This window comes from Equus quagga, chromosome 17, assembly GCF_021613505.1.
Source record: "Equus quagga isolate Etosha38 chromosome 17, UCLA_HA_Equagga_1.0, whole genome shotgun sequence".
In the NCBI taxonomy this organism is placed as follows: domain Eukaryota; kingdom Metazoa; phylum Chordata; class Mammalia; order Perissodactyla; family Equidae; genus Equus; species Equus quagga.
The window spans coordinates 13,706,426-13,773,350 of record NC_060283.1 but is presented as its reverse complement, the minus strand read 5'-3'; the positions used below and the strand labels follow the sequence as shown (position 1 = coordinate 13,773,350).

The 66,925-nt window shown below is 37.1% G+C and overlaps 2 protein-coding genes and 1 pseudogene across 2 annotated transcripts; all 3 read left to right on the top strand.

The window, feature by feature from the left end:
* The first annotated feature begins 10,938 nt into the window (after positions 1-10,938).
* LOC124229060 (olfactory receptor 1052-like) lies at positions 10,939-11,897 on the top strand. Its single transcript, XM_046644177.1, is given in 2 exon segments — positions 10,939-11,713; positions 11,716-11,897. Coding segments are annotated over 2 exon segments (957 nt in total).
* Positions 11,898-29,905: 18,008 nt separating this feature from the next.
* On the top strand, positions 29,906-37,504 carry LOC124229058 (olfactory receptor 5B12-like; annotated as a pseudogene).
* Positions 37,505-58,461: 20,957 nt separating this feature from the next.
* LOC124229327 (olfactory receptor 5B12-like) lies at positions 58,462-59,403 on the top strand. The gene has a single exon (XM_046644488.1). The coding sequence runs from the start codon at positions 58,465-58,467 to the stop codon at positions 59,401-59,403; it is 939 nt and encodes a 312-aa protein (XP_046500444.1). The 5' UTR covers positions 58,462-58,464.
* The last annotated feature ends 7,522 nt before the right edge of the window (positions 59,404-66,925 follow it).

Genomic DNA, 66,925 nt, shown 5'->3' with positions numbered 1-66,925 from the left:
AATTCAATTTAATTCCATAGATTTTGTTTTTAAGCTCCTACTGAGAACTAAGCCTGTTCTCTTCTTACCTTCTACTAAATTTGCCATCCCCTCACAGGTCCTTACTCTTTCTGATATCATTACTCATTGGGAAATATTGGTCTCTCCTCTATTTTACATTCTGTGGGACTGAAAGAAAACATCTGCAATTAGAGTTTATCCATACTTTGCAAACATTGTCTCATGTGAATCTTTACAATCATACTTTGAACTAAGTACTTTCCCCAGTTTGCAAAGGGAAAACCTCAGGTTAAACAATTTAATTAAGATCATACAATTTGTAAAAGTGATGAAACCAGATTGTCTTAACCTGTTTAATCGCAAGAGCCATGCTCTTTCTACTTCATTCTCTTCCACCTACTCTCACTTCCACATAAATTAGTTCCTTTAGGCTTGTGCTATTTGTACAATCTACACAATTCATGTATATACCTCCATTTCTATATCTGTACTTGTATCATTTACAGTCAGTGCTTTGTTATCAGTGTCCATGGGGAGAGAGCAGTTGCACAGACACTCCAAACATAACTCATATTTGTCTCAGAAACCCACAAGGTGATTTGTTTTTATAGCAGATTTTCCTTCTAATCATGTTTTCTTAAGGCTAACACTAAGACAACTTTGAGCTTTCTAAATACTCACCCAGTGATGGCAGGGTGAAAAACCTCAAGCTGAGAAAGCCAACCACCTAGTAGGATTGGAAGTGATTGTAGGTTGAAAAGTAGTGTCTATGTGACTAGTGGAAAATTGGTCACACAACCATACCCTCAGGCACTGTGTTAGTCTACTAGGGCTGCCATAACAAAGTACCACACACTGAGTGGCTTAAACAATAGAAATTATTTTCTCACAGTTCTGAAACCTAGATATCTAAAACGCAGGTGCCAGCAGGGCTGTTTTCTGGCGAAGCCTCTCTTCCTGACTTGTAGACAGCCACTTTCTTGCTGTGTCCTCACATGGCCTCCTCTCTCTCTACACACAGAGAAAGATCACTGTTGGCTCTTCCTTTTCTTATAAGAATACCATTCCTATCAGATTAGGTATCCACATTTATGACTTACTTTAACCTTAATTATCTCTCTAAAGACCTGATCCAAATACAGTCACATTGAGGGTTAAAGCTTCAACATATGATTTGGGGGGAGGGGAGACAATTCAGTCCATATGGACCCTGAACTCTGAAATTAACAAAAGTCAGGAGAAGATCATGAAGGAAATGAGGGTGAAGAGGAAGAAACAGTAGCAGCTATAATTTACTGAGCATCTGCTCTACACATCAGGAGGTGATTTTACAAATAATATGTTATTTAACTCTCACCGCAAGCTTGGAAGTCAGATACTATTACTCTTCCATTTCCTTGTTTTTATTATGGTAAAATATACACATCATAAAATTTATGATTTTAACCATTTTTAAGTGTACAAATCAGTGGCATTAAGTACATTCAGACTACTGTGCACCCATCACCACTGTCCATTTCTAGAACTTCTTCATCATTCCAAGAAGAAACTTTGTATTTTTTAAACAATAACTGCCATTCTCCCCTTCCTCAAGCCCATGGTAACTTCTATGCTACTTTCTATGTGTATAAACTTACCTATAACAGTTATCTCATATAGGTGGAATGGTACAATATTTGCCTTTTGTGTCTGGCTTATTTTACTTAGCGTAACACTTTTAAGGTTCATTCATGCTGTAGCATGTACCAGAATTTCATTCTTTTTCTAGGTGAATAATATTCTACTCTATGTATACATCACATTTGGTTTATCCATTTATCTGTTGGTGGACATTCAGGTTGTTTCCATCTTTTGGTTATTGTGAAGAAGACTGCTAGGAAGATTGGTGTACAAGTATCTGTTTGAGTCCCTGTGTTATGGGATGAATTGTGTTCCCCTCAAAACTCATATGTTGAAAATCTAACCTCCAGTACCTCAGAATGTTACTGTATTTAGAGATAGGGTCTTTAAAGAGCTAATTGAGGTAAAATGGGGTCATACGGGTGAGTTCTAATCCAGTATGACTGTTATTCTTAGAAGAAAACATTAGGATACAGACACATCCAGAGGAAAGTCCATGTGAAGACACAGGGAGAAGATGGCCATCTACAAGCCAAAGAGACAGACCTCCGAAGAAACTGACTTCATCAACACCTTCATCTTGGACTGCTAACCTCCAGAACTGTGAGAATATAGATGTCTGTTGCTTAAGCCACACAGTCTGTGGTAATTTGTTATGGCAACCCTAGCAGACTAATGCATCCTTCTTTCAATTCATCTGTGTGTGTACCTAGACGTGGAACTGTTATATGATATAGTAATTCTATGTTTAACTTTTTGAGGATCCACCATACTATTTTCCACAGCTGCTGCATCATTTTACGTTCCCACTAGCAATGCACCAAAGTTCCAATTTCTCCACATCCTCATCACCACTAGTTATTTTCTGTGGTCTGTTTGTAATAGTCATCCTAACAAGTGTGAAGGAGTCCCTTTCCTTTTAAAGTGTTAAATACGTTGCTACTCCTAACTCAGACTAAGAATACAGATCCCTGCTTCTGACTCTGCATCTGTAATCTCTGTCATTCTCTCTCTTTGAAAAAGGAGAAAGCCTCCTCCTTCTGTAAGCTACATCTGTGCCCATCTTGGAGTCTTAAGAGGTTGTGGAAATATTACTTAATGACCCATCTGCTCCTTCCAAAATAAAGGACAGCAATTTCATTTTGAAGTAATTAACCTAGAGAGACCATCACATGCATGCACAAGGACACATATCCAAGGATATTCATGGCACACTGTAATAATGAAAGTCTGCAAACAACTTATGTGTTCACCAGTGCAGAAACAAGTAAATTAACTGTTGTATACTAACACCTTGGAACACTATAAGGTAAAATTGTAGTCAAAGTGTGTGAACTATAACTACATTATCATCCTAGAAAGTTCTCTAAAATACAATGTTGAGGGTAAAATAGTAAATTGCGAAATAACATGTATAGTATGACATCAGACAGCCTGGGATTAAATCATAGTTCTGTTACATTCTTGTTTATAACCTTAGGTAATTTACTTAACTCTGTGTTTGCTCATCCATAAAATGAGAATAATAATAGTACCTAATATGTGTGTTGAGGGACTAAATGGACTTAATACATGTGAAAACCTTAAAACAGTGCTTGGCATGAATAAATGCTCAGTAAATAGGAATTACCATTCTTACTCATGGATTCATACATGTAGTAAAATATAGAAATATAGACTTGCCAATAAAAATTATCCAAAACTTGGAAATAGTGGGAAAAGTTGAGTGGTATGTCCTTTGAATGTGAACTGGGGCATTGTTTTTGAACACGCCCACCCAAGGATTTATTTAGGAAGATGCACCTAATTTGACTCATTGTTTACTACTGGTTAAAAGCTCCAGACTTAGTGAAGTTATATCTTAACTTACAGATTACTTTTCTCTTTTTTTGGTGAGGAAGATTGGCCCTGAGCTAACATTTGTTATCAATCTTCCTTTTTTTTCTTTTCCTCCCCAAGGCTCCCCAGTACATCATTGTCTATCATAGTTGTAGGTCCTTCTAGTTCTTCTATGTGGGATGCTGCCTCAACATGGCCTGATGAGCGGTGCTAGGTCGATGCCCAGGATCTGAACTGGCAAATCCCAGGCCAGTGAAGTGGAGTGTGCTAACTTAAACACTTGGCCACAGGGTTGGCCCCTGCTTACAGACTTTTGTCCAGTAGAAACGAAAATAATGTCTTGCAGAAAAAATAGCCCAGAGTTTACAGTTTATTGCCATAAGGCACAAGAACCACTTGGGTATTTAGCCCAGCACTCTTCCTCCAACTTTCTTTTATTAAGTTAATTAAATTTCTTTCATTAAATCTATTGCCTATAAATACCCATCCCCTCAAATGTTCTTTGCACCAGCTTTATCATCTTACTGTTTTCCTCATTGATAATTTGAATAAACTCTTTGATATGTGTTTCTTTTATATTTGTATGAGAATCACAGTTTTATTTTGTTTTAAATGTTGCTTTCATAGACTAAATGATACAAGTTAAATTTATGATAATGGTTGTCTCTGGGGAGGGAGAGGCATGAGACTGGAGTAAACTATATCTGGACTTCAAAGACTTTTAAAGTGTTATTTTCTGATTGAAAAAAGATCTGAAGCATACATAGCAAAAATATTTACATTTATTAAATCAAGTGGTGGAATATAATTGTTTATTATATTAATCTCTGTATTTTCAATTTAAAAGAAAATATAGCCAAAAGCATAGCAGTAAAATACTGAAGTATCTTTCTAGGGCAAGTTATAAAGTTATATGCACTCATCAATCCAAAATTATTAACCAGACACTATTTAAAAAGATGAAGACATTTTGTAAAGATTTGTAGAGTGGGATCCAGGAGAAATAGGTTTAAGTTCTGAGTCTAGAATTAATTAGCTGCATGACCCTGGGTAAGCAACTTCTTTTCTTTGAACATCACTTTTGTTTCCTGTAAGATAAATGCTAAAAAATTAGTATGTGTTCCACCCTACTCATGAATTTTAAACTGTAACTTAAGGGAAAGGAATTGTAAAAAAGTTTTTATTTTTCTTTAATGGTTCAATGCTTTTTAAAATTATTCTTCATGTGCACTCACAGGTTTTTGCAGCATTATTCACAACAGCCAAGATATAGAAGCAACCTAAGTGCCCATCAGTGGATGAATGGATAAAGAAGATGTAATATACCTACATACAATGCAATGTTATTCAGCCATGGAAAGAAGGACATCCTGCCATTTGCAACAACATAGGTGGACGCTGAGGACATTATGCTAAGTGACATAAGTCAGACAGAGGAAGACAAATACTCTATGAGATCACTTATATGTGGAATCTAAAAAAACCCAACTTGTAAAACAGAGAGTAAAATGGCAGTTACTATGGGTTGGGGAGTCAGGGGATAAGAGAGATGTTGATTAAGGCTACAAACTTGCATCGAGTAGTAAATAAGTGCTAGAGATCTAATGCACAGTATAGTGAATATAGGCAATGATATTGTATTATAACATTCAAACTTGCTAAGAGGCTAGATCTTAATTATTCAAACCGCTAAAAAGAACTGATAATTATGTGACATGATAGAGGTGCTAATTATTGCTACAATGGCAATGATATTACAATATATAAATGTATCAAATTAACATCTTGTACACTTTAAATTTACGCAAATTATATGTCAAATATATTTCAATATAAAACAATTATTAAAAAGTTAAACGTTCAAATGTGTACAAAGCAGACAGTATGATAAATTAACTCCCATGACCCTACCATCCAGCTTCAACAACTACCAACTTACAGCCATTCTTGCTTCACCTCTACTCTTGCTACTCCTCCCACCTGATTTTTTAAAATTTTTATCTTTTTATTTTGATGTAATTTATTTTATATTTATAATGTAGTTTAATATAATTTTTAAGGTTGCAAGAATAATATAGAACCCTATACTCCCTTTATCCAGAGCACTAATTGTTTTCATTTTGACCCATTTTAATATTTTGTATAAAATATATACATAGAATATTCATATATATATATATATATGAGTTCCTTTCCAAACCATTTATCACTAAACATTTCAGTGAGTAGTTCCTAAGAATAGGTCATTCTCTTATATAGCCAGTACAGTTATCAAAACTTGGACATTTTACAGTGATGGAGTACTATTATCTAGTCCACAGTTCATGTTCATATCCTGTCAATTGTCTCCAAATATCCTTTGTAATTTTCCCTCTGCACCCCCATAGATTATTCTAAAGCAAATCTCAATCTCCTACCATTTCCTGGTATGTTTTTAAATGTCCAAATGTGTTTTTTTTTAATGTTGATCCCTCTACATTTGCTAGTGCCTGAGCATGCTCCAGGTATGCCCACTGGGTAATCCAGTCCTGACTCAGAAGCACTGCTGTACTATCACATCTCAGTTGAGAACCCACTGGGCTAGAGGCTCTGTAATTCCCTTCAGTTCAAACAATCCGTGATTCACAGAAACATAACCACCCCCTGCTCCAGTAGACTCAACTGAGCCCAGCATGAAGCAGTCTCAGGAGAGCACTGTTAGCTGACAAATGGATAGGGAGGAAGCCATCTCTGTCAGCCTGCCCTCAAAGCACAGTCAGAGAGAAGAAAAGGAGAGAAAGAACCACAATTAGAAGATGATCGGTGTGCATTTTTGCTCCTGGTTAACGATTCCGTTGGCTCCTCCTTATGCCCAGCTAGCTTCATTTCTGAAAAATATAATTTTTTGGAATTGCTAATATAAATAAACTACACAGTCTGTTAACAAGGCCCCTAGTGCCCCCGCAGGTGATTCCCTGGCAGCCAAAGCCAGGAGAGCTTCCTAGAGAGGGTCAGGCCCAAGAACCCTTGCCCTATGTGCCTTCATCTCCCCTCGGTGCTCTACTGCTGCTGGGACACAGAAACCAAAAGAAAAGAAACTTACCCTTAGCCCTACCTAGCCCTAGACCCACACTCTCTGGAACTCGGTGTCACCAACTTGTTTGACCAGTATTAGGGCCCAGGACAGGCCCTCAACGTCCAGCAGAGATGGACCCTTTGGTCATTCAGTCAGAATAGCTGGGTAAACTGTCCCCCAGGTACCTGCAAGCTCCCGAGGGGCAAGATGACTTTTCTTCATCTGGACTTCAGTATCCAAGGAAGAGACACGAAGGTTTCAACTTGTTCCTGATGAGTCTTTCTGCTGGCAAGAATGGAACCATAAGTGCCAATTCCTCAAGGAGACCCTAACCTCCCTCTACCTCAAGCCCAAAGCAAGTGGCCATATCTACAGGGGATAATCTGTTCTTCCCTGAGGCTTGAACAGGAACCCAGGAGAGGCTAGGGGGGTGGGTGGGTTTCAAGGACCTCTCCAGACCTCTGAACCTCCAAAGCCACCTGCAATCAAGAGGAGATGGAGGTAGCTTTATAAACTCTGATGAGACTGTGATGCACCCACAGCTTCAGTCCTGAGCATCACATTCTGTTTGCTTGAGCTGTGTGCCTTGTCATCCAGTCAGGATGTGTGGCTATCCCAAAAACAGCTCTAGGGAGGGAAACCTGAAAGATACCGACTGGAGTGCGAGTGAGTCCCAGAATCACCCCAAGCGGCTGGGCTGAGAGGATCTTGAGTGGAGGTGTGCAAGGCTGGGGAGCACCGTCTGCTAAGGTTGGTATTTGTCTATTGGAAATTCTACTGAGTTCTACCAGAGCTGATTCACAAATCTGAGTTTACCCGTTCTCTTCAGCTTCCTCTCCCCCAAAATCTGGACCCACACCATCCTCTAGTCTGTCAGACTTTAAGCATTTCCTGAGATCCCACTGCATTCAGGAGTACCAAGTAATCTCTTCCAGCTCACCATCCATTATGTGTACATAATCTCACTTGTGGTGGGATGGAAGTGAATGTTTATCAAGTGCCTACCTTGTTTCTGGAAGTGTACTACGTACATTGACACACATTGTCTTTCAGTCCTCATGAAACTGAGGTTCAAAGAGGTTAAGTAACTCTACCGTGTTTCCTGACTCTTTCCAATGTGTCTTTCGCCTAGTAAATGTTTACTAAGGAGATTAACTGTTGCACTTCCCTCTCTCCTCCACCTAGCCCTACCTTCCACATTCTTCAAGGCCCTGCCTGTGCCTCCTCTTGCTGAAGTCTTCCCAAATGACCCTGATAGGTTCGTACTACCAAGCAGGTACCACTTAACTTCACTCTTGTTTCATGGGAGAAAGTTTGTCCCTCAACAAAATTTCAGATCCTAAATGACCAAAGCTATGTCTTAACAATATTTTCAACAGTAGTTGTTTACACACTTTAAACAACCTTAACTGTGTAAGACCTTTTTAACAACTGTAATTATTCAAATATTTTTGGATAACAGTAGTTGTTCAAGTGTTTGCTGTTCGGTTGATAAAAAACTGAGAACAGGTTCTGCTTTCAGAAGTTAAAATGCTATAAGGACACAAAACAATCCAATGGAGGGAAAGAAAAACTTAGAAACATCGACAAAGCTCTGTTAAACAATTCCAAATACACCTGTGAGAGTAAAATTCATCAACCAGATTACAACAGCACACAAACAGAGAATTCACTTGGGTAATGAAGGCTGACTATAAGAGCTGAGGGATGGCTTTGTGGGATTTATGGAGGAAATCTGGAGGTCCTTCACAAACCGAGAGCCTCAGAATACACCTGTAAGGCAGTAGGTCAAGGTCACCACAATCAAGTATTATTGATAGATGTGCCTCTGAAAGAATTAAACAGTCATCTGCAGTTGGGATGGAAGTAGTAGAGGGTTAGGAGAGAATGAAGTCTAGAGCACGGAAAGCTGGTGAGAGGGGGGAGTTGGGAGGAGGACAAGAAACCTCATTTACTGGAGAGCAGGATCCAGGAATTCTACCTGGGTAGAGAAATGAGTCAGGGAGGAAGTTGACCTGGCTAGTTAAACTTCAAGACTGAATCATGTAATAGGATTCTGCCACACCACCAGGACCCCGACGTTTGGGATTGCATAATCTGACCTTTACTCCAAGCAGAAAGTTGGTCTGTGAAGGGCGTGAGGTGTTCCAGTGAATTCTCCTAAAGTAACATAATCACAAGACAGGTCTGAGAGGAAGGAGAGGCAGCAGGACAGAGGCCGCATCATGGAGCTGACTAGTTCTTCTAAGTCCACTGTCCTCAAACTAAGGTTGTGTATTCCTGAGAGTGAAGTGAAGACTTTTCTATAGATTCATAGGCAAACCATATTTAAAGGAACCCAATTTCTAGAACCTCAATGTCCATATCTCCTCTTTCATAAAAATAAATCCTTAAAAATGCATCTGTCGCGGAAATACTGTTCTCCTTTCTCATCTCCCACTTCACAATTGTCCTTCTCCCATTTTGAAAAGAAATGCATGCTTCTAACCCATCCTGAATCTTAGCATAAGGCATTTCCCCAGCATACAAAACTTCCAAGATACCACACAAAGAGTTAATTTCATAAATAGGTAGGTGTTGAAAAAGTAAATGACTTTAATCACCTCCTATAAAATCCTTTTTAAGTCAGATGGAAATCTTTCAACAAAATGGAGGGAGAGTCTTTTCAAATTGACAGATGATTGAGTGTTAAAAATAATTTTTCATGATACATCACTATGTGATTCTTGGCGTTAACTAAGAAGGAGGTCAACGAATTGAATGGCATTACCATAACAAAACTGCTTATATGCCTAACTATTCATCTGTGTTAACAAGGTTTCTCAGAACTTCCTACTTAATGCACAAAATATTTGCCAGGGATCACTGCTATGGCTGGCCAAAGTAGTTAAATAGATCCTTGTGAACTGGGTAGACCCTCCTAAAACTGTCTATTACAATCAGGTAAAAAATGCCTTTATTCTGGATACATACACATGGATTCTTTTCATGTTGCCTGGGGCTACACTAGCGCAAAGTTCCATACCCAGACGGGAAGTTTGGGGAAGATGCACTTAGTCACTGTCAGATTGTCAGGACCAAGTAGGACCTCAGAGACCTTTCAAGCCAGACCTTGACTTTGACAATGAGGAGTCAGAAGCCCAGAGAGAGGAGAATTGCCCAAAGTAACAGAGCTAATAGGCAACAGAGTCAGAACTAGAAAGCAGGTCTCTATCCCATCAGTCCAGTGCTCTTTCTGCCATACCCTGTACCTGTTACAACTGATGGGGAAAAAAATGAGGCTGTTCTGTGTTCTTTTACAATGTGACACCACATTTCTTCCTTGTCATCTACATAAACTGTTTAACATGGAACAAGAGGTCGGTGAGGTTTTCCTAGGACTGATTTTCAGGATGTAGTCCAGACCCTCAAAGATAAAGGAGATGAGGGGCAGAAGAGAGAGAGAAGTGTGGAGAGGAAGGAAAGGACTCTGGGCATTTCCAGTTTGTCTATGGATAAAGATCTTGGAGCACATTCAAGCAAGCACTCAAACACCGTTTTCAAGCTGATGGTCTCCCAGGTGAAGTTAAACTCAATATATTCTCAGAGGATGACATGGTTATGCTGTATAGGAAGGGATGCTTAAATATAAGACAGAATAAACACCGATACATGCTACAATGTGGATGAACCTTGAAAACATTAAGTGAAAGAAGCCAGACAGAAAACGCCATATATTGTATGACTCCACTTATATGAACTGTCCAGAATAGGCATATCCATAGAGACATAAAATAGATTATGGCTGCCAGGGGCTGGGAGAAGAAGAAAATAGAGAGTGACTACTAATGAGTGCAAGATTTTCTTTTTGGGGTGATGAAATTGTAATCCAATTAAATAGTGGGGATGGTTGCACAATCTTGTGAATATTCTAACAACCACTGAATTGTACACTTTAAAATGGTGAATTTGATGGTGTGTAAATTAAATCTTGATTTAAAAAAAGACAGAAAGCAATAGTTGCCAAATAGAGGCATTAACATAGTTACAGGTACAGGGGCAAGAGATTGGGGATGAGGCCTCATATGTATTGATCACTTACAGTGTCCCAGACATTGAGATATTTCACATTCATTTTTTTATTTAAGCCAGTGAGCAACCTTGAGAAGTAGGCATATTTTCTCCATTTCACGGATGAGAAAACTAAGGCTCATAGGTATAGCTTACCCAAGGATACACAACTGGTTAGTATCATAGTCAGAATTAAGACATGGATCTGCCTGGATTCACAGCCTGCATCCTACCACTACGGCATGATACTTCCTGTTAGCTTCTTGTAGAAGAAACCTTATACTTGATTGGCATTCTTCCTCACTGTACCTCACACGGTGGGGGACATGCTCAAGTAACATTGTCTGAGTGATTATCAATTGTCTCCTCTGCAGATGACACCTGGAGAACTAGCTCTTGCCAGTGGCAACCACACCCCAGTTACCCAGTTCATCTTGCTGGGATTCTCCAATTATCCAGAACTCCAGCAGCTTCTTTTTGGAGTCTTCCTGCTCATCTATGCCGTGACAGTGGTGAGCAACTTGGGAATGATAGTTCTCATCTTCACAGACTCCTGTCTCCAAAGCCCCATGTATTTTTTCCTCAGTGTCCTCTCTTTTCTTGATATCTGTTATTCTTCTGTGATCACACCCAAGCTATTGGTCAACTTTCTGGCTTCAGACAAGTCCATTACTTTTTGGGGCTGTGTGGTCCAGATGACCTTCTTTGTGGCACATGCAACAGCTGAGAGCTTCCTGCTGGCCTCAATGGCCTATGACCGCTTCATGGCTATCTGCCAACCCCTCCATTATGGTTCTTCCATGACCAAAGGGACCTGTCTCCAGCTGGTGGCTGCTTCCTATGCATTCGGTGGAGTTAACTCCGCTATTCAGACTGGGAATGTCTTCACCCTGCCTTTCTGTGGGCCAAACCAAGTAACACACTACTTCTGTGACATCCCACCCCTTCTCCGCCTGGCCTCTGGCAACAAAGACACAGCAGGAATGGTCCTCTATATCTTCTCTGCTCTAGTTACCCTTCTGCCTGCTGCAGTCATCCTCACTTCATACAGCTTAGTCTTGGTGGCCACTGGGAAGATGCGCTCAGCAGCTGGGAAGGAGAAGGCCCTCTCAACATGTGCCTCCCATTTCCTGGCCATTACCATTTTCTATGTACTGTGGTTTCCACCTATGACCAGCCTCATGGACCCACTTATGATACCAAGGACCAAGTAGTTTCTGTCTTCTATACCACGATAATTCCCATGCTCAACCCCTTCATCTATAGTCTCCGTAACAAGAATGTAAAGGAAGCCCTACTGAGGAAGCTCCAGGTCAACATCTTTCCCTGCTGAGCCCTGCAAGCTTGTTTGTTAGAATGAGAAATGCATAGCATCTTCCAAACCACATTATGAATTGAGCTAACTGAGAACAGTCCTGGTTTCAAAGGAGGTGGTAGAAGTAGGGAAGAAAGAGTAAATATCATACTTTGTACAGAGCATTGCAGTCTTTAAAGCATCTTCTTATCCATTACTGTATTGAATTTTTGTCACTATATTGTGAGGCAGCCATTGTTATGACGATTTAATTTTACAAACGAAGGGTACCTGACTCAGTAAAAATAAGTTAATTATCTAAATTCATATAGTTAATGAGAGAGTGAATATTCAACATCAGGACTTCCACACCAAACCCAGGGATATTTCAATTACGCCACAGCCACAAGTTAAGTCTTTTCTTGGCAGTTCATCATAAATTCCAAGAAATATCAGAGAAGGGACAGCACAATCATTCCTGTTTTGACATTGATTTAGTAAAGTGGAGGTATGCATCAAGTGGCTCAGTTCTTTCTTCCTGTTCCAAAAGGAAAGATGACCAGGATAAATGTGTCTTTATTCCTCATTGCTACTGCATTTTGCTGAGCTGTCTCATTAAAGAAAACCTCAGGATCAAGAGAGACCTTTCTTCATACAGCTTGTTTCTTCTAGCCATAGGTATGTGCTTGTGTCATAAATCTCACGGGTGTGTGGGGGTGTGTTTGTGTGTGTGTGGTATTTGGGAAGTTACAACAATATACAAGACATTGTGTTTAATGAGATTGATTCAAAAAATTTATATTTGGCCTGACCACCTTTAAAAATACATGTAATATGGTGAGTATATGTATTTTAGAGAATCACACAAATGAAAAAGCTAAACCCGACCTAATTCAGGGTTGCACACTGGATAGGAAGGTATGCTCTTAAGCTAATGCAAAGTCCTAACATGAACAGAGTCAGCTTCACTCTGAGATTTTTGGATCATTAAAAAGGCTTTTTTCAGATCATCTTAAGTAAATTGGTCTAAATATAGAAAATCTTACTATATAAACAGTTTTATTACAGCCTCATTTTTGAAAACAAAAAATTAGGAACAATCTAAACATTCAAAGGAGGAAATGGATTAAATAGTTTATCCCCTGGATGGATTATAATGCAACTACTAGAAATTATGTTTATGTGATTGCAACAATATAACAAAAGTGATGGCAAAAATCCTGAGAAGAACACATAAAAATATAAGTGATGGTTGTATCAGAGTGATAGCTCAATGGGAAAAATGTTTTGCTTTCTCAAAAATTTTCCACAGCTTTTTTAATGAGCATGTTTAATTTTGATACTTCATTCTAAAAAGGAATAATTTAAAAAATCCTTTCCAGAAAGCTGAGTGTGAAAATTTCTCACTTTTGTCTTCTTTCATTAAGCAAATATTTACTGAATCCTCCTAAACTCCACATTTCCTTAACTGACAATCTAAGTTTTTAGTCCATGCCTGCAATTGAGATCAAGACTGGAATATTATGGTGAAGAGACTTGGTAAAAGTTAACCTAATTCACTCACTTGTAAAAGTATTTATGAGGCAATTAGTGGCAACACATGGTGGAGGCCCTATCTGGATTAATAAACAGAACATGTACTGGTCAGGCAGCTTATGCTACAGTAAAAAATAAACCCCATAATGTCAGTAAGTTAACACCACAAAGGCTTCCACCTCAGCTAAATTTGAGATGGATCAGATGACTCACCAGGGTAACTTTTATCCATCCATCAGTATCTGGGCCCCTTTCATCTTCCAATGCTACCATTTCATCCCATGCCCTCGAAGATTTTAATAGTGGGGGAAATGATCAAGAAGGTCACGTAGAGTGTTTTTAACTACCTGGCCTAAGGTTGGTTCACTTCACTTCAACCTTCACGCCGTTAGCCTGAAACCAGTCTTATGGCTTCAACATAACTGCAAAGGAGTTGGGAAATACTCTTTTTTATCCAGAGAGAGGAAAACTAAATGAAATTTAGTAAATGCACAGCTTTGTCTTTGTCACTGGTGAATTGCCCAGTTGATTAGACCATCATCTGTAAAGCATTCTACAATATCACTAGCCTAAATTAGAAATAAGGTGCCGGTTAGCTCATGTTTCTACATGATTGAAGTAGACCATTTCTTTGTGTGGAAATTTTAAAATATCCCTTGTGCATGTTGAGCTATCATTGTTGAATATTTTTTGAATCACATGCTTAAATTCCATGATGCTACTACAAGGAGTAAGACTAACTCTGAGACAAGCTAGTGAATGGTTGCCTGAAGTTAGAGGTCATATATACCCTGAATTCTAAAGCTAAATACACAGCATAGTAGTATTTACTAAGAGTGATCTTATCTAAGTTTAAACTCTCATGCATATGACATGGCTCTACTATATGATTTTAATTAATAAGCTATCAATTGCTATCCACCTCAACTACATAAATATTGAACAAATATTTACAGACTTTCAATCAGAAGTGTGGCGAATAATTATCTTGTCTCATTCACTATTGTATCCTCGGTGTCTAGAACAGTGCCTGGTACATTGTAGGCATTTGATAAATATCTGTTCAAAAAATAAATGAATGGGCATCTACATGCTTCTTTTCCTTCAACTAGTTGCATTGTCATCACATGACAGCTTTTGAGAAATATAGAATCCGGGACCCCACCAAGATGTACTAACTCAGAATCTGCATTTTAACAAGATCCTAGGTGACTGGTGTATACATTAAAGTTTGAGAAGGGTTGATCCACATGCCTCAATCCAGCTCTAAATCCAAGTGTGAATGTGGTATGCAATTATTCTCCTCCCAGTACTCACAGTTTAGTCTAGGAGATGTTTCTTAGCAGAAGGACAAGCATGGCAAAAGCCAAGAAGTGAGAAAACTATGTATCCTCTTCCCTTATCCATTTTCATCATTGTGTGAGACATACATTAAAATGGGCATTGGAAGGAGAATCAGCATGAATGGGGGGCATCATGTTGCCTAAGTGTGAATGGGATGATAGGATGGCAATGCCCCCAACCTTGTCTTTTTTTTTAATTTTAAAATTTTTATTTAATTTTATTTATTTTTGGAGGAAGATTAGTCCTGAACTAACATCTGCCGCCAATCCTCCTCTTTGTTGCTCAGGAAGACTGGCCCTGTGCTAACATCCATGCCCATCTTTCTTTACGTTACTTGTGGGATGCCTACCATAGCATGGCTACACATGGCTTGACAAGCTGTGCATCGGTCTGCACCCAGGATCTGAACCCACGAACTCCGGGCCACAGAAGTGGAACGGGCGAACTCAACTGCTGCACCACCAGGCCTGCCCCTGACATTGTCTTAATGATGGTAGAAAGGGTTGGTATCATTGGTTAACACTATGTTTGTGACTTCCCTTCCATTATGTCCTGTTGTTGCTGACAGGTGGCAGCCCAAAGCAGGACTACATTTCTGAGGCCCCCTTACATATGGATGTGGCCATGTGTCTAATTCTTACCAAAGGAATGTGATCAGGAGAGAGACTTCATTTCAAGGCATAGACTTTTGAGAAGTGGATGGGTGTTAGGACCTCTTGAATCTCTATTTCCTGTGCTGATGGGTAGAAGGGGGGTACTCCGTGGTCCTAGGGCATAGTAGAGCCACATGGAAGGAGCCTGGTTTCCTAAAAAGGTAGAGAAAAGCTGCATTCTAACTGGGAACATGGGAACAAGAAATAAACTCTAATTTGTTAAGCCACTGAAATTGGGTGTTTCCTTATTAAAGCTGTTAGAGTTACCTTAACTAGAACAATGAACTTTAAGGTGTTTTTTACCAGCTGATACAGCCCTCTCCTTTCTCCCAGCTGCCTGTCTGAATGCCATCATCATCTCTCCACTGATCACAGCATCATTTGGAGATGCATCTCCCAGTGACCTGTTTCCAAGAGCAATACTGATCCAAGCGATATCTAAAAGTAAGCAAAGTCAACGTCATTTTGTCATTTGTGGGCCCTTCCCTCTAAAGGGCAATATGTTGTGATCCTAGTTTTACAGATGAAGAAAAGAAGATCCAAGTTAAGTCATCCAAGTTCTCAGATAAAAAGAAGATATGTAGGACTTGGTTTTCCAATAAACATTTGAAAAATTCACTGGCAATTAGAGAAATGAAAATTAAAACCCCAAGATACACTTTTATACTTTCCAAAATAACAAAAATAAAAAAATCAGACAATCCAAATGTTAGTAATGGCTGTGTGTAAATTGAGCTTACAACTTTTTACAACAATTTGGCATCAAATTAAAAAGTTGAACACCTGATGCAGCAGTTCTACGAGTAGGCATATAATCAGGAGAAATTCTTGCACATTTGCATTATGAAACGTACCAGAAATGCTTACAGCAGCATTGTCTGTCATAGCAAAAAAGTGGAAGCAACACAAATGTCTGTCAACAGTAGAAATGGATGAATAAAACAGAACACATTCACACAGGAGAAACTAAACAGCAGCAAAAATAAATTAACTACAGATCTACTTATCAGTAAGCATGTGTCTCTAAAACACAAGGTTGAGTGAAGTAAGGAAGTAAGAGAAGAATGCACACATATAGTTTTAATATAGTCTTAAAATATTTTAAATATATATAAAGACAAAGATGAAGACCACAAAGTTGACAAAGAAATAAAACTAAACTCAAATACTCAGACTCAAAATCCAGTGCTGTTTCCACTATACCATGCCTTTGTCCCAAGGCAGTAAATGAACTGACTCCAGGGAATTTATACATTTCTAATTCATGCTGCAGCTGGGTGGGTCAAAGGCCACTATAGAAATAGATAAACTATTGGAAGCTCCAGTGGCCTGATCATTTTTATTTAGATAGCCTTGGATTGGGAGGGGGTAGGAAAGTTATCTTCCTGTTCAGACAATCCCTGCCTCTCCTGGAAATGCTCTGGGAAGTGGAATGCTTGAAATTTGAACTTTATACTTGCATGTTTTATTTGTTTGGAAGGAAAGGAGGAAGGGAGGGGATACAATTCAGAGATCTAAATAGAATTATAAAGTCTCAAATATGATATAATTGCTTAATTTGATTTTGTATTTGAATTTTATGCACAGTATACATGAATATTTAAATTATCAAGAATAGATTATGCTTTAAATACTAACAATCAAATTTAATTTTCTGGTGTAACTTTGAAATTCAAAAATCCTTGTTCATTTGGTTTATTTGAAATGATATTTGGAAAAGATAAAACTTTACAGTTGGGTATAAAGCCTTCATAATAGTAATTATGCAAATGATAGAGCAGGAGTTTGCATTAACATGAAAGTCTTTTCAATACTCTTCAGAAACTTGTAAAGAGAATAGTTAAACAGCGATCTTCTTTCTCACTTCATAAAGGAGCCTACAACAAGCTATATCACTGTCAATAGCTTGACAGACTATGAACTTCCCTCTGTGAAGTGTTAGCTGATGCTAGTTCTCAGCCCATTTAGAATAAGTGCTTATCTGAGACCCCAAACTCTCCTGAACAAGAAGTGTACTTTTTTTCTAGACAAGTTCTCTTTTGAGCTCCTCATCTGCCAGATGGCAAAAACATTGTCTCTATCAATTCAAGTCAATTTCAGTCAATTTAGCAGTCACTCTCAAGAGCCCCACACACACACTTGCTGCTTCCCTTTCTCAGGGATTAAAGAGTACCTAGGAACAAGGATGTGATAGATAGGGATATTTCCTGGTCTTCAGTCATGCTCTGTCCATGCTGGCATTTACCATAACATCCTATTCCCATCTGGTCTCCAATTGCCAGACCATGAAATCATAGTCATGACTCCATGTCCCAAAAGGATAGCCTTTCTATACTCTCAGCTACTCCTTCTAGAGTATCGGACACATGTACCCACTCTTCCATGACACTCTGGGTCTGTGGGAAAGTTGTCTCAGGCTCTCTCTGCCTGACACTGCCACACAGCCGTTTCTTTTCAATTGATCCACACCTCTAGAGGTGGGGAAGCTCTAGAGATTGGGCCACAGAATTCCTTCCTAGGGATTCACCAGCCTTTCAACTCACTTCTGCTTTGAATTTATTCACTTTACAAGCCAAGGGAGTTTTTACTTAGTCTTTGAAAGAAAGGCACTGGAAAAACTGGCTCTTATTGATCACATATTCTTATACATTTGTAGTTAAGGCATGAGTTTATGCTCTGGATTATAGATGGTTCCAGGTTTTGAAGTTCAAAAGCTTTTTATCAGAAAAGTTTTCTCTCTTTGTTAAGTTTCCAAAACAAGATTGCCTTTATTTTGGGATCTACACTATGTTGCAGCAACATCAAGAAAATAGAAGTGATTCTGAAAAACAGTGAAGCAACTGGGAAATAAAATACTGGTTGAATTTTTTTAAATGAAATAAAAGGTCAGCAAGAGTAAAGAGTTCTCATTAAGGAACGTGCAATAGAGATGTCTTAGTCTATTCCAGCTGCTATACCAAAATGTCGTTGAACAACTTTTGAACAACTATATATTTCTCACAGTTCTGGAGGCTGGAAGTCCAAGATCAAGGTGTTGGCAGATTCAATGTCTATTGAGGGCCCACTTCCTGGTTCGTAGATGGCTGTCTTCTCACAGAGTCCTCACATAGTGGAAGGAGAAAGGGAGCTCTCTGGGGTCTCCTTCATAAGGGCACAAATCCCATTCATGAGAGCTTAGCCCTCATTACCTAAGCACCTTCCAAAGGCCACACCTCCAAATACCATCACATTCGAAATTAGTTTTCAAAATATGAATTTTAGGGGGGCACAAACGTTCAGTCTGTAGCAGAGGAGATATTCCTGCAACACAGGGGGCCTCCTAAAGACCCCACCACTGGCTACATATGAGAAAAAAGTACTGCCTATCATGTAGATGTATTTTAATCTGATGCACAGATTAAAACAACCAGTTACACAAAACTTTGGCTGATTTTCCATATCCCTTCTCACATAGGCCAACCCTCCAAAGAAGGAGAGCTCTGAGGAGGGAAAAGGAAGGAGGGGAAAAAGTATATTGATCCCTCCATCTCCATTTCAGGTCCAGGAGAGATATAAGGCTCTAAATCTGGTATGAGATTGAGATATCAATTTAGACTAGATTCCTTAATATCTGTGATAGATAGTCTCCAAAGTTAACCTCCATCAACTCTCTCTTTCTTTGAATGCACACACTGCTCCTCACATCAAGAGGTGGAATCTATTTTTTTTCCTCTCTGGTATGGGCTGAGCTCATGACTTTCTTCTTTAAACAACAGAATATAATGGAAATGCAGTCCCAGGTCTAGTTTTTAAGACAACTGAATGTTTCCATGTCCTTCCTCTTGGAAGCCACATAAGAAATCTTACTACCCTATATTTCTCCAAAGAACATGAAAATGCTAATTTGAAAAGATATGTGCACCCCTATCTTCACTGCAGCATTATTCACAATATCCAAGACATGGAAGCAACCCACGTGCCCATCAACTGATGAAGAAGATGTGGTATATGTATACATTGGAATACTACTCAGCCATAAAAAAGACAAAACTGTCCCATTTGCAAAAACATGGATGAAACTCGAGGGTATTCTGTTAAGCAAAATAAGCCCGACAGAGAAAGACAAATACTCTATGACTTCACTCATATGTGGAAGATAAATAAACACATGGATAAAGAGAACAGATTAATGATTACCAGAGGGGAGGGGGGTGGGCAAAATGGATAAAGGGGCACATATGAATGGTGACGGATAAAAACTAGACTATTGGTGGTGAGCATGGCGTATTCTACACAGAAACTGACACATAATAATGTACACCTGAACTCATGAAATGTTATAAACCAATATGACCTCAATAAAATAATAAAGAAATAAAAAATAAAGAAAAGTAAAATAAATAGATAAATAAAAAGCAAATTTGCCTGTTACTTTATCCTCAAATTGAGTTTATTTGGGAATAGCCAAAAGAATTGCAATTCGGGATGTGTGCTATAGCAAACCAGAGGAAAATTCAGAAAACAAAGGAGGGGAGTTGCCTTTAAAGAGAAAAAGAGGGAGTAGGAAAAGGCTGTTCTAAACAAAAACCCATTGGAGAAAGTAGAAGTTCAGGGTATCAACAGCTTCTCATAGGCTGAGCTGCAGCTTCAGGGCGTCTCATCGGCTGTGTTGTTGTCAGGTGGGAAGAGAAATCTTCCTTCAGTAGTGAGGTAATTTTACTTCCTGTGGAAGATGCAGCCTCCGTCTCATCTTGTCTAGTGTAAATGCAATGTGTGCTAGCGCATGAGAGCTCCCCCTAAAAGCCTTCCTAACTCCGCTTTTGTTAAGGCTTCTTTTATTAATTTCTACATATTTCATATTTCCCAGCCTCTTCCCGTTATTCAGTATAATTTCAGGAAGCCATTGTATCTGTTGTGCAGTAGAATGTAATGATGAAGGGGATGTTTGAGGATGATGGGCACAATATCTGATGGTATGTAGGATAGTACGGATCCATAGGACACACCAGACTCCAACCCTGCAAAGGGGACTTTTGGATCCTTCCAGACTGCATCCACTGCCTTTCCAAGCCCTTTATAAACCTCTATACTCCAGGGCTCCATCCTAGCCTCAGAAGCCTAGAGACTGGATTTCCTCCATACAAACAAGCTTAACAAAACTCTGTGTAATAACTTCCCAGTGGAGCAGGAGGACTTTCCAAATACATAGGAGAGGAGTCAACATCTTTCTCCTTCACATGGGAGCCGCTCACTCTCAAATATTCTTGTCGGCTCTTCCAGTTCTCAGACTCTTCCTCAGGGAACCAAAATACAGACAAAGAAGTAGATTTCACATATTGAAAGCAGAGAATTCAGTCGAATGAGAAAAGGCTGAGATTCTGAGCATTGGGCTAGAGCTGTATGGAAAAACTGAAGAATAATCCAGGCAGAGAGCCCACAGGGAGACACCTGGCCCTCCATGAGACAACTGTAACACAAACAAGCTTGATGCAGAGAGCCTAGGATTCACTACTGTCCTCTCTCTCCCCTTCCTGCAAGTTTCCATCCACACATGTGCCAAGCTGCCTCATCTCCATGCCCCCAATGAAACCACTGATGGGACAGAACCTGCTATGACTCATAAGATGGACTCAAAGTGTACTTACCATGTGGAAAATTATCTTAGTGCAACAGCAGCCTCCTAGTGTACCACCAGGGAGGATATTGAGCAGAAAGTCTCAGGGACCAATTAAGATGCTCAAGTCAAATTGTTGATTAAATTAGTAACCAAATTACAAGAGAAGCAAGGGGAAAGAGACAAATTTAGTAAACAGGGTGGAAGAACCACACTACCCAATTCCTGTGTTACACCATATGTGTATGCCTCTCTCTCTCTCACCCTGTTGCTCTCTCTCTCTCTCTATGTATACTACAACAGCGTCCCTACTGACTTATGGTCATGAGAACACTGAGTTGAGGAAAAACAAACGTTATCAGAGGACCCTAGGTTCCTGGAACCAACGGATGTTTCATCAGAAAGATGCAGGAGCAAGTATGCCTGGCCAATATCTGTTACTCACCATTGACTTGCTAAGCAATGATGTCTTTTATCTGCATGTCTGGAGCAGAGAACAATTGGGACCAAACGTGGATATCACCAAAAGGTGCCAATTTAAGGTCTCATGAATTTTTTTTATTTCAGGAACATTGGATTATAACATTATATAGCTTTTAGATGTGCATTGTAATATATTTCAATTTCTGTGTAGATTATATCATGTTCACCACCCCAGAACTAATTATAGTCCAGCACCTCACATGTGAGCCTAATCACCCCTTTTGCCCTCCCCCCTACCCCCTTCCTGTGCGTTAACCACCAATCCAATCTCCGTTGCTATGTGTTTGTATATCGTCGTTTTTATCTTCTGCTTATGAGTGAAATCATAGGGTATTTGACTTTCTCTCTCTGGCTTATTTCACTCTGCACAATATGCTCAAGGTCCATCCATGTTGTCACAAATGGCCAGATTTCATCATTTCTTATGGCCGAGTAGTAGTCCATTGTGTATATATATCACATCTTCTTTATCCATTCATCCCTTGATGGGCACCTAGGTTGCTTCCAAGTATAATGCTGCAATGAATATAGGGGTGCATGTATCTTTATGCCTTTGTGTTTTCAAGTTCTTTGGATAAATACCCAGCAGTGAGATAGTTGGATCATATGGTAGATCTATTCTTAATTGTCTGAGGATGCTCCATACTGCTTTCCATAGTGGCTGCACCAGTTTACACTCCCACCAGCAGTGTACGAGGGTTCCCTTCTCTCCACATCCTCTCCAACACATGCTGTTTTCTGTCTTGTTAATTATAGCCATTCTGACTGGAGTAAGGTGATACCTCATTGTGATTTTGATTTGAATTTCCCTGATAGCTAATGATGTTGCGTATCTTTCCATGTGCCTGTTGGCCATCCATATACCTTCTTTAGAGAAATCTCTGTTCACGTATATTGCTCATTTTTTAATTGAGTTGTTGGTGTTTTTGTTGTTGAGATGTATGAGTTCTTTGTATATTTTGGATATTAACCCCCTATCTGATATATAGTTTGTAAATATCTTCCCCCAATTGTTAGGCTGTCTTTTCATTTTGTTTATGGTTTCCATTGCGGTGCAGAAGCTTTTCAGTTTGATGTAGTACCATTTGTTCATTTTGTCTTTTGTTTCCCTTGCCTGGTCAAACATGGTACTTAAAAATATGCTGCTAAAATCAATGTCAAAGAGCATACTGCCTATGATTTCTTCTAGAAGTTTCATGGTTTCTGGTCTTACATTCAAGTCTTTAATCCACTTTTGAGTTGATTTTTGCACATGGTGTAAGGTAATGGTCTACTTTCATTCTTTTGCATGTGGCTGTCCAGTTTTCCCAACACCATTTATTGAAAAGACTCTCCTTTCTCCATTGTATGCTCTTGGCTCCCTTGTCGAATATTAGCTGTCTATAAATGTGTGGGTTTATTTCTGGGCTCTCAGTTCTGTTCCATTTATCTGTGCGTAGGTTTTTGTGCCAGTATCATGCTGTTTTGGTTACTATGGCTTTCTAATATATTTTGAAATCAGGCAGTGTGATCTCTCCAGCTTTGTTATTTTTTCTCAAGAATCCTTTGGCTATTCAGGGTCTTTTGTTGTTCCATATAAATTTTAGGATTCTTTGTTCTATTTCTGTGAAAAAATGTTGTTGGAACTTTGATAGAGATTGTGTTGAATCTATAGATTGCTTTAGGAAGTGTGGACATTTTAACAATAATAATTCTTCCAGTCCAAGAGCATGGAATATCTTTCCATTTCTTTGTGTCTTCTTCGACTTCTTTCAACAATGTTTTATCGTTTTTGGTGTACAGATCTTTCACCTCTTGGTTAAGTTTATTCCTAAATATTTTAATTTTTTGTTGCAATTGTAAATGGGATTGTATTCTTAATTTCTCTTTCTGCTACTTCGTTGTTAGAGTATAGAATGCAACTGATTTTTGTATCTTGATTTTGTATCCTGCAACTTGAGTGTATTCATTTATTATTTCTAAAAGTTTTTTAGTGGATTCTTTAGGGTTCATTATATAAAATCATGTCTTCTGCAAAGAATGACAGTTTCTCTTCTTCTTTTCCAATATGTATCCCTTTTATTTCTTTATCTCGCCTGATTGCTCTGGCTAGAACTTCCAAAACTATGTTAAATAAGAGTGGTGACAGTGGGCATCCTTGTCTGGTTCCTGTTCTTAGAGGGATAGATTTCAGTATCTCTCTGTTGACAATGATATTTGCTGTGGGTATGTTATATATGGCCTTTATTATATTGAGGTATTTTCCTTCTATGTTCATTTTATTTAGAGCTTTTATCATAAATGGATACTGTATCTTGACAAATGCTTTCTCTGCATCTATTGAGATGATTATGTGATTTTTATTCCTCATTTTGTTAATGTGCTGTATCACATTGATAGATTTGCAGATGTTGAACCATCCCTGCATCCCCGGAATGAAACCCACTTGATCATGATGTATGATCTTTTTAATGTATTGTTGTAGTTGATTTGCTAGTATTTTGTTGAGGATTTTGCATCGATGTTCATCAGTGATATTGGCCTATAATTTTCTTTTTTTATGTTGTCTTTGGGTTTGGTATTGGGATAATGTTGGCTTCATAGAATGATATAGGAAGCCTCCTCTCCTCTTCAAGTTTTTGGAAGAGTTTGAGAAGGATAGGTATTAAGTCTTCTTTGAATGTTGGCTAGAATTCACCAAAGAAGCCATCAGGTCCTGGACTTATATTTTTGGGGAGATTTTTGATTGCTGTTTCAATCTCCTTACTGGTGATTGGTCTATTCAAATTCTCTACTTCTTCTTGATCCAGTTTTGGAAGGTTGTATGTTTCTAAGAATTTATGCATTTCTTCTGGATTATCCAATTTGTTGGCACATAGCTTTTCATAGTATTCTCTTAGTATCTTTGTATTTCTGAGGTGTCCGTTGTAATATCTCCTCTTTCAATTCTGATTTTATCTATTTGAGCCTTCTATCTTTTTTTCTTGGTGAGTCTAGCTAAGGGTTTGTCAATTTTGTTTATCTTTTCGAAGAACCAGCTCTTGGTTTCATTCATTTTTTCTATTGCTTATTTAGTCTCTATTTTATTTATTTCTGCTCTGATTTTAATTATTTCCTTCCTTCTGCTGACTTTGGCCTTTGTTTATTCTTCTTTTTCCCGTACCTTTAGATGCACTTTTAGATTGTTTATCTGGAATTTTCCTTCTTTGTTGAGGTAGGCATGAATTGCTATAAACTTCCGTCTTAGAACCGCTTTTGCTGTATCCCACAGATTTTGGCATGTTGTATTTTCATTTTCATTTGTCCCCAGGAATTTTTGGATTTCTCCTTTGATTTCTTCATTGACCCAATCGTTGTTCAGTAGCATTTTGTTTAATCTCCACATTTTTGTGGGTTTTCTGATTTACTTCCTGTAATTGATTTCTAGTTTCATACCTTTGTGGTCAGAAAAGATGCATGGCATTATTTCAATCTTCTTAAATTTATTAAGACTTGTTTTGTGGCCTAATATGTGATCAATCCTGGAGAATGTTCCATGTGCATGTGACAAGAATGTGCGTTCTGTGGTTTTTGGATCGAATATTCTATATATATCTACTAAGTCCATCTGGTGTAATCTGTCTTTTAAGGCCAGCTCTTCCTTATTGATCTTCTGTTTGTATGATCTGTCCATTGGTGTAAGTGGAGTGTTAAAGTCCCCTACTATTATTGTGTTACTGTCTATTTCACCTCATGTCTGTTAATAATTGGTTTATATATTTAGGTGATCCTATGTTGAGTGCATAGATATTTACAAATGTTATGTTTTCTTGTTGGATTGTTCCCTTTATCATTATGTAGTGCCCATCTTTGTCTCTTGTTACAGTTTTTGTTTTAAAGTCTTTTTTGCCTGATATAAATATTGCTACCCCTTTGGACACGTTCCTTTGCCATTTGCATGGAATATCTTTTTCCATCTTTTCACTTTTAGTTTGTGAGTGTCTTTAGGTCTGAAGTGCGTCTCTTGTATGCAGCATATATATGGGTCTTGTTTTTTAACCAATTGACCACTTTATGGAATTTCATTGGAGTGTTTAGTTAATTTAAGACATTTAAAGTAGCTATTCATAAATATGTATTAATTGCCATTTGTTACTTTTTTCTGGGTGTTTTAGTAGTTCTTCTCTGTTTCTGTCTTTTTCTCTTGCTCTCTTCCCTTGTGGTTTGATGGCTTTCTTTAGTAATATGTTTGATTTCTTTTGTCTTACTTTTTTGCCCACTTATTATAGGTTTCTGATTTTTGATTACTATAAGGATCCTATTTAATATTCTATGTATATGAAGTCTATATCGAGTTGATAGACTCTTCAGCTTGACCTCTTTCTAAAAGCTCTACTTATTCACTCCTCTCCTCCCACATTTTATGTTTTTCAAATCATATATAGTCTCTTGTTTAGTCTGTGTCTATCCATTACCCTCTTATCACTGACATTTGTCTTTTAACCTTCATATTATCTTCACAGGTAGTTGACCTGCTACCTTTACTATTTTTTCTCTTTACAAGTGGTTTTTTTGATAATTTTTTTACCTCTATTTTTGGTCATCACTTTCCCACTTAAATAAGTACCCTCAGCATTTCTTGCAGAACTGGTTTCTTGGTGATAAACTCCTTTAATTTTTGCTTGTCTGGGAAGCTCTTTGTCTCTCCCTCCATTCTGAATGACAACCTTGATGGATAGAGTATTCTTGGATGTAGGTTTTTTCCTTTTAGCACTTTAAATACATTGTGCCATTCCAGTCTCGCCTGTGTGGTCTCGGCTGAGAAGTCTGCTGATAGCCTTATGGGCTTTCCTTTGTATGTCACTTGTGGCCCTTCTCTTGCTGCTTTTAGGGTTCTCTCTTTATCTTTAATTTTGGACACTTTAGTTATAGTATGTCTTGATGTGGGCCCCTGGGCTTATCTTGTTTGGAGCTCTCTGTGCTTCCTGTGCTTGGATGTCTGTTTCCTTCCTTAGGTTAGGAAAATTTTCATCTATTATTTCTTCAAATACATTTTCTGCCCCGGTGGCTCTCTCTTCTCCTTCTGGGAAACCTATAATCCGAATGTTGGCACACTTGATATAGTCCGAGAGTTCCTTTAGATTGTTCTCATTCTGTCTAATTCTTTTTTCTGTTCAGCTTGGGTGATTTCCTCTAGTATTTCGTCTAGCTTCTGATCCATTCTTCTGCGTCCTCTATTCTGCTATTGAGTCCCTCTAGTGAATCTTTCATTTGCAGTATTGTATTCTTCATTTCTGATTGGTTCTTTTTTATATCTTCCAGTTCTTTGCTGATGAGCTCACTGTGTTCATCCACTCTTCTCCCAATATCTGTGAGCACCCTTAAGATATTTTGTTTTAACTCTTTGTTGAGTAGGTTGCTTATTTCTGTTTCATTGAATGCTTTTCTGGGGTTTTGTCCTGTTCCCTTCCTTGGAAAGTATTCCTTTGTCTCTTCATTATGCCTCTTTCTGTGTGCTTATTTCTACGTATTAGGTGAGTTAGCTATGTCTCCTGATCTTGGAGAAGTGGCCTTATGTGTGAGATGCCTTATGAGGCCCAGCAGTGTGCTTCCCTCTCATCACCAGTCTAAATGACCCAGGAGTGACCCCTCTGTGGGGTACTTGTGTCTTTCTGCTGTGGCAGGGTTGCTCTTACTGCAAGTATCTAGGGAATCTAGTCTTTCCTTCCATGGTCAGCTGTTTGTAACTCCTGTTTGGGGAGCCTCAGCACCATTGGCTACAAAGTCTATCAGCACACTCCTATTGCAGTTTTCCTCTTAATTGGGTTGGTACCCAGTGTAGCTGGTTGCTAGGCTCAGGGGCTTACAGTTGTGATAAGCCTTAGGCCTACAAGGCTGTTGTCCGTTCTCCTAGGAGTGCAGCTGAGTGGGGCTGGCCCTAGGCACAGGATCACTCAATTGTTTCATGCTTTGTAAGGTGGGGCTGACCCTTTATATGGCTATTTGTGAAGCATAGGTCTTCTCTCACTGATAAGCCTCACCCCACACAGGACCACACACACCATCAACACAGTCCTGGTCCATGCACACTTCCCAACCCCCTGGAGTGTACCCTGACACCACACTGCAGACATCCCCACCTCTCCACCAATGCCCCCCACAGTTCATCTGGTCCTCACACAGGCCCTGCCCCACAGAGGTGGACATACTCACCTGCCTGTAGAGGATCAAGGTGCCCAGTCAGTGCAGGCCAAAAAGTAGCCTGAGGGCTTGTTTTTGGGTGGGGCCAGTCCCTAGAGCTGCCTGCCCTGGCTGAACTGTATTAAATCTGTGCTCTAGTGGGTATGGCAGACCTCTAGGCTAACAGACCAAGGGAAGAACCTCAATGGTGCCCACCAGGGTCTGTGGCAGCAAGCCTGGACCAGGTCAGAACAACAGCCTCCACCAATGTCTCAGTCTCCAAAGAGGTCCCTCTTCTCACCAAGATGCCTCCAGAGCCACCAGATGAGTCTCATTTCACCAAAGGACTGTCAGCCTTCTTTCTGGTGATTTTAGGTTGCTGCAAAGAGTGAGTTTGTGTATGGGCCCTTTAAGACCTGAGTGTTTTCGGCTTTTGGCTGATAGTTTTTCTGGGGTATCCCTCTGCAGTTAATAGCCAATGAAGCCAGACAGATAGACCCACGTCTCAGTTGTGCTGAGTCTGAAGGATGCTTATAGCAGTATCACCCCTGCTACACATCTCACTACTCCAGGGAGGGCTGTGTACCTTAGGGTGTCTCCCGCCTGGCCAGCTGAGAAGCTCCACTGCTCCCAAACATGGCTTTTTTCCTCTTCAGTAGGAATTTCTGCCTCTTCCGCCTTAGTCAGGACTGTCCCTTTCTGTGGGGGTTCTTTTTATCCAGTTTTCAGTTTTCTAGCCAGGGTTATTTTTCCAAAAATAGTTGTAACCTGGTTGTGTTCATGGGAGGAGATGCGTTCAGAGTCTGCTTATACTGCCATCTTGATGAGATCTAATTTATTTTATCAATAGATTAATTTCATCACGAGTGACCCTAAAACTAGTGTATTTACCCAGGAAAATATTGAATTAAGATTCACTTCTCAGGCTAGCCCAATGGCATAGTGGTTAAATTTGTGCACTCCACTTCAGCAACCTGGGGTTCACAGGTTTGGATTCCAGGTATGGACCTACACACTGCTCACCAAGCCATACTGTGGCAGCATCCCACATACATAATATAGGAAGATTAGCACAGATGTTAGCTCAGCAACAATTTTCCTCAAGCAAAAAGAGGAAGATTGGCAACAGATGTTAGCTGAGGGCCAATCTTCCTCACCAAAACTAAACAAACAAAAAGATCCACATCACTTTGTAGAGAAGAGAGATGGTAAAAAATATATAGATACGTATATATTTTTCAGTGCATTGTTTTTTCCAGATTTAAGAGTGTCCATAATTCTGTGTGTTGGTTGACATAAGTAGTTTGATAAGGGACCAAAAGAGTGCCCTGATCACTCTGCTCTGGATAATAGTGCCTCTCCAGTGGTCTCCACACAACCAATAGCAGGAGTACAGAGGGAACAGAGAACTCTGCATGTTCTATCAAAGACCTTTGCGTCCTTTTCTCTCTCACAACCTCATAGTCTGTTTGTCATTGCCCACCTGTAGACCTTAGGACTAATCTCATTGTTCTATTTATAGCTATGTTACTCACCATGAAACTGAGAATGTCAGATCAGCCCTCAACCCCTTTTAAATAATATCCATATCCCTTTAGTTCCCTTTTTCTGTCTCAAAACTCACTCTTGTCCAAACTCTTGAAAACTCTTCCTTGTACCCTCTCGAATTTATAGTTAGTCATCAACATAACCCAATATACACCTAACCTCTCCTCTGAAAGTTCTCTTTACCTACTTGGTCTAATTGAAATCTGTGTCCTGGAACAGTGCTTCCCTTGCAGCCATCTCACATGGTGGTGATTTTCTCTCCCACTTTCCTCTTAACACTGTATTTCCTCATGTTCTTGACTTTGTTAACAGTATAATACTCTGATTTTTGTTTTCTCTGAACTCTGTCCTTTGGTGATGTTATTTAATCTTGTAAATTTAAAATGACATATATACATATATAGAAAAATTAGAAATTGCCAACATACTTCAAATTAATATAATCTAATGCTGCCAGTCCTCTCCTCTGAACTCCAGACTTATATATCCTGGTGTTTATGCATCACTTCTACTTTGATGGATAAAAAGAATCTCCAACTCAGTGTGACTAACCTGTAATGGTTTCTATTGTTTTTTTCCAAAAACTGCTGCTTCTACACCATTCCTTGTATCACTATACCAAAAAAATGGAGTCATCATTGTTCTCTCTTTCTCTAATGCCCTATATTCAATGTATCAGGAAATCCAGCCAACTGTACTTTTGAAATATATTCAGAATTGGATAATTTCTCAGTGCCTCTCTCACCATCACCATGATCAAGTCATCTTCATCCCCTGCACAGATTAATGAGATTAATGCAAAGGAACATGTAATGGGTGAGATTACAGGATACCAAATTTCATTTTCATGTGGAAGCCCTCCTTAACCTCACCTACAATTTGGATCCCTAGATAGAGCCTGTCACTATCTTCAAACACATGGTTAATATATTAAACTAGCTTTTAGATGTAATAATATCTACATTTATAGGATGTGTTTAAAGTGTTAGGTAATATTGTTGTCTCCAGGCGTCCATCTGAAGGCTAGGTCAAGCAGACAAAAGAATCAGCAAATTCAAAGACTAGGCAGTGGGATTCATCCAATTAGAGGACAAAAAAGAAAAAAGAATAAAAAAGACTGAAGATAGCATGACACTAACAGGACACCATTAAGTGAACCAATATACACATTATAAAGATCCCAAAAGGAGAAGAGAGAGAGAAAAAGGCAGAAAGATTATTCAAAGTATTAATCTCTGAAAAAGTCTCTAACCCGAGGAAAGAAATAGACATCCAGATCTAGGAAATTCAGAGAGTTCCAATTAAGATAAATCTAATGATCCCCACAGTGAGACACATTATAATTAAATTGTCAAAAGTTAAAGACAAGGAGAGAATCCTACGAGTAGCAAGAGACAAACAGCTTGTTACATGCAAGATAACTCCCATAAGACTATAAGCAAATTTTTCAGCAGAAACTTTGCAGGTCAGAAGTGAGTTTCACAAAAAAACCCTCCCAGCCAAGGCACTCTACTTAGCAAAGTTGTCCTTCAGAATTAAAGGAGAGGTAAAGAGTTTTCTAGATAAGCAAAAAGCTGAAGGAGTTCATCACCAGTAGACCAGCCTACAAGTAATGTGAAAAGGTCTTCTTCAAGCTGAAGCTGTCTATTTTTATTCCCCCATACACAAATATCAGTTATCAATGAAGTTGTTTTGTTATTAAAATAGAGTTATAAATATAAGATGGTTTATGTAAGCCTCATGGTAACCACAAAGCAAAAGCCTATAGTAGATACACAACGATGGAGAAGAAGGAATCTAAGCTTATCATTTCAGAAAATCATCAAATCCCTAATAAAGAGACCAAGAGAAGAAAGGGCTCACTATCAGTTTTTTGACAATAATATTTATTTATTTTCCAGCTTATTTTTAACTATTTTAATTGCTATTTTATTGGTGTTCTTAGGTGTATTTTAATTATTTTTATGTTTTATTGAGATATAATTGACATAGTATTAGTTAAGTTTAAGATATACAATGTGTTAATTTAATACATTTATATATTGCAACATGATTACCATCATAGCATTAGTTAATAAGTGGTCTAGATTCCAAGAGGTCATATAATTATCATTTTATCATTGCACTTTTGTGGTGAGAATATTTCAGATCTAGTCTCTTAGCAACTTTGAACGATATAATAGAGTTTTATGGACTGTAATCACTATGCTGTGCATTAGATCTTCAGAGTTTACTCATCTTTTAGTTGCAGGTTGGTACTCTTCAAATATAGCGCTCTTGAAAAATCCCATTTAATAAAGATGTCTTTTTTTGTTTTGTTTTGGAAAAACAATTCAGATTTGTTTTCCTAAATGCTTTATACATGTAAAATTTATACATGAAAAGTTGTGAACCAATTGTGATAATTTGAATGTTATTTTGAGTATACAATAAAGTGTTCAATCATTCAATCAATAAAGTTATTGATCTCTCCCTCAAAAAAAAATCCTGAAAATGAGAAAACATTCTGTTCCAGCAATGTAAAGTAGATTTCTGCTTTTGTCTCTCATTTTTCTATGTACAATTGCATGTATATTCTATACATCACTATATATATACGGCATTTTGTTCTACATGTTATTGTATGCTTCTTAGGGTGTTTAGTGTCTATTTCCTCCATTACACTTAAGCACCAGGAGTGCAAGAATGATGTTTATTTTTCATGAGTCTGTATTCTCAGGGTTAATTATTATAGCTGAAACACATTTGGGATCTATAAACAGTTAAATGAATTGACATTTCTTCTGAATGGTGCAAATATTTAAGCTGAATTAAGGGAAGCACTACTTCTTGGGATCCACTTATCTTGCTTAATGGCAGAGCACACATCTATGTCCCTAAATATTTATGTAAATTGCAGCCCTTAAATCATGCTGTGGTTCGATTTGTGCGTTATCAATGAGAATTACTGCAAGTAATGTAAATATCTCCATGATTTCCCTCAACAAGCAGAGCTGGATCCCCATAGACACTTTAATCGCTTGTTCCCTAGTTAGGTGAGATAAAGATTTTTGCAGCCCTATAGGGTATTTGTCCCCTGAGAGTTCCATGACAATATAACTCCCTCCTGGATCCCATTATTTAAGCTTTCAAATCCCAACATGACTCCATTTGGCCTTATGTTACAGGGAGCAGCCAAGATGCCAGAGTGGCTTTGGCCATTCATTTAACTATTTATTCAGTTAATAGATGTCTAGTAACAACAGTGACCTTCCCCAAACTGTGCTATTACTAAAGCATGCAACAAAGTCCAGGGAAAACAACCAAAAATAGTAGTGATGTTGATTGTGATTATTACGATTACCTCTTACCAAGTAAAATTCATTTTAGAGATTTTTAAAATTTTCTTATCATGGCAACAGTCTTAAGGGAGGATGTTGCTGGGGCTACATTTTTACTATGTCCATTTTATAGGTGAAGATATCAAAGTTCGAAGAGCTTAAGTGACTTATCTAAGAAGAGTGAGGAGCAGATCTAGGACTAGAATTCTTGTTAGCTGATTCCAAGGCCAATAGTATTTTTTTCTTCAATTTCTCCCTGCCTCTAGTGCACTTTAAACATTTTGGCCAAATGCTGATGAAGAACTTCCCACTAGGGCATTTACTTTTTTTCATAGACTGAATTATGATTTCAGATGCACTCACGTATGAAGGTGCTGGACTTGCTTGTTGTATTGTTCAGGGAGTAAAGTAAGCCTACAAATCTACTAGGTCAGATCTACTGGCTGCATAAGTTTGCCTGGATACAGGTAATCAGGAAAATGCATCAAGGAAGCCATTTCTCCTTCAATTTATTCAGAGCTTGGACTTGAATCTTGTGAATATTTCCAGTATCTATTTTATGAACCAGAGGTTATATGTCTAAATACTGTGGAGATGCTATTAAAACATGTATAAATATCACGTGACATAGAGAAAAGCACAAGAAAACCTGAATCTCAGCTTTACTCAGTATAAGCTTGTATAACTTTGAAGAAGTTATTTAAACTATTTCAATTTCAATTTGCTCTTTCAGGGAATGTGATAATAGTAGTTATCTTGACTATCAAGTTTAACTTTATTTTTCCTCCAGGAAGATGTTGAATTGAAACTCAATATTTCACACATGGAAAAGAAAGTTGCCAAAAAGTTTTGAATTGATTCCTAGCACAATTTTTTTAAAGAATTTTAGAAATCTATATCTGTGCTATTGATTCAAGTCAGCAGTTTTTTGCACAATCAAGAGGGTATCCCAGTCACTCTGCTCTGATAAGTAGCCCTCACTCCACTAATAGCAGGGATGGACTCCGCCCAGAATCTCCATGCTTCTGTCATGACCCTTGCCTGTCTACTCACCTTTCCAACACCTATCCTCATTTGGAGACCCAGAGGGCTAATCTCATTATTGTATTTATTGCTATGTCACTCATCATGAAGCTGAGGATTGTGATATTGGCACTGAGCTCCCACAAAATAGTGTCCATACATCTCTGTATATCCCCTTTACTAACCCTGACTTTCACTCCTGCCCAGCTCCTGGAATCATTCCACCCTGAGATTTATAGACAGTCATCAACATAACCCAATATACAGTTACACTTTCCTGTGAAAGTCCCCTTTACTTACTTGGTCTAGCTGAAATCTGACCGTATTCTTGGAAAGTGCTTCCCTTGTATCCATCTCAAGTGGTAGCAATTTTCTCTCCGCCATCCTCCTTACCACTGAATCTTTTCATTTTTTTGACCTTATAACAAAAGTGTACTGTGATTTTTGTCTAAACTCTTCCTTTGGTGGTTTCATTTATTCTTGTGGATTTAATATGTTATACGTATGTTAAATCATTACAAATTGCCAAGATGGCTCAAATTAATAAAATCTGTTGCAGCCAGTCCTCTTCTCTAAACTCCAGATTGTATATCCAATTATCTATGCAGAACTTCTACTTGGATGGCCAAAAGGATCTCAAAGACCAATGAAATGATCTCTTTTCCCCATATTCCCAGACATCCACTTCTTTTTCATGATTTTGTGTACTGCTATACAAACACTGGAGTCTCCACTGACTCCTCACTTTCTCTCATGCCCCTTTTCAACACATCAAGAAATCCAGTTCTCTACTTTTGAAATATATCCCAATGTGGATAATTTTTCATTGTCTCTCTCACTACCATCTTGGTCCAAGGAATCATCATCTTTTACCTAGAATATTATAATGGCTTCCTAAATTTTTATCACCTTTCTTCCTTATCCTGCTAAATTCGATTATCAACAAATTTACTAGGGTGATCCTTTAGAAAAATAAGTCAGGTTATGTCACATTTTTTTCCAAATTCTGTAGCGCTTTCCAATCTCACTAAGAATAAAAGCCTAATAAATTAAAGTAGTGAATGAGGTCATTACAGCTTCTCCCTGCAATAATTCTCTGATCTAAACTTTCTTTCTCTCTGCAGCCTTATTGGTTTTCTTGCTGTCTCTAGAACAATCTTGGCATGTTCAAACCACAACACCACGCATTTTCTGTTCCCTCTGCCTGGAATGCTCTTCCACAAAATATACTCAAGGCAGTGTCAGGCTTATACTAGCTACTCAACAAAAATTATTGAAAAAAATACATCACTGGATCACATATATAGTTGCTGCAATAGGAATTAATCTCTTAAGTATTTTTAATCTCTAAACTATTTAGTTACAGTTTTAGACTTGATAAAATTTTCAGAGTTCATTTTGGAAAGATTCTTGACTTAGAAACATAACTGGAAATTCCATAATAAGATTTTATGTAGCCTTCAAAAAGTACCCTTATATAGTTCATTACATCAATGATAATGTATCAAAATTTGTATTGCTCTTATCTGTGATGGCTGCATCCAAGTGTTTTCAGGTTCTGAGAAGAAAGTACAATGGGACAAAAGAAAAGCTCACCTACACTTTGAATTTCCCAAGAATGGATGCATTTTTGAATACTTATTAAATGTCAGATGATATTATTATCCACATTTTACAGATGGGGAAACTAAGGCCTGGACACATTAGTTAGCACTCAAGGTAACTCAGAAAATAAACGGGTTCTTACTGTCACAGCTGGAATGGCCACTCATATAAACAGAAATCTTGCGTGAAAAATTGGAAAAGGATATATGAAAGATAGGAGTGTAAAAGGAGTTTGGGAGAAAAGAAAATGTCATGAATGATGTTATGAAACCTTTCATTTCATCCTTATCTGAAAGTTTCATCCTATATTATCCACCTCTTTAATCCCAGATAGATCAAGCCCTCTTTCCAAATCATTAGATCAAACAACCTATGTTATTCCAGTTTGCATTATGAACCCAGTTTGACAACTGCTGGCTGAGTGATGTTTCACACTCTCCCAAGTTCATCTATTCTGTACATGGTGGAGGGGGGATTTGTATTCTTTTAACAGGGCTCCAGATCAGGTTTTTCTGAATGCAAAAGTTAAAAACTGTATTAATATAATGAAAGTTAAACACTGTTTTATAGATCATTTTACTCCTTATACACAAATTTCTACCATTTTCCACTATGTGGTAAATTGCACTTTCCAGGGCCGGTTCCATGGCCAAGTGGTGAAGTTCACATTCTCTGCTTTGCAGGCCCAGGGTTCATCAGTTTGGATCCTGGGGCAGACCTACACACCGCTCACCAAGCCATACTGTGGTCGCATCCCACATAGAAGAACTAGAATGACTTAAAGCCATGATATACAATTACATACTGCAGCTTTGGAACAAAAAAGCAACAACAAAAAGAAGAGGAAGATTGGCAACAGATGTTAGCTCATAGCCAATCTGCCTCATCAAAAAGAAAAAAAAATTACACATTCTTTGTACTATATTATACTGAGACCATTTTAGGCTAACAACATGTTTTATTTATCTTTTACTATCAAATAACACTGTTCTTGACACGATGGAAAAGACAAAAAAAAAGTCAGTTGAAGTAAAATTAACTCAATTTCACATTAATTTTACTAAGTCACTTAACATAAAGCATAATTTCTGATTGTTTTGTAAACTTTTAATTGGGAGTTGGAGCTGTTCCAACTGGGACAAAATCTGATGATCTTGCATAACTCCTTTATTTTCTTCTCTTTACCTTAGTTCAGTCATCTATGAAGTTAGGAGATTGAGATGCATTGCTTCCAGTTCCTTTTACCCCAGAGACACTATGATCTACCAACAATTTAAAATTGTATTTAGTTGACATGGCCATGCTTTAGATCCAGAGTCTCCTGGAAACATACTACGGCAATACTGAAATAAGGCAAAGAGCGGACATGTTGATTGATTTCAGCACCCTTCCCTCCATTTGTCATTCTGCTTCTATTTTCTCATTGCTACAGGGCAGCCACATAATTCCCAATTGATCCCCGTGGAGAACAGTGCAGTGGTAACTGAGTTCATTCTTGTGGAGTTAACTGGACTCCGAACTGCAGATTCCGCTCTTCATGATCTTCTTTCTCATCCACCTTATCACTCTGGTTGGGAACTTGGGCACAATCAAGGTGATTCTGTTGAATTCTCATCTCCACACCCTCATGTACTTTTTCCTCAGTAACCTCTGTCTGGTGGGCCTTGGGTATTCTTCAGCTGTCACTCCCAAGGTGATGGCAGGATTCCTCACAGGAGACAAAACCAATGCCTATAATGCTTGTGTCACCTAGTTCTTCTTCTTTGTGGTCTTTATCACTGTAGAAAGTTTCCTCTTGGCCTCAATGGCCTATGACTGCCACGCAGCAGTGTGTAAAGCCTTGCATTACACCACCACCATAACAAGAAGTGTGTGTGCTTGTCTGGCTATAGGCTCCTACTTCTGTAGGTTTCTGAATGCCTCCACCCACACGGGGATCATTTTCAGGCTCTCTTTCTGTATGTCCAATGTGGTCGGTCACTTTTTCTGTGATGCTCCTCCTCTCCTGATTCTCTCATGCTCAGACAACTACATCAGTGAGATGGTTATAATTTTTGTGGTGGATTTCAATGATGTCTTTTCTGTCCTGGTCATCTTGATCTCCTACCTGCTTATATTTATCACCATCTTGAGGATTCACTCATCTGAAGGATGCTAGAAGTCCTTTTCCACCTGTGATTCCCACCTCATTGCATCTCCATCTTCTATGAGACAGGCATCTTCATGTACTTACAGCCCAGCTCCAGCCATTCTGTAGACACAGACAAAATCGCATCTGTGTTATATACTATGGTCATTCTCATGCTGAATCGAATAGTCTACAGCCTGAGGAACAAAGAGGTCAAGAGTGCCATTAAAAAGGTGGCAGGAAAGGCAAAGTCTTTTCTAGGACTCATATTTTAATTTCATTTAATCTACAATAAGGCAGTTTCATCCACCTTAGATCTATCTAGTGAACATATTCACCCATACAACCCATAAATTTTTAATTTCTTGTAGTATTTTCCTCAGCTATTGATGAAATCTAGAAATCAAAAGTCTTAACCTGATTAAGAGGATAAGAGTAATCACTCGTGGGGCTGGCCCTGTAGCCGAGTGATTGAGTTTGAATGCTGTGCTGCAGGCGACCCAGTGTTTCATTGGTTCGAATCCTGGGCACAGACATGGCACTGCTCATCAAGACTGAGGCAGCATACCACATGCCACAACTAGGAGGACCCACAACGAAGAATGTACAACTGTGTACTGGGGGGCTTTGGGGAGAAAAAGGAAAAAAAATAAAATCTTTAACAAAAAGAGTAATAACTCATGATATGGAGTTCTTATTTTGAAAATACTTCTTAATGAACATGTTCACCTACACTCCCACGTGAATATGTACACGCACATGTATGTAGAAGCATATGCACATTACATCCCTCATGAGAAATCCACGAAACCCACACACCTACAGAAGGAGAAATTAGTTTAGATATACATGAGATATGTCTATTGTTATAGTAGAATTTAAAAGTTATTTTTGTGTCTGACAACACATTCTTAACATAAATGTTTGACTTAATGGAAAATATATATATATACACACACATATATATAACATATATGTATTTGGTTTGTAAAAATCATATTTCACTTTATGTTTTTACATAGGAAAAGGCAATCAGTTTTATGTATTTTTTAATTTGCCTTATGAAAGTACTTCCAAAGTTCCTTGAGTGGAGTTTTATTTTTCATTCTTTGTTTGTTCTTGTTTTTAATGAAAATACATGCCTTTACATGGGCATTTATTTTCCTAGCCAAATTTCCATATTAATGAGTTATAGCTACAAATAATATGTTATATGACAATTTTAATAAGAGAAAACATGTCACAATATAGGAAAAAGGAAAGGATGGCAAACTATGACATTTAATTTTTAAATTTCAGGCACCAAGAATTACAACAGTATTAATAACTTATTTGTATATAAATGCTATGAATTTGTTAATGTACTCATCTGCTAATGTTTTGAGTCTCACTATGTTAAAAACTTAGAATCTATATGTATGTCCATTCTTTTCCCCAGATTCAAGAGTTTTGGGCCATTATTTCTTCAAATATTCTTTCTGCCCCTTTCTCTCTCTTCTTTTGGGACTCCCATTATGCATATGTTGGTACTTCTGATAATATTCCACTTGTCTCTGAGAATCAGTTTACTTTTCTTAATTTTTTTTATTTCTGTTCTTCAGGCTGGATATTCTCAACTGACCTATCCTAAAGTTCACAGATTTTCTTATTCTGTCAGCTTAAATCTGCTACTGATCTTCTTTAGTAAATTTTATTTCATTTATTATTCTTTTCAACTCAAACTTTCTTTTCTTGTTGTTTTTATTTGATTCTTTAGACTTGGTGTCCTTTAGTTCCTTGACTATATTTATAATATCTGTTTTAAATCTTCTTTTCTATTAAGTCCAACATCTGTGTTTCCTCAGGGATAGTTTCTATTGATTTTTTTTTTAAATCTATGTTTTGGTCATACTTTCCTCTTTCTTTGTGTGATTTTTTTTTTTTTTGCTGTTGAAATATGGGCATTTTAAGAAATAAAATGTGACATTTTCTGGAAATCAGGTCACCCCTCCCACCTAAGATTTGTTGTTGGTGGGGATGCTGTTTGTTTACTGATTTTCCTGGATTACTTATGTTAATTCTATATTAGTTGTATGTGACTACTAAAGTTTATGCTTACTTAGCTTAGTGATCACTTAATAATTGGAAAGATTTTCTTAAATTCTGCATACCATTAATTCTCCCGAGCCTTGCATAGGGGCTCTGTATGTTTGTGTTGGAGCATGCCTTCAATGCTCTGGCAATTTAAAATCTGCCTTAATCTTCACTTCCTGCATGTGCAGAGTCTCAAATAAAAGACTGCCTTACTCAGGCCTTTTCTGAGCAAGCATACAGTCTTGCATGTGTGCATGATTTTTGTGATCCCTAGAAATATTTCGGTGATTTTCAAAGCCACCTATGTATTTATCATTTCCCTGAAAATTACTTTTAAGATTTTGGTCTTATTATTATTTGCCCCAGCTAGTACTGCCATCACAGGCAATTACATTGATAGACCAATTACCATTTAACATCTTCACAAACACACTAGGAATAGGACTTTTCTCACAGACTCAGCTGAGTCAAGTGAAATAAAAACTGTGAATGGGCTTTTCTATAGAGCTTCCAGAGAGGTGAAGTAATGACATTTCTCTGGATTTGTGGCCATTTAGAGAGCTCCAAACACATTCTGCTCACTGTAGAGCAGAGCTGATTTTTTCTCAGCTCCCATGGTTGTGAGTCTGCTGGTTTTCAAGACTACAAAAGAACGGGGGAACAGGGCAAGTTAAGATGACACAAAACTCACTATTATTACGTAGATTCACCTACTTTTCTTGAATAAGCACACCTTGGATTGTTACAAGTCTTTGGTAAGTTCTAGAGCTTTGAAAATTTTTATTTTGAAAAACTTTGCCTATGTTTTCATTACTTTAATGAAGGAGAAGATTTTAAGAGGTCCCATTCTGTCATTCTGGAAGTGTTTCTCCCACTCTATTTAATGCCAACTTCCTTGTTAACTTAATACATGCATGCACAGATGAATGAGTATATCTTTTCAATGTCGTGATAATTGACATTAATTCTTTAAAGCAATTTTTCCCAGCACTTCTTGAAGGGTTTATTGCCCTTCCTCTTCTGGTGACCATGTGGAGTTATCAAGGGAGATAACGTCAAGTTGTGATTATTCTTCAAGATGTCCTGCATTATCAAGAAGAAATGAGTTTTTACTATTGACCTAGGATGCATAGAGCTGGGATCAGCTTCATTACTACCCCTACAAGAAGTTGCTGGACTTCCTGCAATTTTACAACTTTTATTGAACTCCTTAGAATGCTAAGATCATATGGCAACTAACCCAAAATATAATCAAACACAGGTATCTCCCAAAAGAGGTGGAGCAAGAGCACTGGCCTACCTGTGATAGATATTCCTGTGTTCCATACTCACTGAGAGAAGAATTCATCTAAATTTTAAAATTAATTACTAAAGATTGAGTGCGGGCTAACGTGAGAATATAAATCTCTTGCAAATGCAGACACAAGGGGAGTTCACACTCATTTATGTGATCTTCCTCACAGACCTCTCGTGGTGCTCGCAAGAAAGTTTGGGACAGGGTGAGATTTCTGAGAATGTTTCTCTCATGTTGCATGTCTAGGAGAGGGTAATAGCAGCCACTGCAGAAAGCACATAATACCTATCCAGATTCTTCCCCCTTACTTTTCTATAGAAAACCCTTAAGTTACTATTGCCCTTAGGTGCTAATAAAAATTCACCAGAATTGAAAATAAAACACTACCCATTGAGGTCAATCAGGACAACATCCTGGGATAGAACCACAAGAGGTATATTATAACCAGAGTGGCTTGGGATTACTGAAAAGAGCCTCATCTCTGAGAACTAGGGCAACGTTCCTGTGTAAAATGAAGGTTGATTCAGAACAGAAGAAAAGAGACCCTACTATCCACGACCATGCTAAAACCATTGAGTAATAAGTAAACACAGTCTACTGCTAAGAGAGGGCCAAGGGCATGAAGATCCCTTCTGAGGTTCAGCTGCAAAGGAAAGATTTAAAACTGAGGGGGGAGCAGATATTGAGAAATATCTTACTGTAGACCAGCCCCCGTCCTAAAACAGGTAATGTCAGAAGTTGTGAAACCTCTTCATATACGGTTCACTGATGATAACTATAGAAACAGCAAAATTCAAATCCAACTCAATTTATAACTAGATTGACTCAGCTGTCCATACTAAAGGTCTAGCCAACAACGACAACAAAAAAAAAGCAGGCCAAATTTCAGGTATAATATCTATATAATATATTATCATTATTATTATTACATCTATACATGATGTTTTGGCTTTAAAAAAATTATGAGGAATATAAAGAGGCAAAAAAATACACTGCTGAGAGACAAAGAAATAAACAGAATCAGATGCAGATATGACAGAGATATAGAAACTATCAGAGAGGGAATACAAGATAAATATGATTAATATATTAAAAATTCTTGTGGAAAAGTTGGAAAACATGACAGACAGGTGATTTTAAAGAAGGACTGAAACTCATAAGAGACAATCAAATGGAAATGCTAAATATGAAAAACAAAATAGCAGAAGAAGAATGTTTTCAGTGTGCTCATTATTTTAAACTTGCAAGCCACTTAGTTTCTTTTCTTTTTTTCCCCATCATTATTGAAATATAATTGACATATAACGTTGTGTAAGTTTAAGGTGTAAAATGTGATGCTTTGATACACGTATGTATTGTGAAATGTTTACTACAATAGATTATTTAACACATTCTTCACCTCACATAATTACCACTTTGTTTTGTTAGCCTGAAACGTTAAAGCTGTACTCTCATAGCAACTTTCAAGTATACAGTGCAGTATCGTTAACTATAGTCACTATGCTGCACATTAAATCTTGGCAACTTATTCTTCTTATAACTGAAGTTTTGTACCCTTTGGCCAACATCTCCCCATTTCCCTCATCCCTCAGCCCCTGGAAACCACCATTCCACTTTCGGTTTCTATGAGTTTGATGTTTTTAGACTCCACACATAAGTGAGACTGTACAGTATTTGCCTTTCTCCATCTGATATTTTTTGCTTAGCATAATTCTCTCAAGGTCCATCTATGTTGCTAGAAATGGCAGGATTTCCTTCTTTCTCCTGGCTGAATAATATTCCATTGAAATATATATACATACACACATAACTTATATATACATATGTACATATGCATGAGTGTGTCACCTGACTTGGCATCCAGGCTCCTTGGGATTGATCCCCAGGTCTAGACCAAGTAGAGATAGGCTAGATCACAGGCAGGAACTTTCAGGACATACACAGGCTTGCCAGGGTATAGCCTTCCCCAAAACAGAGTTGGATTTTCTATACGTAAGTTCATATCATCTGCAAATAATGACACTTTTACTTCTTCCTTCTCAGTTTGGATGCCTTTTATTTATTTTTCTTCCCTAATTCCTCTGGCTGGGATACCTAGTATCATGTTGAATAGCAGTGGTTAGAGTGGGCACCATTTTTTTTCCTGATCTAAGAGAGAAAGCTATCAACCTTTCACCAATAAGTATGATGTTTGCTGTTGGTTTGTCAAATATAGCCTTTATTATGTTGAGATATGTTCCTTTTATATCTATTTGTTAAGCCTTTTTATCATAAAAGGATGTTGAATTTGTCAAATGCTTGTTCTGCATCTATTGAAATGATCATATGACTTTTGTCATTCATTCTATTCATGTATATCACACTTATTGATTTACATATATTGAACCATCCTTGCATCCCAGGGGTAAATCTTACTTGAGCCTAGTGTGTGATGCTTTTAATGTACTGTTGAATGTGTCTTGCTAGCATTTTGTTGAGAATATTTGCATCTATGTTCATCAGAGATATTTGCCTATAATTTTCTTTTCTTGTAGTATCCCTATATGCTTTGGTATCAGAGTAATGTTGGCCTCATGAAATGAGTTTGGGAGTATTCCCTCTTCTTCAAATTTTTGTAAAAGTTTGAGGAGAATTATTGTTAATTCTTCTTGAAACGTTTTACAGAATTCACTCATGAAGCCATAAAGTTCTTGACATTTTCTGTGTTGGGAGGTTTTTGATTACTGATTCAATCTCCTTACTCATTTTTTGTCTTTTCAAATTTTCTATATCTTAATTATTCAGACTTAGTAGGTTGCATGTTTCTAGGAATTTTACCATTTTTCTAAGTTTCCCAATTTTTTGGCATACAATTTTTCGTAGTCGTCTCTTATGATCCTTTGTATTTCAGTGGTAACAGTTCTAACATCTCCTCTTTCATTTATAATTTTATTTATAGAGTCCTTTATTTTTCTTCATCAATCTAGCTGAAGGTTTGTCAATTTTGTTTATCTTTTCAAACAACCAACTCTTAATTTTGTTGATAATTTTTGTTTTTTAATTCTCTATTCCATTTTTTGGCTCTGAACTTTGTTATCTGCATCTTTCTGCTAACTTTCGGCTTAGTTTGGTCTTGTTTTTCTCATTCTTGAGGTATAAAATTAGGTTGTTTATCTGAGATTGTTCTATTTTCTTAATTTAAATATTTATTACTATAAACTTGCCTCTTAAAACTGCTTTTGCTGTATGCTTTGGTATGTTGTGTTTTCATTTTCATTTGTTTAAAGGTATTTTTTCATTTTTCTTTTTAGTTCCTTCTTTGATCTGTTGGTTGCTCAAGTGTGTTGTTTAATTTTCAACATATTTATGAATTTTCTAGTTTTCCTCCTTTTTTGATTTCTAGTTTTATACCTTTTTGGTTAAAAAAGATACTTAATATTATTTCAATCTTTTTGAATTTGCTAAGACTTTTTTGGTGATCTAACATATGACCTATCCTGGAGAATGTTATATAAGTGCTTGAGAAGTCTGTGTATTCCATTGCTGTTAGATGGAATGTTCTGAATATATCCTTTAGATCTATTTGGTCTAAAGTATGGTTCAAGTCCAACCTTTCCTTCTTGATTTTTTGTTTGGATGATCTATCCATTGTGGAAAGTGATGTATTAAAGACTCCCACTATTATTGTCTTGCTGTTAATTTCTCTTTTCAGATATGTTAGTATATTCTTAATATATTTAGGCGTTCCATTGTAGAATGATGATATATTTACAATCATTATATCCTCTTAAAGAATTGGCCCTTTTATCATTACAGTCATATACCACATAATGATGTTTCGGTCAACAATGGGCCACATATGCCATGTACTAATCCATAAGATAGGTACAATATAGCCTAGGTACGTAGCAGGCTATACCATCTAGGATTGTGTAAGTATATAGTATTATGTTCACACAACGACAAAATTGTTTAATGATGCATTTCTCCAAATGTGTCCTTGTTATTAAGTGGCTCATGACTGTATACAATGATCTTCTTCATCTTTTGTTACAGGTTTTGAAATAAAGACTATTAAAGTTGTAAGTATAGCTACCTCTGTTCTCTTGTGGTTTCCACTTGTATGGAATATATTTTTCCATCTCTTCATTTTGAGTCTAAATGTGTTCTTGAAGTCGAAGAGAGTCTCCTGTAGCCAACAGATAGTTTGGTCTTGTTTTTTAATCCATTTAGCCACTTTTTGCCCTTTGATTGCATAATTTAACCCATTTACATTTAAAATAATTAATAGGTAAGAACTTAGTATGGCCATCTTATTCACTGTTTCCTGGCTATTTTGTAGTTACTTTGTTCCTTTCTTCCTCTCTTACTGTCTTCCTTTGTGAATTTACGATTTTTTGTAGTGGTATACTTTGAGTCCCTTCTCTTTTTCTTGTGTGTATCAATTATAGGTTTTGTTTTGTGTTTATACTGGGACTTACTTGAATAATGTTCTAGATATATTATTATATTTTAGGCTGATAACAACTTAATTTCCAATGCATACAAAAGATCTACCTTTTTTCTCCACCCACACCATTTTATGTTTCTGGCATCACAATTTATATCATTTTATATTGTGTATCCACAGACAAATTATTTCAGCTATAGCTATTTTTATTTATTTATTTATTTATTTATTTATTTAGGTTATGATAGCTTACGACATTGTGAAATTTCAGTTGTGCATTATTATTTGTCAGTCAGCATATAAGTGTGCCCCTTCACCCTTTGTGCCCACCTTCAACCTGCCTTTCCCCTGATAACCATTAAACAGTTTTCTTTATCCATATGTTTACCTTCCACATATGAGTGAAATCGTACGTTGTTTGTCTTTCTCTATTTCTAATTATTTTGTCCTTTAATATTTATACTAGAATTAGATGGTTAACACACCCCCATATTACGGTTTTAGAGTATTCTGAATTTTACCTATTCACTTCCCTTTACCAGTATGTTGTGCATTTTCACACATTTTCATGTTAATAGTGAGCATATTTTCATTTCAGCTTTGAGAACTTCCTTCAGCCACTCTGTAAGGCTGATCTGGTGGTGATAAACTTTCTCAGTTTTTGAAAGTCTTATATCACCTTTATTTCTGAAGGACAACTTTGGTGGGTAAAGTATTATTGGTTGGCAATTTTTTCTTGAATATATTTCCTTATTCCCTCCTTGCCTGCAAGGTTTCCTCTGAGAATTTCACTGATATAGCCTTATGGGGTTCCCTTGCATGAGAGAAATTGTTTTCCTCTTGTTACTTTTAAAATGCTCTCTTTATCTGATTTTAGACAGTTTTATTATAATGTGTCTTGGAGAAGATCAATTTGCATTAAAATTTTTGACTGATCTATTAGTTTCATGATCTTTAATGTCCAAATCTCTCACCAGGTTTAGGAAGTTCTCAGTCATTATATTTTTAAATAAATTTACTTCCCCTTTCTTCCTTTTTCTCTTTCTGGGACTCCAGTGATGGGTACATTGTTTCTCTTAATAGCATCCCACAAATCCCTTATGCTTCCTTAATTACTTTTCCTTCTTTTTTCATTTTCACTCATCTGACTAGATAACTTCAAATGTTCAATCTTCAAGCTCACTGATTCTTCCGCTTGGCCCAGTCTGTTGTTGAAGCTCTCTATTAATTTTTTTTCATTTCAGTCATTGCAGTTTTTAGTTCTAGAATTTCCATTTGGTTCTTTTTTATATTTTATATCTCTTTGTTTAACTTCACATTTTGTTCCTGTGTTTTTTTTAATTTTATTAAATTTTTTTATCTGTCTCATATAGTTCTCAAATAAAATAATTAATGAAATTAGGAAAATAATACAGGAACAAAATGTTTTTCTTATTTTTTTAAAAAAAGATTGGCACCTGAGCTAACAACTGTTGCCAATCTTCTTTTTTTATTTTTTTCCTACTTTTATCTCCCCAAATCACCCCAGCACAAAGTTGTGTATTTTTGGTTGTGGGTCCTTTTAGTTGTGTCATGTGGGATGCTGCTTCAATGTGGCCTGATGAACAGTGCCTTGTCCATGCCCAGGATCTGAACCAGTGAAACTCTGGGCCGCCAAAGCAGAGCCTGAGAACTTAACCACTTGGCCACGGGGCCAGCCCCTGTTTTTTTTTCTAACGTCTTTTTCCTATTCCAATATTTTGTATACAATACAACATAAGGAAAAAAATGGTTATTATTTTATGTCATTGTATAAGGTGATGTTTTCTAAACAGCATATAAGTGATAAAGCTGCTATTGAGTTGAACGAGAATGCCATAGGAGTAAGGAGACAAATAAAGAAGCTTAAATAGTTATGTCTAAGGAAAAAATTTGGATATGGTGACTAACATTGGACCAAGCAGTAGCAATTAAAAAGAAACTTTCAGCTTATTGAGTGAATTGCATTGGCAAGCAGGTTATAAGTCTTGATTTTAAAAGTCTTTGGCTGAGCATTAAAACAACTCTAGAAATTCAAAAATGTATGTATGGAAGTAAGCTGAAAAAACTGATATTCATCAAAAAGATCATACTCCCCAACATGTACTTAAACTGCCTGGCATGGCCTTCAGCTTCACATAAAACATTACATAAAACTGCACTGAATATAATCCCACTTATTCCAGAAAGTGGCCAAAGTCTAAAAGCCCCATGTCCCTAACCTTGAGCAATCCTTCATCTTTTGAAATGTTCCAGAACAGCTCACTTGAACCTTGAAGCTAACCAAGGCCCATCAAAGAAATCTGGAGACCCATTAGAAAGTCTCCTCATCTTCCTCAAATCTGATCTTAATAAAAATCTTGCCAATCCAACACTTTCTCAGTAATTTCCTCTTTTCACTCTGTAAACTTTGCTTTCCTTTATAGTACCTTTGAACAACTGCTAAAACTCAAGTAATGGCACATTGGCTCCCTTGCTCAAAAAAAAAACAAGCTATGTTAATTTTGACTCAGATTTCATTTTTTCTTTGATACACTTCATAAATGGTCACAGAGAATAATGGATAAGGGAGAAAAAAACATCTAATGGGTAGACCAGAAGCCAAGAAAAACAATGAAAAATGGAGTTATCCTCAGAAAAAAAAAATCAAGATCTTATATAGAAACTTCACTAAACAAACAAACAAACACATAGATATGGAGAACATATTTGTGGTTACCAGAGGGGAAGGGGGCCACTGGAGGACAAAATGGATAAAGGAGAACATATGCATGGTGACAGACGGAAACTAGACTTTTGGTGGTGAACACAACGCAGTCCATGCAGAAGTTGAAATATAATGATGTACACCTGAAAATCATACAATGTTATAAACAAATGTGAACTTAATAGAATAAATTAAAAATTAAATTAAATTTAAAATGAAATGAATTGTGTTAGAAAGCTACCTTACCCACAAACAAAAAGAGAAACATCTCCTATCACCAGGATTGAGGGGGCCTTCTTAACACTAACTCAGCAAGATTTCAAAACTGACCAGCGTATCTTCCATTCTTCTCTGTCATAAATGGGAACTTTCTTTTCCTAATTATCTTTACTCTGTTTCAACATCACATATTGGGTATGAATGTAGAATGACATTATATTACATTATTAAATGCTAATAAAATATATCACACAGTCTATGTTAATATTTATTAAATATATGTTAAATATATTACATTTTTATTACATTATTACATATATTTAATATACATATTTACATTTAGAAGTATAGCTCTGCTATTTCATTGTGAACTCTTTGGGGGCAAAAGTGCTATCTTATTTAGGTCTGTATTCTCAGAATGTAGTCTGGTGTTAGTCAAATAGAAGAACTCAATATCATAGAAAGTAAATGCGATTGAGAGGAACTGAGATGACTTCAATGTCTTCTGACAGCTATGCAGCAGTATGTACACCTCTACATTATACCACCATTGTGGCAACAAATGTGTTTAGTCATCTGGCCAAAGACTTCCAGGTCTGTGAGTTTTCCTGAATGTCTCCATTCATATTGAATTCACCTTAAGTCTCTCCTTTTGTATGTCCAATATGGTCTATCACTTTTTCTGAGAGAGTAAGCAGTCATGGCTCTCTCTTGCTCTCATAAATCTATAATAAGTAAGCTGGCTCTTGCTTTTGTGGTGGGCTCCAATACCTTTTCTGTTCTCCTGGTTTCCTTAATTTTTTACCTCTTCATAATTATCACCATTTTGAGTATATGCTTAGCTAAGTGATGTCAGAACACTTTTCCACCTGTGCTTCCTATATCACTGAAGTCTTCATCTTCCATGGGATAGTCATCTTCATGGACTTATGGCCAAGCTCCAGGCATTCCATGGACACAGATTAGACAAGATCATCTCTAGCGTTAGTGTTTTAATTATATAGGATCCATGATGATCCAGTTTAACCCTCTTAGATCTGCTTGACAGTGACTTCCCGGTTGTGGCCCACACTGCACTTTGCTTCCTGAAGTGATATCCTCATTTGCTTAAAAGTATGTTTTTAATTAAACAGTAAAAATTATAAACAGAAATGGAGTAGCTTAAATGTAAGAGCTCACAGTGAGCCTAAGACATTTGGAAGCCTGCATTTAAAAATCATTAGTAATCACATTTGATTTACTCACTTGTTCCACATTAACTTTCTCTACCACATGTCAGTGTAAAGCTCCATGAAAATGGGGACACACGCAAGCCTGTGAACAGAAGGACACGCTTGCGTTCCATTTGTGCACATACACATGGCAGCAGGAAATTTGTCAGAGGAAAATAAAATGTGGTTAGTATTTGATATAAAATAATTTAAAAAATCAATTCTGGTATCAGAATATAAATTTATGTAGAATATTATTTATTTATTTAATTGAAAAGCTGTTCTAAGTCTCAAATGCAGTAAAAAGTGTTATAGTATTTTTTTAATAAAGGTATGTGTTTTTTTTATTGGCACATTTAATGGAAAGTTACATAAGTATAGCACTTAAAAAAATTAGTATTTGCATCTTGATGGAGTCATTTTGTAGAAACAGCATGTTTACCTGTTAATTTTCAAAGAGATAAAATAACCAGAGTAAAAGAAAACTGGAGAAATAATAAAGGCCTTTTTCCATTTATTTGTATGCAACTATCAATTCCTTACACTGAGTAAAAACAATGCACTGAGAATAACAACTATACATTTTTTTTCTGTCTGTAAATGCTTTGAAATGGTTATTTTATGTCATTCATTCATACTGTAGTTGATCTGTTCCATCTCTTGTCACTTTCCCCCTCACGGACTCCATATCATTCACATTGATTTCCTTGTTATTCCTTAACAACTCCAAGCCTGCTCCTACCTTGGGAGCTTTGTACTTGCTGTTCCCTGTGCCTGGAATTTTCCCTCCTTCCTTTAGGTCTCTCCTTAAATGTTACCTATCACAGAGGTATGACTCCCTTGACCAAATGGTCACTTCCCTCCTCATGGACTCTCCCTCTTCACCCTGCTTTATTATTCACAGTTTATTAATGCTTACCTATTTTTATTTGTTCACACTGTTCATCTATACCTGCTAACTAGAATGAAAATTCCCTGAGAGCTGTAGTTTCCTTTTTCAAAAAAAATTGGCACCTCAGCTAACATCTGTTGCCAATCTTCTTTTTTCTTTCCTTCTTCTCCCCAGTATATAGTTATATATTCTAGTTGTGGGTCGTTCTAGTTGTGCTATGTGAGATGCCACCTCAGCATGGCTTGATGAGCAGTCCTAGGTTCACGCACCGGGTCTGAACAGGTGAAACCCTAGGCAGCAGAAGCAGAGCGTATGAACTTGACCACTTAGCCACGGGGCCAGCCCCTGAAAGCTGTAGTTTCATCTGCTGTGTTCACAACTCTATCTTTTGTGTCTGGCTCAAGGTTCTCTTCTGAAATCAATGAACTAATTCAGTTGTGAGTACAACTGTATCAATATGTTGAATCTTTGAACCACTGACAATTATATCACATCACTAATAATTTAAAATTTTAAGAAACTTACAGAGACATTACAGACAGTTCCCATACACCCCGACCTAATTTCCCCAATTGTTAATGTCTTACTTTACTCTGGTATATTTGTTGAAACTAAGAAGCCAACATTAGCATCATTATCATCTAAACTTCAGATTTTATTTGGATTTCACTAGTTTTTCCACTAACGTCCTTTTCTTTTCCAGGATACAATCCAGGGACAACACTGAATTCATTTGTCATGGCTCCTTAGTCTCCTCTCATCTATAGCAGTTTCTTAATCTTTCCACATTTGTTCATGACCCTGACAGTTTTGAGGAGTACTAGTCAGATATTTCATAGAATGTCTTGAACTTTGCATTTGCCTAATTTTTTGTCATGGGTAGATGAGGATTATGGATTTTCTGTCAAGAATAAGTTCCCTTTCATCATCTTATATCAAGGGTACATGGCAACAGCCTGACAGTGGGATATTAACTTCAATCACCTGGCCAAGTTAGTTTAGCCAGGTTGTCCAGTGTAAAGCAACTTTCTCCCCTTTCTATATTCTATTTTTTTGTAAGCAATTCACTAATTGCAGCTGACACTCCAGGCAGTGGAGGACTAAAGTCTACCTCTTGGAGTGGAGGAAATCATATAAATAAATAATTTTGAATTCTTCTGGAAGGAAAATTTTCTCTTCTCCACCATTTATTTATTTATTCAGGGCTTGTTTATATTAGTATGGGCTCTCGTAGTTATTGTATACCTTGGGTTATAATCCAATATTATGTTATTTATTTATTTTTGCTCAAATTGTTCTATGTTTGGCCATTGCAAGTTCTTTAGGTTTGTCTCTTGTTTCCCTTGACATGCCCCTATCCTTTTATTTTTGAACACTTCTTTATGCTTAAGCATTACAAGATGCTCAGCCTCATCTTGCATTTAGCCTGCCCCAGCCCAAGAATCAGTTATTTCTCCAAAGAGCCCTGTTTCCATTTATTAGATAAAGATATATAGGAAATAATATCTAGGAGCTGGACAGGCTCATTTCTACTGAGGTGTCACATCTAGGTTAGGAGATAAAACTAAAAAACACATATATGTATACTAAGTCATGTACTCATGCAAATTTATGCTTATTTCTATATCTATCCATCTATATCTACATTAAGCTGAATACGAGTTCAGACTGATATCTCTGACTCTGATTCGGTTCTTTCTAGCCTTCTCCACTTACTTATCTATAGCTTCTTTTTGTCTCTGTTCCTAGCTTGCTGAGAGTTTTTGTCATGAATACATATTGACCTTTCTCAAATGCTTTTTCTGCAGCAACTTATATGATCGTGTTATTTTTCCTTACTAGTGTAGTGATATGGTGGATTACATTGACTGATGTTAAATGTTGGATGAGCCTTGCATACCTAGAATAAATCCCACTTGGTCCAGGTGTAAAATTCTCTCTCTACATTGCTGGATTTGGTTTGGTAAGACTTTGTTGAGGATTTTTGCATTTATGCTCTTGATAAATATTGGTCTGTAGTTTCCTTAATTGTAATGTACTTATCTGATGATAGTATGAGGGTATTTTTTATACTTTAGCTTATTTTTTGTCATTTGCTAATGAAAGAAACTATTATAAATTTGTATTTAAATATAGCGGAATTAGGGAACCTGTGAATTGATTCAAATATACTCTTCTTTCATGACTGTTATTTTTATTTTCTTTCCCAGTCAACTGAGTTGGAATTCTTCTGCTAGAACAAAATTGATACAACACCATGGTTAGTGAGTAAGCATGCCAAGAGAACATGAGTAAGGAGAGACCAAAAAGCATGTCTGGTTTCCCCATATTTAAGATATAAAATCTATGGTACAAGATTCTTGATGTTTAGCATGTCGTGTCAAGGAGTCTATTCATGGTCCATTTGGGAGGTAAAGAATGAGAAAAGACAACTCAGGACATACAGCACAAGAGGTGGTGGCAATTTACTTTTCCTGATAAGGTTCCCTCCACTGTCACTATCCTTTCATATCACATAGATGCGGGTGGTATGTAGGGGAGAGAGATGATTTTGGATGTACACAATGCAAATCAGCTCTGCCTAACTTAAGCAGAAAAGGAATTTACCAGAAGAAAACTGGTGTGCTCACAGAACCAAGGTGAATGTTGGATAATCAGGCTAAGAAAATCAATGTTAAACAAAGAGAGCCAGAAAGCAGGAACTGAAGGCAAGGTAAATCCCTGGACCAGTTTTGTTCAGACAATTCCTCTGGCCCATCCACCACTTCTGCCCTTAGACACTACTTTCTTTGGCCATGATTATCACAACAATAGGATACTTGCTAATGTCACATGCCAAAACACTCACTATAAATAAATTCTGACTATCCTATCTTCTGTACATTGTTCATTGCATTCCTTTGATTGAGATAAGATTTTTTGCTGTTGGCTGAGCTGTAAGCATGGTAAGGGTAATAACAACAATATCAGTTCTCATTTATATAGCTTCTTAGTACATTGACACTATTATTAGTGCCTTACATGTCTTAACTCCTTTAATCCTCAAAACAACTCCATGAATATGTACTATTATTATTCTCATTTTACTTATGAGGAAACTGAGGCTTAGAGACATTAAATAACTTGTTCAAGTATCAGGAAAGTTTGGACAGAACCAGAATTTGCACTCATGCCATTCTCTTTCTCTAGATGGCCCCTTGAACTGCACATCTTTCCACCAAGTTTCACTTAGTTGGGAATTGTCAAAAAAAGGAAGAGTTTGGGTAAAACACATCCAGAAAAATGTCATAGTCAGCTCCTGGTGACCATGTTATAGTTTCCACATAATAATACATATAAAAAAATTTTTGGTGAATCCCAGGGTTATTTAGCTTTGTCTATAACTCAGTGGGCAAACCAAATATGCTACAGATGAATCCTTGTTTCCCAATTTGCTTTGTCAGCTTAAGCAGCTCACATTTTGATTCCCCTCTGTCTTACTTCTCAGTTTGTAATCTCTTAACACATGCCCCAACCCCACAACCACATAGTAGGCTTTTTGGAATTAACTCACCGTAACTTCTAAGGTCCTTATGGGATAAATGATTTCTTTTAGAAACAACGAACACTCTTTCAGAAATGAATGGAGACTCTTTCACAAAAATTAAGATTTTGTGATTGTTTTTTATAGTGTTTCATGAGAATTTACTATGTACTAAGATCTGCTTTAAGAACTTTATAAATATTAACTTACATGCTTCTCACAACAACCAGAGGAAGTAGGCATTATCATCATCTCCATTTTATAAAGGAGGGAACTGACGTTCAGAGGGGTTACATAACCTGTAACTCTCTAGATATGAATTTTAAGAAGTCATGTTCCCATGGGCCAGTGCAACTTGAAACGTCCCAGACTAGTTTCATTGCCCCCCTCATGATTCTTTGTGATTGCTCTGTGGAAAGTTAACACCAAATCTCTTCTGAAGATGTCTGTAGTATCAAGAAGAAATAACACCAAGTAATATAAATACATCAGTGTTTTGCCTTAAGAAACTAAGCTGGGTCTCTATAAACAGTTTAATTTCTTCTTCTCTGGGTGAATGGAGTGAGAGACTGTGGTTGCTCTCTTGGGTACTTAGTCCCCTAACAACTTCGTTCATGTATAAATCTCTCTGGTCCCCAGTCATTGACCTCTAACATTGCAACATGAATCTATTTGACATCATTTTAGAGGGACCAATCTGTATGCCAAAGGCCCTTTGGTGTTTTTTATTGTTCGTATTGTGAAATTTTGTCCATTTTACTAAGTGGCCTTATTTTCTGGCCTATTACTCTCAGCTTGCAACCTTGATAAAACTTCAAGCTAAAAGTGATGTCCATAGTGAGTGTGATAATCCTTTCTTAGAGTTAGTCAGCACTGTACAGAATGCATTCGGAGACATTCTCCTGTTTGTCTTCAGAGCAGCATCCCCTGTGTGACAGGTTGCAGAATATTTTATAATCCTCACCTAATAATTACCTTTTCTTTCTATCTCCCTACCTCTAAAGAACTTCAAGCTTTGTGACAAGACATTAAGAAAGAACTTCAACAGGATCTTTTTTTTTCTTTTTGAGTGGAACTAGCAATTTGAAGATCAAGAGTGAAGTTGCATCACCTTCTTTGAAGAGCAAGGTAAATTTCTATCTCAGTTTTAAGATCTATTTAGATTGCAGAATTAGAAGATGTGCTATGAAAAGTTACAAAGGTAGTATCTTCCCATTGATTTTCTGAGTTTAATAGCCAAAGTTTTAATACTCTCATGCTTTCATGCTGTTTAGTGAGAATCCAGATGTTACAACCACCTCCATTAACTAGGAAAATGGTGATTTTACTCAAATAATAGAAAATAGTATTTTTCTAATCATTTAAAATCCTTGTGCTTAGGAGAGCACCTAGAAAATGGTGGGCAGCCAGTAAATGTTTGTTGAGGCAATGAGTGAACAAGTAAATGAAATAATGAATGAATGAATGAGTGAAACAATAAATAAACTGTTAATTGAGCCTGTTTGTTGACCACATTATGAAGTACATAGTCCTGTGTTACTAACGCATAGTCTCATGTGTGACTTTGCACAGGATTTTCAGAGACTCTTGATCAAAGCTTTTAGACTTTTTTAAACAAAGAATCCACAGCAAAATGTATGATTTATATTGTCACTCTGCACACTCATTCACCTACACACACGTGTACATACACACACAAATAGCAGAAACAAAATCTTCAGGCAACTCTACTTATTTTTTCATTTGTAATGCCTCTTTGCATTCTATTCTTTTCTGTCTTAAAAGAGCTAATATATACAAAACACTTAGAAGAACACTTGCCCATAGTAACTGCTGCCTGTATTAAGAATTATTACTAATAAAATAGCAGTAGTGAAGTAGTTAATTTAATTTAACTTTTGGAAAAAAGTGCTAATCCTGACCCACTATTTGATTTCACCATCCATTAATGGATCATGACTTGCCATTTGTAAAATACTGTCCTAGGACAATTTGTGGTAAATTAATTGTCCAAGACTCGGTTCACCTAAAACAAATTCATCGAGTGTCTACTTGTTGGAGATTTGGTTAATGATAATACCTTGTTCATTCAACAAAAAGGTGTTTCATAGAATATTCTTTTTGATTATATTCCAATAAATATACATATTTTCCTGTTGTAATTTAAGGATATTGCACTGAGTATATTCTCAGGGAAATTTTAAGAAAGCTACTGACATTAACTGTATTGAATACAATGTAGAATATATTGGATAAGAATATATTGATGAAGAATCTATTCTTATGAAAATATCAGTGAAATGTATAAAAATTCTGTTCCCCTTAGATTCATCATCTAGAGTCTCAGAAAACTTATCATTGGAGAGGTTGCTCAATCTCTCATTAGGAATTACTTTTTACAGAGATACTTTTGTATAAAAATAGCAATCACCATCCTCACTAGTTCATTCATCCAACAGAAATTCATTGACTGCGTGATGTGTGCCATACATTGTGCTAGGCACATGGATGCAAAAATAAATTAATTAAAGCTTTTCCAGGTTCCAATCTAGTCAGCAATGGATATGTAAACAGGTAAGTACAATAAAGTTTCCCCAATAACTTTAAAGTAGTTATTATCTCCATTTTGTAATTTTGAAAAATATGGACTTTAGAGTATTTTGAAATTATGTTCAAACTATTAAGTGAAAAAGCTAAAATTCAAATCCGACTTCTGGCCCTAAAATTAAAGCATTTTTTTTACTAACCCAGATTGAATTACAATTATGGAATTATTTAATCAGTCTTCTTAATTATTATCTACTACGTGCTGAGTTGTATGCTAGGTACATTGGGCCATGCAGGAAAAAAATTTAAGGCAGCATAATGTATTGTTTATATTATGCTTTGTTTACATTACCATTCAGGCTTGGATTCAGATTAAGGGTTTGAATCTATATGAACTAGAACAATAGTGCCAGGCATGATGGGTAATATGACTACCCATTAGGTTGTTGATATTATTGTGGTTAGTGTTATAACGACATGTCTACAGGACACATTTACTATCTAATTGAAAAGACAAAACTTTAACATCCTTCAATATCTACTCCTTAGTCCCCTCTATCTCTCAGTTCCCATATCTGCATCTCACCTCAGTTTCCTTTTCTTAACTTTCCCAGTGACCCATCTGGGACTCAGTTCTTAACAGGTGTGGCCTAAATGATGGCTTGGCCTGGAGTGGTTACACTGGAAATGGTGACAAGTGAATGAATTTGAGATGTATTTTAAAGATAGAAATAACAGGAGGTACTCATGGACTACTTGTGAAGTGTGAGGGAAAGAGAGCTATGTCTCAATAATTCTGGTATTAAGGGATTGTTTGTTGAAGACTTTGTCAGCTTTGACCAGATATTTAATGTAGACTCTGAAAATTGAGAGAGCTATTTCATAACCAGATTATACAGTTGGGTGAAATAATCGGTACAACCTTCAATAGATTCCTCTTACATAAGTCATGACATGAAAGATGGCACATAAAAATCTGTATCTTTTATTACCCCTAAAGCTCAGCCCTTGATTTTTAGTTGTTAATATTTGTAAAAATAGTATGTTTGTTTAAGAAAATTTGAATTTAAGTTGTGAGGTCATTCACCCACATAAATTTCTTTAGTAATGTGGTTCTAATAATTTTGTTGGGCTTCTTTTATTTTTTTCAACAATCTTATATAATACTACTACTGTTAATAAAAATAATAATATTTATTTAATAATAGCAATACTTGTGATTTATTGCATGCTAACTATGTATTAGGCAGTATTCCAAGTAATTTAAATATATCAACTCATTAAATTCTCCCAACAGACTTGTGAGGTACATCCCTGTTTTAAACTGAGACACAGAGTTTACCCAGCTAGCAAGTAGGAATTCTGGGATTTGAATGTAGACAGGTCACCCTAGGGACCATGTGCTTTACTCCCACAGTATACCTCTTCTGTAAATAATCGTGTTGTTTTCAAAGCACTTTTAAAATTGATCTAAGAATCTTGTGACAGAGTAAAAGTAGGAAATATGATATCCACTTAATTTTGTCAGATGAAGAAATTAAAGCTCAGGAACATTTATGTTGCTTTTCCAATGGGATAAAATGAGAATGAGTTTCTTCCTCCACTCTGGCGCTTCCATCAAGGGGATAAAACAAGGCATAGATTGCACAGCACAGTGTTTGTTTGAATGGTCACAGTTTTGAGATTTTTACAATTTTGGGGGGCATCTCTTTCAAGGAGGGCAATTTTCTTTGAGGAGTGAAAGGGAAATTATCCTTTCTTAGACCTCAGATGGACCACAATACCTTGGATGATCTCATACTCCACAGTATTTCCTACTTCACCGTATTTCACATCCAGAAAGGCAGTTGCACATCATTTTTCTCAAGTAATTACCTGATAGGACAGTTGGGAAGATTAAATGAGATAATATTTACTCTTCTCAGACTACCTGGCACATGGTAAGTGCTCAGTTCATATGACTGTTACCTGGCTCAGGAATGACAGTGATAAAAGTAAGAGTAATTTACAGAGGAAGCACAAACTTTAACCCAAAGGAAAATAAACAACAGATATTTTGAAGATAACCCAAGTGGTCATTTGGAATATCTGAGTTGGTCAGGAACTATCAAATATAGTGCACATCCTTACAAATTGCAAGATGGAGTTCAGAATGTGCCAGTCTCGGGGTTATTGGGAACCGTGTGTTGGTAAAGGGATCATGGTGTGTTCATGTCATTTGGGTGACATGGATGTGCTGTGAGTCATTTCTTGTGCATGAGTAATTTATCCATTTTTCTTAACTTGTTTTAACAGGTGAAACACAATTCCAAATTGGCATCCATGGAGAACAACACTGAGGTGAATGAATTTAGACTCTTGGGACTGGCTGACACCCCAGAGCTTCAAGTCCCTCTCTTCATAACATTCACTCTCATATATGTCATCACTCTCATTGGAAATCTTGGGATGATCACGTTGATTCTGTTGGACTCCCATCTCCACAATCCCATGTATTTTTTCCTCAGTAATCTCTCCCTGGTGGACTGTGTTTGCTCCTCGGCTGTTACTCCCAAGGTGATGGCTGGATTTCTCACAGGGGATAAAGTCATCTCCTATGGAGGATGTGCTGCTCAGATGTTCTTCTTTGTGGCTTTTGCCAGTGTAGACTGCTTCCTACTAGCTGTCATGGCTTATGATCGTCATGCAGCAGTGTGTAAGCCTTTACATTACACCACCACTATGACCACTAGTGTGTGCACTCGAATGGCAATAGGCTGCTATGTCTGGGGCTTTGTTGAATCTTCCCTTCACACTGGATTTACCTTCTGCCTTTCCTTCTGCCATTCCAGTGTGGTCCATCACTTTTTCTGTGATATCCCCCCTATCCTGGCTCTTTCCTGCTCTGATATTTACATAAATGAGATTGTGCTCTTTACCTTAGCAGCTTTCAATGTCTTTTTTGCCCTTTTAGTTATCTTGACCTCCTATCTGTTCATATTCATTGCCATCCTGAAGATGTGCTCAGCAGAGGGACGGAAAAAAGCCTTCTCCACCTGTGCTTCCCACCTCACTGCTGTAACCATATTCTATGGAACTGTAATCTTCATGTATTTACAGCCCAGTTCTACTCATTCTATGGACAATGACCAAATGGCATCTGTGTTCTACACAATAATAGTCCCCATGTTGAACCCTATTGTCTACAGTCTAAGGAATAAAGAGGTTAATAATGCTTTCAGAAAAGCAGTTGAGAAGATAAAGATTCTGTTCAGCACATAGTTTTAATTAAAGAGATTATACAATCTGTATAATCAGTTATCTATTTCTGTGTAACTACCTACCACAAAACTTGGTGGCTTAAAGCAACAGCTTATTATTTCTCATAGTTCTAGGATTCACAGGGTCATTACATTGCTGCTTTCACATAAGCTCATTCATGAGGTTGCATATCTTCTACATCATCAACTGGGCTGAAAAATTCAAGACGGCCTTACATTTCTGGATGTTTATTCTGGCTATCCTCTACTTCTTCTCCACATGGTCTTTCATCCTCTAGAAACTGTACCAGCTTCCTTACATAATAATTTCAGACCAGAATTCTCACAGTATGAAAGTAAAACTAAAAGGCTTCTTGAAAGTCTAGACTCCCAACTCACACATTTTTTTTTCTACCACATCACACTAAACAACACATGCCAAAAGGCTGGCTCAGATTCAAGTATGAAGAAAAAGACTCTACTTATTGAGGAAAAGCACTGCAAAGAATTTGTGCCCATACTTAATCTACCATAAATAGGAATTAGGTTAAACTGCTGTGAAAAAGAAAAGCCAAAATATAGTGGCTTAAATAAGATAGCAAATTATTTCTCAAGTAATGTAGTTAATTTAGCAGGGTGGAAGTGAACTATCTAGACTGCTGGTGCGTCTTGATCATTCTGCACCAAGTTCATTCCATGTTGTCTCTTTATACTATCTCCTAAAGTGTTGAAATTCTGCCCTCATCATCCCTATTCTATCTAGAGGAAAGCAGAGAGATGAAATGGAGAAGAAATAATTTCTTTTCAAGAAAGTGATGTAATAGCTGTATCTATTACTTCTGAGTACATTCCTTGGGAAGAATTCAGCCACATTGCCATGAAAACTAGCCGCAAAGCTGACTCAAAATTTAATCTCTAGCTGAGTCCAATGTGCTTATCTGAAATCACAATACTCTGGAAGGAAAAAGAAAATGGATTTTTGAGGAGAATCAGTAGTCTGCCACACAGTTTGTAACTGAATCTGAACTGCTAATCTTGTCTCCAAAACTGAGTCTCTAGCTTTTGTTTTTCCCTCCTGGAAGCTTGTTTCCTAGATCTTGCATTGCTTCTTTAAAAACCCCTTTCTTGACCACTTCATCTAAAATAGGTTTCTAAGTAATCTCTTACTAAGTCTTATCTTTATTGAATTAAATAAATATCTTAAATTATGGTTGTTTAGTTGCTTGTTTTGTGTTTCTTCCAAATCACATGTATTGTTATATTCCTCCAAATTTGCCAGATTTTTTTTTTATTTTTAAACTATTTTATTAAGGTCATATTGGTTTATAATATTGTGTAAATTGCAGGAGTACACTATTATATATGGTTTCTGTGTAGACTACATTGTGTTCACTACCAATAGTCTAGTTTTTATCCATCACCATATATACATAACCCCTTTACCCTCTTTGCCTTCCTGCCACCTCTTTCTCCTCTGGTAACTGCTAATATTTTCTCCTTATCCATGTGTTTGTTTTTCTTCCACATATGAGTGAAATCATGATGTTTGTCGTTCTACCTGTGGCTTATTTCACTTAGCATAGTACCCACAAGGTCCATCCATGTTGTCACAAATGACACAATTTTGTGGGGTTTTTTTATGACAGAGTAGTATCCCATTGTATATATATGTATTCCACATCTTTATCCACTCATTTGTTGATGGGCACTTGGGTTGCTTCCACATCTTGGCTATTGTGAATAATGCTGTGATGAATATAAGGTTGCATAAATCTCTTGGAATTGTTGATTTCATATTCTTTGGATAAATACCCAGTAGTAAGATAGCTGGATCATATGGTATATCTTTTTAAAAATTTTTTGAGAAATCTTCATACTATTTTCCCTAGTGACTGCACCAATTTTCCTTCCCACCACCAGTGTATGAGGATTCCGCTTTCTCTACGTCCTCTCCAATGCTTATTTTTTGTGTTGTTAATTATAGCCATTCTGACAGGTCTAAGTTGATATCTCATAGTAGATTTGATTTGCATTTCCCTAATAATTAATGATGTTGAACATCTTTTCATGTGCCGGTTGGCCATCTGTACATCTTCTTTGGAAAAGTGTCTGTTCATATCCTGTGTCCATTTTTCAATTGGGTTGTTCATTTTTTTGTTGCTGAGTTGTATGAGTTATTTATATATTTTAGAAATTAATCCATTGTCAGGTATATGATTTGCAAATATTTTCTCCCAGTTGGTTAGTTGTCTTTTCATTTTGTTCATGGTTTCCTTTGCTGTGCAGAATCTTTTTAGTATAGTGTAGTCCCATTTGTTTATTTCGTGTATCTCTTTGCTTGAGTAGACATGATATTTGAAAAGATACTACTAAGACCAATGTCAAAGAGTGTACTGCCTATATTTTCTTCTAATAGTTTTATGGTTTTAGGACTTACATTCAAATCTTTAATCCATTCTGAGTTAATTTTTGTGTATGATGCAAGATAATGGTCTCCTTTTGCATGTGGCTGTCCAATTTTCCCAACTCCATTTATTGAATAGACCCCTTTCTCCACTGTATGGTCTTGGTCCTTCATCAAAGTTTAGCTGTCCATACATTTGTATTTATTTTTCTGGGCTCTTGGTTCTGTTCCATTGATCTGTGTGTCTGCTTTTGTACCAGTATCATGCTATTTTGATTACTATCTCTTCATAGTACATTTTGCAGTCACGGATTGTGATACCTCTAGCTTTGTTCATTTTTCTCAGAATTTACATAAATTTCCCACATAGTACTGCTTTTCCCACATCCCATAAGAGTTGGTATGTTCTGTTTTCATTTTCATTTATCTCCAGATATTTTTTTATTTCTCCTTTGATTTCTTCATTGATCCAATAGCTGTTCAATAGCATGTTGCTTAGTGTCCACATATTTGTGACTTTCCCAGCTTTATTCTTATAGTTGATTTCTAGTTTCATAGCATTGTGGTCAGAAAAGATTCTTGATATAATTTCAATCTTCTCAAATTTATTGAGGCTTGCCTTGTTTCCCCACATGTCGCCTATCTGAGAATGTTCCATGTGTGATTGAGTGGAATGTTTTCTATATATCTTTTAAGTCCATCTGGCCCACTGTTTCATTTAAGGCCTCTGTTTCCTTGTTCATTTTCTGTCTGAATGATTTACCTATTGATGCAAGTGGGGTGTTGAAGTCCTTTATTATGATTGTGTTGCTGTCAATTTCTCCCTTTAGGTCAGTTGATAGTTGCTTTATATACTTTGGTGCTCCTGTGTTAGGTGCATGTATATTAATAAGTGTTATATCTTCTTGGTGAAATGTCCCTTTTATTGTTATATAATGCTAATCTTTGTCTCTTACTATCTTTTTATCTTGAAGTCCTCTTTGTCTGATATAAATATGGCTACCTTCACTTTCTTTTGCTTGTGATTTTTATCATCTTCCATCCCTTCACTCTGAGCCTATGTTTGTCTTTAGAGCTGAGATATATTTCCTGGAAGCAGCATATTGTTAGGTCTTATTTTTTAATCCATCTAGCCACTCTTTGTCTTTTGATTGGTGAAGTCAACCCTTTTACATTTAGGGTGATTATTGATATATGAGGGCTTAATACTGTCATTTTATCTTTTATTTTCTGGTTGTTCTTTATTTCCATTGTTTCTTTTTTCTTGTATTTCTGACTGTCATTTCAGTTTGGTGGTTTTCTGTAATGGCTGAGCTGCTACACTTGGTGGGCAGGTTACACTCGTGCAAGCAGTGCTGCCACTTGGGCAGAACCCCTTCACACTAGCTGAGGAACTGAGCCACCAACACTTGGAGGGGGACGTTCACACAAGTGGAGCTGCCATAGAATGGCAGGTGCTCTCTTGGGCCAAACTACTGCTGCTCCACAAGTGTCCTGATGTGGGCTGGACTGCCTCTGCCTACATCACGGTCATGCTGGCTACTATGTGAGGATCTGTGACCTGGATTGCTGACTCTGGGGAGGAGGAGGGGGCTGCTCCCCTAGTTCCACTACTTCCTGAAAGTCCAGTCCGTCCACCTTCAGATATAGACCTGCATGGGGTCTCTCAGGCATCCTGTTGTGCTATGTAGGGAATCCTCTGTGGGTAAATAGATACCCATTTAGCTGTAACTTATAGGGGAGAAATAAAGGGAACAACTCTCTCCACCATGATGCTAACCTCCCAGATTATTTTTAATGTATTTGAAACATTGAGGTGGTATAATTTGCTGATGTATTGGATGTAGGATGTGAGAAAAATAGTAGCTTAATTGCCTAAGGAACTAGAAGAATGAAATGACTACTATGTGAGATGTGGAAGACTATGAAAATAAGAAGTTTGGAGTGAGGGAAGGCCATGAATTTAATTTTGAGCATACGAAGCTTGAGATGTTTCTTGGATACTGTCATCTTAAAAAGCAAATTTTCCTGTTATTTTATTTGAAGATGAATTTATTCATGAATAGACAAAAGAATTGGAATTTGGGATGTACACACTATGGCCAACCATAGGCAAATCCAACAAACAAAGAAAGAAAGCTGCTTTTATATAGAAAAAAGGGGAGTAGGGAGAGGCTGTTCTAAAGGAAAATCCCCTAGGGGAAAGTAACAGTTCAGTGTTTCAGTGGCTTCTCATTGGTTGGGCTGTTGCTGGATGGGGAGAGAAATCGTCCTTCAGTAGTAAAGTAGTTTTACTTCCCATCTAAGATGGATGCTTACCTCTCTTCCTGTTTGGTGTGTAATTAAAGATGTATGCTAGGGTGTGAGAGCTCCCCCATAGGCCTTCCTGACTCCAATTTATTTAAGGTTTCTTTTATTAATTTCCACAATACTGTCAGTAAAGTTTAGCATGGAAATGGAGTTACAAATTTAAGAGTTATCAACATGTAGATAGTATTTAAGCCATGAGAATGAATGAGATCTGTAAAAGAACATAGGTAGAGAGAAGAGAAGTGGTTCAATGACTGAGACCTGGGTAACTTCTTCCAATAGTGGCAAGAGAGATGAGTTACTGGAAGCCAAGTGACGAGAAATGTTTCAACAGGGAATATATGTGTCAAACTTAATATCAAGACCAAGAATTTGCCATAAGCTACAGCAATATGAAGTTGATGGATGAATTTGAGTAGTTTTTGTTCTGTGATGGGGATAAAAATCTCATTAAATGTACACTCAACGTTCTAGTCCATGATCATTCATTGCTTTGCACAGTTATTAAATATTTTGCCAACCAGTATAATAGAGTAAATGCATGTTGTACTTCTCCCAAAGCAGTTAGAGAGATAGGGCTTTGAGACTCTTAATTTGGGGAGGAGAGAAGATGGACAGATCCTAAAAACGTGATTGGCAGCCAAAGTTTTAGCAGAGAGATGGCTGGCAAGAGATGCTTTGGCAGTAGATGATCCTTCATGAAGCTGAGGATTAGTTATATCAAATACTCACTTTGCAACAATTCATAGCTCTGGGCTTTACTTCCCTCCCATTGTTTCTGAACACAAGATTATTGTATAAATTTTTCTTTGGAAAAATGAAGAAGTAGGAGTGATTTATGTCACTTTTGGAGAAAAGCAGCCTAGAGATTGAAACAGAACATGTGCAGGAAGTGCTGTGATACTGGAATGATGAAGAAGTGAGATAAAGGCAGAGATTTGGAATATGCATTGAGAGACAAGTAAAAAAAATACACACAATCCTTACTCAAAGACACCTCAGAAATATTTGGGAAGGTACCAAGCTTTCTGTAGTTAGTTGCTATTTAATTTAACACGTAAAGGAAAGAAGACTGGAGGATTTGGGTTCATCTGAGTTATAATTGAGAGTGAGACAGACATAGTCTAGCCTAAATCAAGTTGAATAAAAATTGCACATTGGTAAAGAAATATTTTCATCTCATTCTCTCGGTGTGACTATTTCACTCCTAGAACTTGTAATGAGGAAAGAAATGGTAAGTTGAGATGATATTATAGTACTATTAAAGAGGAGATAACTCAAATATCACTGCTTTAGTAGAGTCAAACTGCACAAGAATTAGAAGAATTTAAAGTCAGCATTTTGCTTGTTTTTAGGCAGGCAGTCATCACTGACTAAATTCAGTATTATGGAAAGAACTACACTATGATCCAAGAAAGAATAGCACATTATTGACAAAAAAGTTGGTCCAATCAGCTTCAGATCTGGAAGGAATATTAAAGATTATCAAACACCTTTGTACTATGAGAGAGGAAAATGCATGCTCAGCTGACAATTGGCTGCTATACTTGAGACTTTGTGAGTTCTGCTATCCATATTGAGTGCATCTTCCAACTTTCCATGAGTGTCCATTGGTGATTTTTTTCTCTAAAAATACCCACTCCAGGCTCTCCTGTGTTCTAATATCCATTCCAATAGTACTAGATTCAGATATCCAGTAACTTTGAGAGACTTGCTCAAGTTGTACAAGTCTCAAGTGGAAATTTATGAGTAGAACTCAGGTACCCTGACTCCCATAATATAATTCCACCTTTGTTCATATATTATTAAATCAAATTGAGAGGACAAAGTGATTTATTCACCATTAATTATCATAGTAGCCCCTGAAATGTATTCAACTACTTTCCTTTTAGAGTCTTCTAAAATATAATATTAATTTTTTCTTCTTTACATTTACTACCATCTGATTTAGTGTATATATTTAGTTGTTTATTCCATTGTCAATCTCCTCCCTCAGTAATATAACCTCAGGAAAATAAGAATTTTAAACTATTTCTAGCCACAAATCCTAGAACAGACCCTGACCCATAATAGATACTCAGTAAACATTTGTTTAATGAACTAAATACATGGAATACAGATTTATCTGCTGAGGAAAAGATACCTAATGATGTCTCCTTTGATAGCTCCACTTTGCTATTTCAGAAGCATCTCAAATACACCAAATCCAATGGAACTCTATTTTTTGCCTCTAAAACTGTTTCTCCTTTACTCATTTCTGTATCGGTAAATGGCAGCAACACTAACCCAGTGATGCTGTCATTCTTGAGCGCTTCCTTTTCCTTACTCATTGCGTCCTATTTACCAGCATGTCATTTAAATTTTACTTGCATGCAGATGTTTGTCATTAGAATATCCGTTTTCTTCATTTCCATTGCTATGTACTTTGTCCAAGCCACTGCCGTGCATAATCTTGTTCACCACCATAACCTTCAAACTGGTCTTTTCACCCTTCGTCTTTGTGCTCCAATCCCACTGAACTTCATCAGTTCTTAGAACACATGAATTTCTTTCTTTCACAAGATTTCTGCTCTTGCTGTTCTCACTGCCTGAAGTGCTCTACCTGCATCTCTCAATGTTAATAGCTCTGTCTCATTTTGGTTGAAATGAGGCTAAAAAATTGAAAAATTCAAATGTTCTTCCGGCAAAATGTGCACCTTAAATCCCATTCTATTGGATTTTCACTGTCGTCAACTTGGTTAATCTGGGAATTATGTTTCCCAGAATTCCTTTCCCTTAATGGTTCTGAGATTGAACTGACCAAAAGAGGGATACAGTGAAGATTTGGGAG

Coding starts and splice junctions, on each gene's coding strand:
- LOC124229327 (XM_046644488.1), top strand. CDS start 58,465: ATGGAGAACAACACTGAGGTGAATGAATTTAGACTCTTGGGACTGGCT.